This window comes from Myotis nattereri (assembly GCF_964212035.1).
Source record: "Myotis nattereri genome assembly, chromosome: 2".
Classification (NCBI taxonomy): Eukaryota; Metazoa; Chordata; class Mammalia; order Chiroptera; family Vespertilionidae; genus Myotis; species Myotis nattereri.
The window spans coordinates 122,757,606-122,818,553 of record NC_138076.1 but is presented as its reverse complement, the minus strand read 5'-3'; the positions used below and the strand labels follow the sequence as shown (position 1 = coordinate 122,818,553).

Genomic DNA, 60,948 nt, shown 5'->3' with positions numbered 1-60,948 from the left:
ATTATTGCTATTACCTTCTGGCCATTCACTCTATTTTTTTGAATTCCCATTACGCATCTATTGGAGTTTTTCATGCTATCTTTCATCTCTCTCAACATTTTTCTTCATCTCTCTATATCTGTGCTATGTTATGAGTCACTTTAGTCTACTTTCCAATTCACGAATTCACTCCTCTGCTGTGTCTAGTGTACTATGAAATCTTTCTCCTGAGGTGTTTAATTCATCTCGATGTTTTTCTTTTCTGTATCTGTCATGTAAAAATGTAACTGCTGACCTGGCTGGGTGGCTCAGTTGGTTGGAGCATTGTCCTGTACACCAAAAGGTGTGGGTTTGATTCCCATTTAGGGCACATAACTAGGTTGGGGATTCACTCCTAGGTTGGGGTTTATGTACAGGAGGCAACTGATTGATGTTTCTCTCTCACATTGATGTTTCTCTCTCTCACTTCTTTTTCTCTAAATCAATAAACATATACTCAGAGGAGGATAAAAATTAAAAATATATATTTTTGTTGTTAAATAAACATTGAAAAACATACATGAGCCAATTGTGTAGACCTCAATTATTTATCACAAAGAAGATATCAGTGTTACCACCATCTAGGTCAGGGGTCCTCAAACTACGGCCCGCGGGCCACATGCGGCCCACCGAAAACATTTATCTGACGCTCTATCCACTGAGCCAAACTGCTTAGGGCTGAATTATTCTCTCTTATCATTGATGTTTCTAGCTCTCCCTCCCTCTCCCTTCATCTCTGAACTCAATAAAATATATATTTAAATTTAAAAAAAGATGTGATCCAAAGGGCAGGCTGAGATCCTAAAAGGTGATACCTAATAACACGTATCCAATCTCTTAGGATTCTCATATTGATTTTTATTGTACTAAGTTTTCACATGAAGAATAGAGTCTCCAGGATTTAATGAATTGCCAACGGATATATTGCTAGTGAAGGGCAAAGTCATAATCAGCAACCACACTGGTCTCTTCTGGTTTTTCATTATTTCTTGCATGATTTCATCATACTATGTTACCCACTTTTGAAGAAAAACATACCCAATTCCAGCAAGAGAGAAACAGTTCCCCTCTACCAACCCTCTTTATTCCTTAGAGAGATATTTAGAGCTATGGCAGTTTCCTCAGCTAACTCGAAAGGGGAGTTGAGCCAGTATATCTCAAAAGAAGACATCGAGAAATTTATGATGGCACTCAAAGTTGGAGGTCAGGTGAGGACATCTCAGACATCTTCCTGGCACTGGCCCCAGGGTGGAACCACCTCCATAAAGGTAGCTGGTTGGGTGCATACCCATTCTGTCAGGAGAGGGGCAAGTATTTCCAGTCAGCAGAGCACTACTCGGCTCAGTCCCTTCACAGCTCCAGGTCAGGTTCCCATGTCCCTAGGTTAACCCATAAACTTCTCCACCTACTTCCCCCCAAACCTGGGTCCAGCTTTAATCTTCTCTCTAGACTCAGTCCTCCTCTTCCTTTCTCTACCATGGATCATTATTCTCTTTCTTTTAACCCTCCATCCTTCAATCTTCCTTTCTTCTTGAATCCCTTCTCTCCTCTAGATGTCAGAAGATGATATCATAAAGACCCTCAAATTACTGGAAGTCAAAATTCTAAATACTAAGATGCCTAATACATTCTGCCGGAAAATTACAGGTGTCCTTATCAACTACCTGAGGAGAATGGTGAGGAGCTCATGCCTGTGGGTTGGGGGCTATGGGGAAAGAAAGGATTCCAGATCTAAAGCCAGGAGTTCCTTTCAGGTGGGTGATGACATTTTGAAGTTAAGTAGTATTTGGGAGATGAGTACCTCAAGTTTCTAAACAGTTTCCTAGAGCGTATGTTTTATACCCTGAACATGTCTCAAGAACTGTGACCTAAAAGTTAAAGTAATGAAGTAAGGAGGTAAGGTGAAAGATGTGAGATGGAAAGAGGGAAACGGATTTAGGCTTTGGGCCTCAAAATCTAAGCTGTCCTAATCCTCCTCCTGGGATATCTTAGGCAGTTACACCTTTGCTGTTGCAACTCAGCTAATCACCTCAATTTATTTACTAACCTATTTAAATCCACCCACTTGCCTGCTAGCCCAACTTTGGACTGAACATTCATGACCACTACCTATTCATCTATTCAGATACTTTTATACTTAATTTTCCTGGTACTGGGTAAATCTGGTTTCTGATTTTCTTGGTTAACTGTCTACATGCAAGGTGTCTTCCAGTTTACCTGCCTTCTTTGGCACACCTGTTTACTGATCAAGACCTGACCCTTCAAGAAATTTTCAAAGTTACCTCCATAATGTACCCAACTCTGTTATGACGGTTCACTTGTTGCTTCAGGGAAGGCTCTGTGCTCTGGAAATGCCAAGCCCCATTCCCACCCCAACACAAGCCCAGAGACTTTGCAGAGTGTTTCATTTCCTGCACTCTTGCACACTCTAGGAAGCTCTTGCCTTCTATCATGGGAAAGGTGTATGTTGAATGGGGTAGTAGGATGAGATAGGATAGTTACTGCCCTCTAGATAGAGGAGAACCACTTACTGAGCAAAGCCAATTCTCAGAAGCTGAGGGACTCATCTTGGAGATTAGTCTTGGAACACTGAGTCTTTCTTTTTCCAGGAGACAAAGGAAGAAATGGAAAAGGCATTCACTGCGGTCCTAATGGCTCTGGGGTCACATTTTCCAGAAGTGATCATTGTCAAGCTATGGGACAGACCAAATACACACTGTCTGCCCCCAAGGAGCCTCATGGTTGCAGTGGGGAAGATCATCCTTTCCAAAGGTATTGCTCCCCCGGATGGAAGAATTTGTCTGAGAAAGGAATAGGGGCAACAGGCCTTGGGGTGCTGTATGGAATTTAGAGTATAGCTTTATTCTCCTTACTCCTTTCAGTGTACTAGTATATCTCTACTTAGTTTAGTCAAGGGTGTGTGTGTACGGATGAGCGGGGCAAACTAGCTTCCCTGTGGGACCGATGGGAACTCAGGAGGGAGTTCCTGGAGACTAGGAGTGGCACAGGAGAGCATATTAAAAAGCACAGGAAACTGTGGGGCTGGAGGTGAGGCTTGGAGAACTAGTGGGAAGGCTGAATAGAAAGCCCCCATTTAACACAGGTGAGAAAGGGCAAAAGAGAAGTGAGGAGTGCTTTGCTTAGGGGAAGCTGAAGTTTTGAATTTGATTAGAGGTTTGGAAGGTAATAATGTAGTAGGATGAGGCAGAGAATCACCACACAATCTCCATCCTGGTGGCTGTTGGTGACAGCATTAGTTCTCTTACCCATTGTATTCCCCTCCCTCAATCAAAAAGTGTTGAGGAAAAAATCAGGTCATCAGGCAAATGCCAGACCCTGCCCTTTCTTTGCCACTTGGACCTTGGGACAGAGAGATATTGGGGGAAGTCAGCTGGCCTTCTGGGCATTAGGTTCAAAATGACAAGGCTTATGGTTTGGGCTGCATAGCAAACTCAGAGGACACAGCACAGAAGCTGGAAATGTGTCTCTTGATCTAATCAGGGCAAATGTTCTCACTTTACAATACTGAGAAGGCCTCCAGCAGCATAGCTCTTTGCTTCATAAAGGTCCTTGGAAGGGAGTGTGCATGTGTAGGGTGTGGTAATACCTTGCATCTGCATGCTGTGCTAGCATCCATTATGGAGCTTCATTTTCCCAACAGCCCTCTGAGGTGGGCTCATTAGGAACTGTAGTCCTATTTAACACCTCAGGACATGGAAACTAGCATAAATTAAGTATCTTACTCTGGGTTACCCAGACACTTTGGAGGCAGAGCTAGGATCTGAACCCAAACATCCTGGTCTCTTATTAGATTCTGTACACTAAGGCGGGAGGCTCCTTTCCTTGGGATAGGGATGTTTTTCTTTTACTCTCCCTCCCAGATACAGTTTCCTATGTTGGTTCTATATGGAGATCTATCCAGCCTCTTCTGAAGTTGGCCCAAGAGGAGAATGACATGTTGGCGATATGTCATGGTAAGGGTCAGGAGGGTCTGGGGAAAGGCTTAATTGGAATCCGGGAGGGAGGAAAGAAGGCCAGGAAGAGACTGGGTCTCTCTGAAGTTGGACCCCATAAGTCTATGGAAAGTGCAGATGATTGCTGAGAGCAGGCCAGGTATGAGTAGATGCTGTTCTCCATCTGACCTTTCTTGGCCTGGTTTGGGGCAAGGAGCAAACTTGATAGGGAGGCTGTAGGTGTTGACCGCCTTTCTCTTTCACTTTCCCTGCCTATCCTGGAACTAGGTGAGGTCAGAAAGGAACGATAGTTGGGGAGGTGGTGGGCAGGTGGGTCCTTCCCAGAACAGGACCCCCAAAGCCCTTTTTGGGTTGGGGAGGAGAGGACTGTACATATAGGTGTGCATGCTTTACTTTGTGGAATGGGAAAGGTGATGGGCAGCTCTAACTCCCTTCCCTCCGTACAGTATTCTACGGATTGGTTGTCAGTGCCCAGAAACACCTGGATCCCTGGGATGATAAGGTGATGGACTTTAGTCAAAGGGAAATGTCCATGAAGGCCTACATCACCTTCCGCATCTTCCTCAACCGTTGGTCTTTGAACAGCACGGACAAGGTGGGAGTGGGAGATTACAGGGGATGGGTGGATGGGCTGAAGGAGTAAGGCTTGAGCCAAAGTTAGGCTCAAGTTTGTCCACTTGCTGGTAGAAGGGTCTTCTGGGAGAGCAGGTGTTCCTCCTCAGGCTCCTCTTACCATGCTCCAGAAAAACATAGAGTAAAAAAACACGGCACTGTCCATTCACTTATTTGTTAAGTGTGCAATTTACATTTATTGATTAGTCTCATTTGCCAGGCATGATGCTAGGACCTGGTCATACAAAGATGAATAAAGCCCAACCCCTGAGTGTTTGTCTTCCTCATCCTATTGCTGATGCAAGTTTGTATATCTCTGTAGGCACAGGTGACAGAGCAGGTTCTGCAGATAATGGGCCACCTTTTCTTCCTTATGTCACCAACCAAACTCAAGGACCAAGTGAACCGGTTAACACAATGGTTAATGATTTTGATGTCCACGAAAGTGACACCTTTCTACATTTCCCAGGTGATTGGGTTGTGCGTGAGAGGGAAATTTGACTCGTTCATGTATTTCATATTTATTGCGTAGTTAATGTTGGAGTGGGCAAAGCTTGGCCCATAGGTCAAATCCATTCTGAAACTTATTTTTGTAAGGAATGTTTTACTGGAACTCAGCCATGTCCATTTGTTGAATTCACCTCATGCTTTGAAACTCTCTGACTTCCTTGTCTCTGACCTTTAGAGCCAGCTTGAAAGGGCCTATGAGATAAGATCAAGCCTACCTGGAGTACCTCCCTATGTTAAAGTTAACCAGTGTGGGACCTTACTTATAAAGGGTGTCCCAAAATTCACGCAAGAAGTAATTTTGATAGAAAACACAGGTTTATAATTAAAAATTTTAATCTTTTTATTGATTCATAAAGTATACAGTATAAGGTTATGTATAGAATAGCATATTGGGTAAATGGCTTCTCGAAATGTCCAATTCTTGACTACAGTGCCGAATTGATGTCCTTGGACTCTCAGCTACACTCTCACAAAGTGCTTTGATGTTTTGTGTTGAACGACTTGTTGAAGGATGGCCAGAGTGTTTAAGATCACTAATTGATCCAGTCTGTCTAAATTTTTTAATTAATCTCTTCACAGTTGATGAAGTAAAATCACTATTCCGACCATATTTTGCACAAAAATTGCTAACTGTAGCTGCCAAAGCTTCATTATTTTTATAATATTGCTCAACAATGAAAACGTGTTGTTCTTTTGTGGAGTGCTCCATTTTTAATAACCCTGAACTGTCAGCTGTCACGCTATCATTTTTTTTCATTGGCAACACTTGACGGCACAAATGGTGTAAAATTCAAATCTTGGGTGAATTTTGGGACACCCTTTATCTGCAAAATCCTTTCACATCAACACCCAGCTTAGTGCTTGATTGAAAAACCAGGAGAAGTTGTGTGTACACCAGGGACCTGGGATTTTAAGGGCCATTTCAGAATTATGCCTGTGATAGAAATGTTATACACATATTAGGTTTTTTTATGAACAGAGTTTCAAGAACCAGAACACAAATGTTCTGATTGTTGTTTCAGTTTTCCTTCTAATTCAATGGCATTTCTCAAACCGAGTTCCCCCAACTTCTAATGAGTATTTCACAAAAAGAAGGCGTGTTATTTAGTAAACTGGGTGAGAAATGTTGAGTTTAAAATTAAACAAATTTCTTACCTGTAGGACTTCTCTGAGTGTTCAATATGTGGGTTAGTCTGGTCCTCTAAGAAGCACATACCAACTTGGACTAGAGGTGCAAGAGAGTTATTGGAGGGACACCTGTGAGGAAAAAATAGGGAAGGAGCCAGAGGAGGCTGGGAGAGCCATCAGACTGAGGAGATGTTCTGACCATTGATAAGGAGAAGGAGAAGGGGGAAAGATGGGAGAGAAGGGAAGAAGAAAAAGTTTTACATTAGAGTGTCGTTCTAAGAAAGTTCAATGCTAACAGGGAATCAATGCCAACAGGGAGTCATTGAGCCAATGTTACCCATCAGAAAGTCCTACATCTTGCATATGTAGGCCTGCTTTAGTGGGCCTGCCATACTCAGTCATTGGCTGGAAGAAACCTTTGGGAATCTAGCCTCACTTTTAAACAGTGATGGATTTTAAAATAAAGAAGTTGGAGATGTCGTTCAATTATGCCCTCCAGAATAGGCATCTGAGAGGCCCATTTTTCATGGTTGCTCAACATGGTAGTATGCACTTGTAAATTTCCAACAGGAGATTTTTTTTCTTTTTAGTGCAACCCCCATTAGCATCAAGTTTTCAGGGATCACCATTTGTGGTCTACCATTGCACTACCACCTCACATGCACTTTCTTTGGTGTGTGAAGATTTGACCTTCCTCATGTATGTGCTCTGAGCTTTCTCCTTTAGTAGAGCAGCCAGCCTCTCATTTACTAGTACCTACCCTCCTGTCATGTGTCTGCATGTTGCCTCAGGTAAGGTCTGTGAACCTGGAGCAGAGGTTTGCTCTTTGAGGTCAGTTAGCCAGTTAGAGGATGAAATTTGTAACCTACCCGCTAGTCTGCAGATTGTGCAGGTAGAGATTGTACCCTACATTTTACGGACAGTGGAAATGTTTTGGCTACTTCCTCCTTCTCTCTCCTTCTCTATCACTCCAGGGGCTAGTGATTAAGAATCTGCTGGGGGCCAGCCCCAGCGGGTCCAGGGGTTCCCAAAGGTGTGGATGGAGTCGGCGAAGAATGTTTTACACGGAGACAGCGTTCAAAACTCTCTAGCTTTCCTTAGTCTCCGTGGATCTTCCCTGTGCCTGGCTGAGGCCACAGAGAGATCCCAAGGCAAGCTGAGCCTTTATTTTATAGTGAGAGGTAAACAAGGTAGTGGTTTCCATTAGTTACACAGTTCTTGTGAGTTTCACTTGTTTACACAGTTCTTGTGAGTTTCACTTGTTTTTGTTCTTGTGAGTTTCACTTGTTTACACCATGGTTATACTTCCTGCACTTCCTCAGCCCATTAGCTTCCCAGATAAGATCTAGGGAGTGTCACAAAGTCAAGCCTAATTATGCTAAGAGGACTGTGCCCTCTAAGCTGGGAATTGTTTGTGACTTTGCCTACAGGTCAGTCTGAGGCTTAACCCTATATCAGCTCCCTACATCTCACCCTTCTTTTATTTTTTAAGCTACTATAATGAGAGTTTTTAAGCTACCATAATGACAGTAAAACTTAAGCATCAAACTTAAACATCAAGAACAAAACTCTGGCTATTAAAGCAACAACAAAACAATGCCAATGCAAAACCCAAAACATTTTAAAACTTGAACATAACATTTTTAAAACTAGTAATAATAATAAAACAATGGCAATGCAAAACAGCAATAAGTGAGAAATCAAAGCACAGTAACATTTTTCTACCAAATGAAAGTTTCTTTTGCCAATTTACTCAAGAGTCCTCTGACTTGGCTGAGAGAGTAGCTTCCATTTCTTGCTTTTCTACCATCTGCAGGGCCTCAGTTGTTAACTTCTTCAGCTGACCCCAAGTCAGTGATTTGGTTGTCCTTGTTGATCTGGCTAGCGGGCGATGTCACTGGTGACGGGCTTCCCGAAGTGTCACCATGTTGTACGGCTGGATCAAACGGTCCATCAGGGCCGTGTTTGATGATGGTGTCGGTGTCTGGGGAGGAGTCAACTGTGCCCTCTGGGTCGGCTGAAATGGATGATACTGGGGAGGAGGAGGATGAGGTGGAAATGGAGGGTAGTAGAGAGAAAAAGAAGAGAAAGCAAAAGAACTACAAGGCATGGAAGTGTTTTAAAAAAAGAGGAAGAAGAAAGTGAAGAAGGCAGCATCCTGACATAGCCCTTTCCTTCAGCTGCACCTTTCCCTGTGGTCCAAGGTAGAAATGGGAAACAAGTCCTGTTGCAGTGAGAGGGCAGCTGCTGTCAGCCAGTCTCTGTCTTTACCTGGGTCCCGATCTGAGCTGGGCCAAGTCTCTTTCTGTTCCCAATCTGAGCTGGGCCAAGTCTCTTTCTGTTATCTGGGTCCCGATCTGGGCTGGACATGGGAAGCGAGAAGCAGCCATGGGGGCAGGAGACCTTCCTCAGAAGGGGCGAGTGTTCAAGCCCCTGCACAATTGGGGGGGTGAGGATCTGTGCCCCACCTCTGTTGAACCCCAAGTTCTCTCCTACTGGCCCCCGGCTGTGCCTGTCTTAGGTTGCCCCACCCTGTGGAGTCTTACCCGTCGTTGACTACCAGCCATCTCTGGGCCAAGTAGGGTGATGTGAGGTTTAGTTCTGTCTCCTTGGTAGCCTATGCCCCTGTGGCCTCCATGCCCAGCAACTGCCTTGGGATCCCCTCGCCTGCTGGCGGGGCCCCGGCATTGATCACATATCTTGGGAAACCCAGGTTTCTTCTCCAGAGAGGGCCCAGCTTACACCATTGGGCGAGAGACAGATCCATGGTACCAGCCACCGTGACCTCAGCAAGAACAGAGAACTCAGGCAACAGCTGTGGGCCCGGGACAGGGATTTCTCAGCCCAGGATGTCGGGCTCTTGGTACAAGACAACTCCACATATGGGGCATATACCAGACACTCCCAGTCACAGCAGAAAAGGGAGGTGCCCTTCCTGGATCAGTAGGGTAGGGAGATTCTAGAAAAGGCTGTGTTCAGGAGAGCAGGAGAAAGGCCAAAGAACCAGCAAACAAGTAGTCAGATTTTTAAAAAAAGAAAAAGGAAAGGAGATGTGGGGCAAAGCTGGGACATAAGGACAGACAAATAGGAGGCACATGCGATCCTTCCAATGGACAGGTGGTTCCAGCTCAGGGCTGCTTGTTGTCTGACTCGTCCTCCTCCTGCTGGGTTAGACTTGGAAAACTTGAATTTAAAAAGAAATCTTTTTCTTTTACACTAAGTAATCTACAGGGTTACTTCCTGGATGTTGACTGATAGTGCCGCAAGGCCATGTATTACAAGTCAAAATCATTAAACATTTATTGTGACTGTACTTTCAGATTTGGTATTTTAACAGCAAATCATTAGAGTATCCTATAAATATTAGTGGAAAATATTTCAAAATTTTAAAATTTCTCCTTTTCATTAAATTTAAGATAATATGTTTAAACAGCATTCCCTTTCGGCTTATTCGCATATACAGAAGGATCATGGGAAGCCTTCGGTAACCTTTTTTAGAAGAATTTTACTTTACTAGGATTCAATTGCTTACAAAGATACTGGCTTCTTATAGTAGGTACAGTTAGTAAATTTAGTAAAATTTTATGTCTGATTCACGAGGTGCAAATGCTGTCCCACCTGCAGCCTAATTTAAAATGCAGCGGCAAGGAGCTTTTGCTATTTTAAATTGCATCTTAAAATTCTGCTGCATTTTAAGAAATATCAAACAAAATAACTTGATTTGCCCTCTCTTAGAGGCAAAAACTTAAAATATATTTATTAATTTATATTTGATAAATCTTTCCATGTGATTTCAAGTATATTAAATTGGCTTTATTAATAAATCTTTTAAGAAGAGAAAATAAACTTTTGAAAACATTCCAGGGCCCATGAAATGTCCCAAAGTCATTCCTTGGTTATAGTTTTGAAATCCAACTTGAAAGACCATCAAATATATATGTGTATATATGATTTAAAGATTATATACCTTTTATAATTATTAAGAGATATCAATTAAATTGAAACTGATCTTAGCATATAAAAATTTTGGTTGGGATCACAGAATTTACCCTCTTTTTTCAATCAGACAAATGTTGAAATTTTACTATAATTATATGATTTCTCCCAATTTATTTAACCAGAACTTTAAATTCTTAGCTGGCAAGTTAAATATTTAGCATTTCTCAATCAATAACATTTTTAAGAATAAACTTCAAAAATGCAAGACATAATCAACCAACAGATTTAATTCTGTCCTCTAGATTTTTCATGAGGCAGATTTAGCAATTTAGCAAACTCCCAAAGTCCTAGGCTGCCATTGCTCCCAAGGATGGGAAACTGGGAAGCAAGCCTGTCTTTAGAAGTTGCCACTGGCAGGAAATTTTTGGTCTACCTGCTTGTTCTGTTGGGGGAAGGGAGGCTAGCCCTTCCTCCATTAGAAATTGCCTTGGGAAGCCAGCCTTAATTAAAGAGTGTAGCCGTCTTTTACCTGGGCTACTTAGATTTTTATAATTAATATAGTTCAATAATTCTTGAGATTCAAATCCAAATTATTATTTTAAGGCATACTCTTTAGCAAATTTTTGTAACAGACAATTTTACTGAATTTCCTTTTCGGCCTTGAAGTTAACTTTTCAACACCCTTCATTAGCATTTAAAAACTGTTCTTTATTATGGAAATATACCAATCTTGTTGCTAGAATCTAGCCAGCATCTTTTTTCCTTTGGGTAAAATTTGCCATTTTTCTTGGGAAATAATCAGTCTTGGGTTTTATTCTGTACATTTGGAAAGAGATTTCAGCTCAAAACTCTATCTAAATGTCCAAAATCGGACGATGCGCGCCTTAGTTCCAAGCCAGTTTCTCTTTACACATGCACAGAAATCCCAGACGCATTTTTAAATTTTGTAAAACTTTTCAATCATGAGAAGAGTTTAAATTAGAATACTTGGGGAGGAGGCATCCATATTGGATCGCCATGTGCTCCCTTCTTCGCTTTCCCCACATCATGCTTTGGGGGAAGTTTCAGCAAATGACTCAGATGGCATATTTTTCCCAAAGTCATGCTTAATAGAAAAAGACATTTTAAATTTTTTTTCCTTTTTCGCTTTCCAAAGTTATGGCTAGCACCCAAGGTTATCTTGGCCAAACTTTGCACTTCCCGACATGTTCTCCGGTAATTTTTAAACAATACATTAAGTAATCTCATTGCGGGAGAGCTTATAGCTCTGCCCTCTCCTGCCACCTTTGAATCTCTCCACACCAGAGGCGGACTCAGCAGCAGGGTTTCATTTCTTATTATAGATTTTAGATTCCAAATACAAACTAAGATATTAATTTGAACAAGAAACCACATTGAAGTGACCATGGCACTCTTTCTTTCTTTTTTTTATTTTTCAAGTTTTGATTAACTTTTTGGCAAACTTTTAATATCTAATGTACCTCTTTCAAAAAAAAAAGGGTTATGTTCTATAGTAACATGCAAAAACTGTAAGAGATTACCTTCTGAAACTTTAACTCCTTAAGCATGCACATCAATAGTTTATCATAAAGTTTCTTACTTTTTTTTAAAAGCCGAATATACTTTTTTAAAGCCAAATCCTGCCCCGTTAGCCTGGTTAAGAAAACGTTCCCAGCCTACTTACAGATCTGGAGAGCTAACTTTGATGTGTTAAAACTAAGTAAAATGCATTTACTCAATCCAAAGCAGGCATTAAAAAGAAAACCCCCAAATGCTCCCTTATATCCATTTTAAGAGTAGGATTGGCACTTTCCGCTATTACCTGAGTCCTTATCTATCACCCCAGGGAGAGCTTGCCAATCCTGGACTTTCCCGGGGTGGAAAGGCTGCAGTGGGGTTAAGGATAAGGCTCCTTGGGCCTACCTTCTCCCATGCCTTTACATTTACCTTTCCAGCACCTTTCCTTCCTCAGAAAAGCATGGACACACTTGTATAAAACGTTCCGTCTGACTAGGAGTAACCTTAACTCCTCTGCTAGCAAGCATATGTGTTTAAAGATCAATACAGAGTCTTTTTCCTTTAGACTAAGTATGGCAAATCTTCTCAATCTATGTTCTGTACTATCCACCTTCTTACCCTACTTATTGTCTATAGGGGGGTCTGCAGCACCCTATGGTGGAGTCCTATCCGTCCCGAGTGCGGGGGTTCTCAATGTGTGTGGGGGGGCTTACCTAGGGGAATCCTGTTCAGGCGCCATATGCTGGGGGCCAGCCCCAGCGGGTCCAGGGGTTCCCAAAGGTGTGGACGGAGTCGGCGAAGAATGTTTTACACGGAGACAGCGTTCAAAACTCTCTAGCTTTCCTTAGTCTCCGTGGATCTTCCCTGTGCCTGGCTGAGGCCACAGAGAGATCCCAAGGCAAGCTGAGCCTTTATTTTATAGTGAGAGGTAAACAAGGTAGTGGTTTCCATTAGTTACACAGTTCTTGTGAGTTTCACTTGTTTACACAGTTCTTGTGAGTTTCACTTGTTTTTGTTCTTGTGAGTTTCACTTGTTTACACCATGGTTATACTTCCTGCACTTCCTCAGCCCATTAGCTTCCCAGATAAGATCTAGGGAGTGTCACAAAGTCAAGCCTAATTATGCTAAGAGGACTGTGCCCTCTAAGCTGGGAATTGTTTGTGACTTTGCCTACAGGTCAGTCTGAGGCTTAACCCTATATCAGCTCCCTACAAGAATCGAGATATTTGTCAATCTGTAGTACAATTTGTTTGGAAATTAACTAGCACTAGCCAGCTCTACTTAGGGAGGCTGGCCCAATGTGGGGGTCTATCGGCAAACCAAAGGGGAAGAAATGTTAAATATTTAAAATCCAGTGGAGGGATTTCTGCTCTGGCAAAGATCGAGGCCAGAATTACTCTCTTCTCTGAAACAACTAAAACACTACGCAAATATATGAAGTAATGGTTCTCAAACTATTGAACTGCAGGCAACAAAGAACAGTGTCCCTGAGAGACAGTGGAGACATTGCAGAAGCTCTATTGTTGCCCCTATTTACTTCCTTGAGAAAATTTCCAGTCAGTGGCAGAGGAAAAGAAACCCCAGGAAGAGTTGATGGACTTTCTGAGTTGAGAAGATAGGACTGAGGGGCCAGGGAGACCAGCATAGCTAGAGTTTACAGGGTGGAGTACTAAATAGTCCGTGTGTGAGGAAATGGTTCCAGGTGAGGAAAACCCCCAAACCTGAAAGAACAGTAGCCAGAACTCACACAGGGCCAAGAATTACACCTGTTCCCACGAACCTGTCTTAAAACCTTATAATTCATAGGTCGTTAGGTAGATGGGTGGGTTGGGGACCAAAATTAACAGTAGTCTGAATGCTTTTCTGTTCCTGCCTAACTAATTTTAAAAGCAAGACCCAAAGGATCAAATTATTTTCAAGTGACTTTAGCTGTGTTCCAGGGAAAACTCAAGAATATTTATAGGAATATTAAAATGTCCAATACCCAATAAGGGAAGTTTACAATGAGTCACATTAATTTTTTAAAAAATAACCAGGCATGCTTAGAAGCAGGACAATATGACCTATAATAAGGAGAAAAATATATAAAAAACTGACCCAGAACTCACACAAATGTTAGAAGTAGCACACAAGGACATTTAAACATGTTTTATAACTGGTTCTATTGGATTAAAAACTAGAAGAAAGTTTAAGTAAATAAGTAAAAACCAGGAAAATATATTTTAAAAGTACCCAAGTTGAACTTCTAGAGTTAAAGACTAGAATATCTGTGATGAAAAACACTGGATACTATTAATGACAGATTAGACATTGCAAAAGACAGTACTTGTTTATTGAAGACTGCAATTGAAATTACACAAAATGAAACAGAAAAAGTGAAAAAAATAAATAAAGAAGAAAGCATCAGCCTGGCCAGAGTGGCTCACTGGTTGAGCGTCGACCTATGAGGCAGGAGGTCATGGTTTGATTCCGGGTCAGGGCATATGAGCAGGTTACAGGCTTGAACCCCAGTGGGGGGCATGCAGGAGCCAGCCAATCAATGATTCTCTCTCATGGTTGATGTTTCTATCTCTCCCTCTCCTTTTCTTTCTAAAATCAATAACACAATAAATTAGGAAAAAAAGCATCAGTGAGGCATGCAACAACATTAAGCAGCTTAATTTATGTGCAATATGAGTCCCCTCATAAAGGAAGAGACAGAAAATGTATTTGAAGAAATAGTGGTTGAACAATTCCCAAATCTGAAGAATAGAATAAACCTACAGATCTAACACAGTCAATGAACCCAACACAAGAGATAAAAAAAACTATTCCAAATCATGTTACAATCAAATTTCTCAAAACCAGTGGTAAAGAAAAAAGGATTTTTAAAAATTAACTTTATTGGAGTGACATTAGTTAGCATGAACATGGAGGTTTCATGTGTGGGCTTCTGTATTATAAGATCTGTATATTGCTCCATGTGTTCACTACCCAGTTAGATCTTCTCATGTCACCATATATTAGTTCCCTCTGCTCTCCCCACCCCTATTGATCCAGTTTGAATTCATTTTTGTACGTGGGACCAAACTGTAACCCACTTTCATTCATTTATATGTGACTTTCCAGTTTTCTCAGCACCATTTATTAAAGAGACTATCTTTATGGTGTGTTTCTGGCTCCTTTGTTGACAATTATCTGTCCATATGCATGTGGTTTTATAGCCTGGCTCTCTATTCTGTTCCATTGACCTGTATGTCTGTTTCTATGTCCGTACCATGCAGTTCTGATGATCATAGCTCTGTAGAATAATTTGAAGTCAGATAGTTTGATACCTCCAACTTCATTCTTTTTTCTCAGTATTGTCTTGGCTATTTGGGGTCTTCTGTGGTTCCATACAAATCTGACGATTTCTGATTCTATTTCTTTAAAAAATGACACTGGAATCTGTATATTGCTTTGGGTAATATGGCCATTTTAACTCTTTTGATTCTTCCAATCAATGAACATGAAATATTTTTCCATTTTGTTGTGTCTTTTTCAATCTTTTTAAATATTTCTTTATAATTTTCAGTAGATAGGTCTTCCACATTCTTTGTGAAGTTTCTTCCTAGGTACTTTATTCTTTTGATTGCAATTGCAAAAGGAATTATTTTTTCATTTTCTTTTCTGAAGTTTTGTTGTTAGTATTCAGAAAGGCAATGGATTTATTTTTTCTTGGTGCATGGGGGGAGGCTCCACCAATTGCGCCACAGCCTCCAGGCAGTTTATTAATGAGATATTGTACATTCTTTTTTTATTTCTTTTTAATTTTTTTTAATTTATTGCTTAAAGTATTACAAAGGGTATTACATATGTGTCCATTTTATCCCCCCGCCCTAGACAGTCCCCTAGCCTCCCCTATCCCCCAATGTCTTATGTCCACTGGTTATGCTTATATGCATGCATACAAGTCCTTTAGTTGGTCTCTTACCCCCCTGCCTCCTGCCCCCCAACCCTCCCCGTCCTTCCCACTGCAGTTTGACAATCTGTTTGAGGCAGCTCTGCCTCTGTATCTATTATTGTTCAAAAGTTTATAATGGTCTCTATTATCCATGAATGAGTGAGATCATGTGGTATTTTTCCTTCATTGACTGGCTTATTTCACTTAGCATAATGCTCTCCAGTTCCATCCATGACGTTGCAAATGGTAAGAGTTCCTTCCTTTTTAGAGCAGCATAGTATTCCATCGTGTAGATGTACCACAGTTTTCTAAGCCATTCATCTACTGATGGGCACTTAGGCTGTTTCCAGATCTTAGCTATGGTGAATTGTGCTGCTATGAACATAGGGGTGCATATATCCTTTCTGATTGGTGTTTCTGGTTTCTTGGGATATATTCCTAGAAGAGGGATCACAAGGTCAAATGGGAGTTCCATTTCCAGTTTATTGAGGAAACTCCATACTGTCTTCCATAGTGGCTGCACCAGTCTGCATTCCCACCAGCAGTGCACAAGTGTTCCTTTTTCTCCACATCCTCTTCAGCACTTGTCATTTGTTGATTTGTTGATGATAGCCAGTCTGACAGGTGTGAGATGGTACCTCATTGTTGTTTTGATTTGCATCTCTCGGATGATTAGTGACTTTGAGCATGTTTTCATATGTCTCTTGGCTTTCTGAATGTCCTCTTTTGAAAGGTGTCTATTTAGGTCCTTTGCCCATTTTTTGATTGGATTGTTTATCTTCCTTTTGTTGAGTTGTATGAGTTCCCTATAAATTTTGGAGATTAGGCCCTCATCAGATATGACATTGGCAAATATGTTTTCCCATGCAGTGGGTTTTCTTGTTGTTTTTTTGATGGTTTCTTTTGCTGTGCAGAAGCGTTTTATTTTGGTGTAGTCCCATTTGTTTATTTTCTCTTTAGTTTCAAGTGCCCTAGGAGCTGTATCAGTGAAGAAATTGCTTCGGCATATGTCTGAGATTTTGTTGCCTTTGGATTCTTCTAGAATTTTTATGGTTTCCCGTCGTACATTTAAGTCCTTTATCCATTTTGAGTTTATTTTTGTGTATGGTGTAAGTTGGTGGTCTAGTTTCATTTTCTTGCATATATCTGTCCAATTTTCCCAACACCATTTATTGAAAAGTCCATCTTGACTCCATTGTATGTTCTTGCCTCCTTTGTCAAATATTAATTGAGCATATTGGTTCAGGCCGATTTCTGGGCTTTCTATTCTATTCCATTGATCTATATGCCTATTCTTGTGCCACTACCAGGCAGTTTTGAGAACAGTGGCTTTGTAATACAACTTGATATCTGGTATTGAGATCCCACCTACTTTGGTCTTTTTCAGGATTGCTGTAGCTATTCGGGGTCTTTTTCTATTCCAGATGAATTTTTGGAGAGTTCGTTCTAGATCTCTGAAGTATGCCGTTGGTATTTTAATGGGAAGTGCGTTGAATTTATAGATTGCTTTGGGTAGTATGGACATTTTAATGATGTTGATTCTACCAATCCATGAACACGGTATGTTCTTCCATCTGATTATGTCTTCCTCTATATCTTTTTTCAACGTCCTGTAGTTTTCTGAGTAGAGGTCTTTTAACTCTTTAGTTAAGTTTATTCCTAGGTAGCTTTATTTTTTTGGTGCGATGGTAAATGGGATTGTTTTTGTAATCTCTCTTTCTGAAAGTTCACTATTGGTGTATAGAAATGCCTCAGATTTCTTGGGGTTAATTTTGTATCCTGCTACATTGCCAAATTCATGTATTAAGTCTAGTAGCTTTATGATGGAGTCTCTAGGGTTTTGTATGTATAATATCATGTCGTCTGCAAATAAGGACAGTTTCACTTCCTCTTTTCCAATTTGGATGCCTTTTATTTCTTCTTCTTGCCGAATTGCAATGGCTAACACTTCCAGTACTATGTTGAACAGGAGTGGTGAGAGGGGGCATCCCTGTCTTGTTCCTGTTCTAGGGGAAATGGTGTTAGTTTTTGTCCATTGAGTATGATGTTGGCTGTGGGCCTGCCATATATGGCTTTTATTATGTTGAGGTATGATCCTTCTACTCCCACCTTGCTGAGAGCTTTTATCAAAAATGGGTGTTGAATTTTGTCAAATGCTTTTTCTGCATCAATTGATATGACCATGTGGTTTTTTTCTTTCAATTTGTTTATGTGATGTATCACATTTATTGATTTGCGGATATTGTACCATCCTTGCATCCCTGGGATAAATCCTACTTGGTCATGGTGTACGATCTTTCTGATGTACTGCTGGATCCGATTTGCTAAGATTTTGTTGAGGATTTTGGCATCTATGTTCATGAGGGATATTGGCCTGTAATTCTCTTTCATTGTGTTGTCTTTACCTGGTTTTGGTATTAGGGTGATGCTGGCTTCATAGAATGAGCTTGGAAGTGTTCCTTCCTGTTGGATTTTTTGTAGTAGTCTGAGGAGGATAGGTTTTAGTTCTTCCTTGAATGTTTGGTAAAACTCCCCTGTGAAGCCGTCTGGTCCTGGGCTTTTGTTTGCTGGAAGCTTTTTGATGACTGCTTCACTTTCTTCCATAGTTATTGGCCTGTTGAGATTTTTAGATTCTTCCTGATCAAGTTTTGGAATGTTGTATTTTTCTAGGAATTTGTCCATTTCCTCCAGGTTGTCTAGTTTGTTGGAGTAGAGCTGTCCATAGTATTTATTAACAATCATTTGTATTTCTGTGGGGTCTGTTGTTATTTCGCCTCTATCGTTTCTGATTTTGTTTATTTGGGTCCTCTCTCTTTGCTTCTTGGTGAGTCTGGCTAGAGGTTTGTCAATCTTGTTCATCCTTTCAAAGAACCAGCTCTTGGTTTCATTGATTTTCTGTATTGATTTTTTGGTCTCTATGTCATTTATTTCTGCTTTAATCTTTATTATCTCCTTCCTTCTGCTCACTCTGGGGTTTTCTTGTTGCTCTCTTTCTAATTCTTTGAGTTGTAGAGTTAGCTGATTTACTACCATTTTTTCTTGTTTTTTGAGATAGGCCTGTAGAGCTATAAACTTCCCTCTCAGGACTGCTTTCATTGTGTCCCATAGGTTTTGGATTGTTGTGTTTTCATTGTCATTAGTTTCCAGGATGTTTCGAATTTCTTCTTTGATTTCATTGGTAACCCAATCAATATTTAATAGCATGCTATTCAGCTTCCAGGTGTTTGAGTATTTTGGGTTGTTTTTATTGTAGTTTATTTCTAATATTATGCCATCGTGGTCTGCGAAGTTGCTTTTTATGATTTCAATCTAATTGAATTTGGGGATACTTTGCTTGTGAACCAATATATGGTCTATTTTTGAATATGTCTTATGAGCATTTGAGTAGAATGTATATTCCCTGGCTATGGGGTGAATTGTTCTGAGGATGTCTATTAAGTCCATCTGATCTAGTGAGTCATTTAGGATTGCTGTATCTTTGCTGATTGTTTGTCTAGAGGGCTTATCCAGTGTTGTCAGTGGTGTATTAAGGTCCCCTACTATGTTTGTATTGTTGTCGATCTCTCCTTTGATATCGTCCAGGAGTTTTTTTATGAATTTGGGTGCTCCTGCATTGGGTGCATATATGTTTACCAGAGTTATATCTTCTTGTTGTATTGATCCCTTTAGTATTATGAAGTGGCCTTCCTTATCTCTTGTTATGGCCTTCACTTTGAGGTCTATTTTGTCCGATATAAGTATTGCTACCCCAGCTTTCTTTTCCTTTCCATTTGCCTGAAAGATATTTTTCCATCCTTTCACTTTCAGTCTGTGTGAGTCCCTTCTAATGAGGTGGGTTTCCTGTAGACAGCAGATGTATGGGTCATGATTTTTTATCCATTCAGCCAATCGATGTCTTTTGTTTGGAGCATTTAGTCCGTTTACGTTTAAAGTTATTATTGAAAGGTACTTGTTTGTAGCCATTTCTGTTTTTGTGTGGCTGTTTTCTTTCTGAGCTTTTTATTTCTTCTTTTTATACCAGTCCCTTTAGCATTCCTTGCATTGCTGGCTTGGTGGTGATAAACTCCCTTAGCCTTTTTTTTTGTCTGTGAAGCTTCTTATTTCCCCTTCAAGTTTGAATGATAGCCTTGCTGGATAGAGTATTCTTGGATTGAGTCCTTTGCTTTGCATCACTTTGTAAATTTCTGTCCATTCTTTTCTGGCCTGATGTGTTTCTGTTGAGAAATCATTTGACAATCTAATGGGAGATCCCTTGTATGTAACTTTCCGTCTCTCTCTTGCAGCCTGTAAGATTCTCTCTTTGTCCTGAACATTTGCCATGGTAATTATGATGTGTCTTGGTGTGGGTCTTTTCGGGTTCACCTTGTTTGGGACTCTCTGGGCTTGTGTGACTTTTTTCTTCCCCACCTCAGGGAAGTTTTCTGATATTATTTCTTCTAATAGGTTTTCTAATCCTTGTTCATCCTTCTGTTGTTCTGGTACCCCTATTATTTGTATGTTGTTTCGTTTCATGTTGTCCCAAAGCTCCCTTAGACTCTCCTCCTGTCTTTTAATTTTTTTCTCCAATTGCAGTACATTTTGGGTGTGTTTTGCTTCCTTGTCTTCTAATTCACTAATTCGGTCCTCCGCTTCTCCTAGTCTACTGTTGATACTTTCAATGGAGTTTTTCATTGCAGCTATATCACTCTTCATTTCTTCTTGGGTCTTACTTAAGTTGTTGATTTTTTCATCTGTTTCTTCTAGCTTCTTGCAGAGGTTGTCGATTTTTTCCTCCATCCGGTTTATGCACTCTAGGACCCTTATTCTGAATTCTTTTTCTGTCATGTTGCATGCCTCTGTATTACTTAGCTGCTTTTCTGGAGAGTCCTCCTTCTCTTTCCTTTGGGGGTTTCTTTGTCTGCCCATGTTTGATCTCACTGACATATCTAGACGTTGAGTCGTTCAGTGGTTGCTCCCTTGGTGGCAGTGACTCCTTGGTCTGTGGTTGCTCTTCGGGCGGTTGTGGTAACAGCTGCTCTTCAGTTGGCAGCAGCTCCTCTGGTGGGTGCTGTTCACAGCTGTGGTGGCTCTTCTGGCTGGTGGGGCGAGGTTTCACGTACAGCTGCTGTTCCTCAGCAGAGGGTGTGTTGCTCAGGAGGTTGCTGTTGCTTGGATCTGCTGCGTTGATTTAAAGGCACAAAATACAACACAACAAGGCACCACGTACCAGGCACTATACACAAATATATTCACGATATTAATAACCCCAAATAAAGGTGACCACCTGAATTAAGAGAATTAGGGGATAAGGAAGAAGGAAGAGAAAAAGATAAAAGAGAAAAAAGAAAAGAAAAGTAGGGACCAAAAAAAGGAGTGCAAAAATGAAATTGGGAAAAGGAGGGGGGAAAATAAAAGCGAGAAAAGAAAAGAAAAGAAAAAAAAAAGAGCGAAAAGAGAGAATGAAGTGGAAGAGAGGAAGAGACTTTTTTATATGAGGAGAATACGCCTATAGAACAGCCATTAATCCCAACAAATTCCAGCAACAGCTCCCTGGAGATGAATGCAAACTAGAAACAACCAATAATATAACGATGGAAATAGAATGGAGAACACTAATCCCAAAATAAAATAAAGAGAAAATAAAATGGCACTTTAAAAAAAAAGATAAAATGGTAGCAGTAATAATACTGGTTAAAAATAAGAAGGTAGTAATTAAAAGGGTAAAATCAGGTGATGGAAAAAAGAAGAAAAAAAAAGAAAAAAAAGAAGAAAAGAAAAAAAAAGAAAAAAAATTTGGTTTCTTAGTTAAAAGGTGAAAAAGAAAAAAAAAATTGCAGTAGTGAAGGTCCTTCGGTTCTTCTATTCTTCAGTGTGGCTCGCCTTAGACCTGCCAGGTATTCAGGAGAGTGCTGAGTTTCCCTGCGATACACTGTTCTTCTGTGTTGTAAACCACAGTCCTTATTTTAAAGTAAGCCGCATTTGTTTCCCAGACTGCCTTATTTTGTGTTTAGCAAAGAGTCAGTTTGTGGGTCAGCCTCTGGGTGGCAGTGTTCTGGGGTTGGCCTCTGAGGCTATAGGGCCTCTCTGTCCAGTGGAAGTTCACTGCCCAGAGCTGGCTGCGTAATATAGTTAGTTACCAGCGCTGTGTTGTTGCTGGGATTGAAAATCCCTCTATAGGCCAGACCCTGTTAACTCCCAGGGACTGATCAGGTTATTTTAATCCTTGATCTCATACAGGGTGGAATCTGGGTGTGGCTGTGCTCCTTGCCTGGGGGTTGGGGGGAGGAGTCTCACTCTCCGGAGAGAATGGCTGCCCCAGTCCTGGGCTCAGGGGTGTCTCAGCACTCAATTTGCTGCCACCTCTCCCGGCCCCCCTTCTCTCCTCAGTCTCTCCCCAGATTCCACTCCTCCGCACACTCTCCCTCTCTTCAGCACAGGTGACTGTCTCGAGATATTATACATTCTTTTTAAAAAGTGTTTTTAAGTCCTCAGAACCTGTTGTGTGTTTTGCAATTATGGCATGTCTCAGCTCACACTGGCTGTTTTCAGTGCTCAGTGGCCACACATGGGTAGTGGCTGCCTGATTGGCTGGTGCACTTGGCCATCCCCATGTCACTGGCTGTGAGGCAGTGGATTTTTGCACATTGATTTTTGTATCCTGCAACTTTACAGTATTTGTTTATTGTTTCTAATAGTTTTGTTTTTTTGGTGGAGTCTTTAGTGTTTTCTATATACACTAGGAAAATGTCAACTGCAAAAACTGATAGTTTTATTTCTTCCTTCCCTATTTGGATGTCTTTTCTTTCTTTCTCTTGCCTTTTTGCTCTGGTTAAGATTTCTAGTACTATGTTGAATCAGAGGTGTGACTGTGGACATCCTTGTTTTGTTCCTGTTCTTAGAGGAAAAGTTTCAGGTTTTCACCATTGAGTATGATATTAGCTGAGGATTTATCATAGATGGCCTTTATTATGTTGAGGTACTTTGCTTCTATTCCTATTTTATTGAGTGTTTTAATCTTACATGGATGTTGTATCTTATCCAGTGCTTTTTCTGCATCTATTGATAAGTTCATATGATTTTTATCTTTTCTTTTGCTGATGTGGTGTATTACATTGATTGATTGGTGTATGTTGAACCATACTTGTGACTCTGGAATGAACCCCACTTGACCGTGATGTATTTTTTTTTTTTTTGGATATACTGTAGTATTTGATTTGCTAGTATTTTGTTTAGGACTTTTCATCAGAGATATTGAACACAATATCTCTGTGTTCATCAGAGATATTGGTCTGTAATGTTCTTTCTTGGTGTTATTTTTGCCAGGTTTTGGTATCAGAGTTATATTAGCGTCATAGAGTGTGTTAGGAAGTATTGCCTTTTCTTCAATGTTTTGGAAGAATTTGAGAAAGATATGTTTTGAAAAAGAGAAAATCTTAAATACACAAAAGGATGTTTCATATGGAGGAATAATGAAAACAATAATAGATTTCTCAATGGAAACAATGGAACTGAGAAGATCTATAATAAAAGAGTAATATGCTAATTAGACTGGACATCCTTCAGGATATCATTCTGGACATCCTTCCGGACAAAGCCAGGGCCAGAAGGAAGCCAGCTCGCATCCGGGGTGCCTACAGGCGGCCAGAGGGAAGCCAGCCCGGCCTGTAGAAAAACACTGTCAATGATAAAAAAGAATGAAATCTTAACATCTGCAACAACATGGATGTGCCTAGAGCAGTGATGGCAAGCTTATGACACGCGTGTTAGAGGTGACACGCCAACTCATTTTTTCAGTTGATTTTTGTTTGCTAAATGGCATTTAAATATATAAAATAAATATCAAAAATATAAATCTTTGTTTTACTATGGTTGCAAAAATCAAAAAATTTCTATATGTGACACGGCACTAGAGTTAAGTTAGGGTTTTTCAAAATGCTGACAGGCCAAGCTCAAAAGGTTCTCCATCACTGGTCTAGAGGGTGTTGTGCTGAGTGAAATAAGTCAGTCACAGAAAGACAAATGCCATATGATTTCACTTATTTGTGGAATCTAAGAAACAAAATAAACAATCAGAATTGTAACAGACTCATAGATACAGAGAACATTTTGATGATTGCTAGATAGGAGGCAGGTGAATGATGGGTGAAGAAGATGAAGGCATTAAGAAGTACAAATTGGCAGTTACAGAATAGACATGGGATGTAAAGTACAGTATAGGGAATATAGTCAGTAATACTGTGACAACTCTGTAGGGTGTCAGATGGCTATTATCGAGGTGACCACTTTGTAAGTTATTTAATGTCTGGTGACTGGGTTGTGAATTGTAAATGAAAAATAAAACATGATTTTATTTATTTATTTCAAAAAGATTTAAAATAATAAATAGGAAGGGAGAGGGAAAAAGAGAAACATCAATGGGAGCAAAGCATTGATCCTTCGATGGGCTGCTTCCTGCAAGCCCCCATCAGGGAACAAGACCGAAACCTGGGTATGTGCCTGACCAGGAATCAAACCTGCAACCTTTCAGTGCCTGGGACAATGCCACATTGGCCAGGGTGAAAAATAAAACATGATTTTTAAAACCTGGATTAATAAATTGGACTTCATCAAAGTGAATACTTTATTTTTAAATTTTATTTTAATTTTTTCCATTTTTATTGAATGTATGGGGATGACATTGGTTAACAAAATTATACAGGTTTCAGGTGCACAATTCTACAACACATCACCTGTACACTGTATTGTGTGTTCACCATCCCAAGTCAAGTCTCCATCCATCACCACTTATCATCTCTATACCCTCCTCAACCTCCCTGTCCCCCATCCCTCAGCAATCCCCACACTGCTGTCCCTGTCCATGAGTTTTTTTTCTCGTTTTAAAATATTTTGCTCAATTCCTCCACCCCCTTCACTCTCTCCACCCTCCAAAAGTGAGTAAATTCTGTTCTTTGAAAGTTGTTAAGAGAATGAAAAGACAAGTCTCAGACTGGAATAAAACATTTGCAAATCATATATATATGTATCCAGAAAATATAAAGAACTCTCAAAATGCAATTTAAAAAATTAAAAAGCTGCCTAGGCCAGTGTGGCTCAATTGGTTGGAGCGCTGACCTGTACACCAAAAGGTTGTGGGTTTGATTTCCATTCAGGGTACATATCCAGGTTTTGGTTTGATCCTAGGTTCGGTCAGAGCACATGTGGAAGACACCTGATTGATATTTCTCTCTCACATTGATGTCTCTCTCTCTCTCTCTCTCTCTCTCTCTCTCTCTCTCTCTCTCCTCTCTCCCTTTGCCCCTCCCACCCGCCATCCTCACTAAAATGAATTTAAAAGTATTTTAAAAATTGGCACAAAAATTGAATGGATATGGGGATAGCAAATTAGCACAGGAAAAGTTGCTAAACATCATTTAGGAAATTAAAAATTACAATGAGATGCCACTATACATCTGATAGAATGTAAATTGGCACAACCATTTAGGAAAACAGTTTGGCAGTTTTTTAAAAAGTAAGTGAGAGATTTATGACGACAGAGAGCAGATCAGTGGTTGTCTGGGGAAAGAACGGTGTTGGGAGGGCAGGGCAAGAGGGGTTAGAAAGTGACCAGAGGAAACTTTTGGGGATGATGAGTATGCTTATTATCTTAATTGTGGAGATGGTTTCAAGGGTGTTAACATTTATTAAATAGTATATTTTCAATATGTGCAGTGTATTATATATCAACTATAGGCGCAGTGCAGGAGATTCATGCCCTCGGTGGCGGAGAGGTGTGGTCCGTCAGCCTGGCGTTCACCCTATTGCAGTCCAGGAGCCCTTGGGGGATGTCCCGTGCCATTGAGGCAAGAGAGGCTCCTGCAAATACAGCTGCAACTGCATGAGCCCTGCCTCTGGCTGAGCAGCACTTCCCCTGTGGAAGCGCACTGACTTCCAGGGAGCAGCTCCTGCATTGAGCGGCTGCCCCTGGTGGTCAGTGCACATCATAGTGACCAGATGCTCTTCCCTTCAATCAATTTGCATATTCCCCTTTTATTATATAGGATTAGACATCAATAAAGCCTTTTTTTAAAAAAATAAAATGGCCCTAGCCGGTTTGGCTCAGTGGATAGAGCATCGGCTTGCGGACTGAAGGGTCCAGGGTTCGATTCCGGTCAAGGGCATATACCTTGGTTGCGGGCATGTCCCCGGTAGGGGGTGTGCAGGAGGCAGCTGATAGATGTTTCTTTCTCATCGATGTTTCTGGCTCTCTATCCCTCTCCCTTCCTCTCTGTAAGAAATCAATAAATTATTAAAAAAATAAAATGGACTGCTTACACATGTGAAAAGTAAGGCTATTTGTAGCCTCTCATACAAGTGAGAAGAATAACCCATAAAACAGTACAGTTCACTAGGTGAAGGGTAGATATTTAGGCTTTAAAACGTGGTTTTCTGAATTTTGAAAGTCGGAAAATAGAAGCAGTTCTTTCTTTGACCATGATTTCTTTATCCTATTTCTTTGAAATCAGCCTACACCTGCCATGTTGAGTTGCTCTAAAAGTTACCGTGAAATAATGAGGTTATTTGAAAGTAAGTGTAGCTTCTTCGGTGAGGTGAAAGAACAGGTCATGGCTGTATTTGTCTATGGAGAAACTAGCCCCTGGGCCTCCTTGCAAAGGTCCAAGAGGGCATGTGAACTGTGATATTGGGCCACCTCTAAGAGGAGATCTGAGGACAGAGGCTCTCCGTTGAGGCCGTGGCAAGGGCTGGCTGAGTGGCTGACTCTGTCCTTACACACACAGTGTATCTACCAACTCGTGGAGGCTCTGGCGCTCAGCGGCTGTGGAGGTGTAAACTTGGAATCCCAGCTGGAAAACATTACAGGCATGCTGTTCCAGCAGGTGAGTGCTGGAGGCTGCAGGTATCCTGGGCTTGGTCTTCCCCTCTTGTTTGGAGGTGATGGTTCCCCCAGGGCAGGTCACTACCTCCACACGGCCCTGGGCTTTTCTCATGGTGACTGTAACTGCACACACCTCAGGCTTCCCTGCCGGGATTCTAGTCACAGAGTGGATATTCTCTATGAGGTAAATTGGATACAGTTCTGTATGTTTCTGAGGGTGGAGGCCATTGTTGCTCCCTCTAAACTGGTTAAGGGCAGAGAGTCCAAACCGACCCATTATGCCTGTGGGAAATGGCAGGCCTTCTGTGTTGTAGCCTAGAGGAGGAAGAGGACAATTGAACATTTTGGTAAAAGGTGTTACCGACCATATATTTGCTGGCCACTGTCTTCTTTTCTTTGGGGCTGTGTAGGTGTATTCCTGGGTCCTCTTTTCACGTTCTCCTTATGGGCAAGTGCCGCACTTTTTCTGGCTGCATACCTCAGTTTCTCCATCCATGCCCAGAGCCCCAGATTTTTCAGTGCTCCCAGGTCTGATGCCCTTGGTCTCCCCACAGCTCTGTGAGCGAGTGAACCCAGCAGACCCTCACTCTGTGGAGAACCGCAGCCTCGCCCTGAGGGCTATCTTCACCCTGGGTAAGTCCACACATTTTCCTAACCCCAGGTATGGGCCCGGGGACCTTGTACTCCATGGGAGGGTAGGTTCCCAAGACAGCCTTCTTTCCTTCAGACAAGATGCAAAGTAATCCATGTAAAGTTTTCCTGAAATTGAATGAATCTCCAAGGGCACAGACATTCTCCCTTCCCTATCCCTTTTGTTACCACTCCCTTCCCCTGTGGTTGGCTTCCCGTTCTCCTTTGGTGATCCTGAGCTCAGAAAGGTGATACTGTGTAGAGAGCACTGATGGTCGTGAAAGAGGTTCTGACCTAATTGGTGTGCACATGGTGGGGCAGGGGAGGGACAGGCCTAGGTTAGGAAAAGCATCTGCCCCCAAGCATGGCACATGGTAAATGCTGGACAAACACTGGCTCTCTTTCTTCCTGCTTCTTTTCTCCAGCCTAATAGACCCTAATTTATCCAGCCCATGGCATCAGTGGTTTGCTGTGAGCATGATTTACTTCTACACACCACCTCCCACTTAAACATACCCCTGACTCCCTTTATTCATGCCCTCTAATAGCCAAGTTATACCAGGATCAGATGGTATCCCTATTACTAACCACCGTGGAATGCAATGATCCAGACAAGATGGAATCAGCCCTTCAAGTGTTCACAGATGTGTTTCAGGAATGTGAGTAGGAAACAAGCCTGGTCCTAGGGATCTTCTTGCGCAGGAAATCTTCTTGCTCTGGCAGACAGTCCTATTTAGTAGTTGAAAGCACAGCTTTAAACTCAACATAAACTCAATGGGTTCAAATCCTGATTTTGACTCTTAATAGCTGTGCAAACTGGGGCAGATTACTCTTAGTCTGAATCTCTATTTCCTCATTTGAAAAATGGAGTTGCCTTGGCTGGGTGGCTCAGTTTGGTGGAGTGTCATTCTATACACCACAAGACTGTGGGTTCAATTCCTGGTCAGGGCACATACCTATGTTGCTGTGTCGCTCGTGTGTTTCCAGATCAGGGGTATGGGAGGTGATTGATCAATGTTTCTCTCTCAAATTGATCTCTCTCTCTCTCCCATCTTTCAATAAAATAAAAAACAACATATCCTTTGGGTGAGGATTATAAAAAATAAAAATGTAAGTAACATCAATTCCTACCTTTAGCCATTTTTAGTGAGAATTAAAGGACAAAACATATCTTGGATTGTAGGTTTTAACTTCAGTCAAGTGTCCATCAAAACATTGCTGTGTGACTAACAGTACGAAGCACAGAAAGTACACACTTAAATAAGATATGGTCCTTGTTCTGAGGAGCTCAGTCAAGGAGGGAAGATGAGACTGTTCACACAGCAAAAGGATACAGGATAATAGGTGATAAGTTACTTAAATGTGAGCATGGCGATGTGCAAAAGGAATGCAGAGAAGGTGTCAGTCAGGAGATAGGATAGACTCTGTGAAGGAGATGTGCTGAGAGCAGAAAGGAGACTGAGTCAGCAAAAGGAATTCACACAGAAGAGCAGTGCTGGCAGTTCTAAAGGTTGAGATAGGCAAAGGGTGAGCAGAACAGCTCCGTCAATGAGGTAGACTTGTGTGGTCAGCTGTGGGAGCCTGGCAAGCGCTGAGGGGCAAGCGCTAGCTTGCTGAAATACTGTTTTAGGTCACTTTCTAGTCTGGTTTGAAGCAGAGGGGTGGTGGAGATAGCCTCTCGGGTTTGATCTGGCCTTGAAGAGCAGGACTGTATCTAAAATTTCTCCTACCTGTCTGTCTTCTCATGCCTCCCAAAGCAACAAAGGGGGAGGTAGGAGACTGACCCCTCTGCATGTCTGTCTTTCCTCTAGTGCCTCAGACCAAGAAGCTGCAGCGCATGGTACTGAATTCTACCATTCTGGTGATTCAGGAGGACCTCAAACCAGTGAGCAGAATGGCAGAATGTTGGGGCTGGGAGGGCAATTGCTGTTTTGAGAACTTGAGGTGTGGTAAGATGGAGAGGGGAAGGTTTGGGTGAATGAAGAGAGAGGTAAGGCCCCCTTGCCAATCTAGTTCTGGCCTCAGACTTCTGCCCATGGGTTACATTTGGGCTTGTGAAAACCTGAGAAAGGTTTGAGAAGTGGAAAGGTGGTTTCTTCCTATTTTCTGAGCCTTTTCTGTGGGCAATACTGTGGTGAGCCCAGTAAGGACATGGAGCTCTGAAAGATACTAATTTTGCTCCCAGAAAATTCACAGTTTGCTTATGGAGAGAAGTCCTGAAACATCACATCTTGCATATGCTATGAGAAGATATATATATATATATTTTCAATATATGCTTCTCTTTTCTTTATATATATATAAATTCTTTCTTTAAAAATTTTATTCAATTACAGTTGGTATACAATATTATATTAGTTTCACGTGTACATCCTAGGGATTAGACATTTATTTATATAACTTATGAAGTGATCACCCCAATAAATCTAGTGTACACCCAGCATAGTTATTACAAAATTATTGACTATGTTCCCTATGCTGTACTTTCCATCCCATGATTATTGTATAATTGCCAGTTTGTACTTCTTAATTCCTTCACCTTTTCATCTATCCACCCACTCCCCTCCCATTTGCCAACTATCAAAATGTTTTCTGTGTCTATGAGTTTGGCTCAGTTCTTCTTGTTCATTTATTTTGTTTTTTAGATTCCACAACTAAGTGAAATCATATTGCATTTGTCTTTCTCTGTTTGACTTATTTCACTCAGTTCAACACCCTTTAGCTCTATCCATGCTGCCAATGGCCAGATTTCATTCTTTTTCAGGGTTGAGTCATATTCCATTGTGTATATGTACCACTTCTTCTTTACCCATTCCTCTATTGATGGACACTTAGGTTGCTTCCAGATCTTGTCTAATAATAGACAAATATGGTAATTAACCATACCTTCGCTATGCCTCCCATTGGCTAATCAGCGAGATATGCAAATTAACCCAACCAAGATGGCGGCCGGCAGGCATGCAGCTGAAGCGAGCAGGCTTTCTTGCTCCAGTGATGGAGGAAACAAAGGTTCTCCGCCTGCCGCGGCCTGGCTCTGCGCTCCAAAAGGAACAATGTTTCAATTATAGAATCTAAACAAACCCCAGATACCTGCTTTCAGCAGGTTGTGGCCTCAGAACTGGAGTGAGTAGGAGCCAGCTCTCAGCTCCTATGACGGCAAAAAAGTTTCAATTATAGAAGGTAAATAAATCCCAGAATAAAAAAAAAATAAAGAAAAAAAGGAGAGGCTGGGAGCTTCAGTCACTGGCCAGCCTGAAAACAGCCATCAGCCCCTCATTCAGACTGGCCAGGCACCCCAGTAGGGATCCCTGAAGGGGGCGTGACCAGCTGAATACAGCTATCAGCCCCTCACCCAGGCTGGCCAGGCACCCAAGCGGGACCCCCACCCTGATCCGGGACACCCTTCAGGGCAAACCAGCCAGCCCCCACCTGTGCACCAGGCCTCTATCCTGTATAATATAAGGGTAATAGGCAAACTGACCCTAACAGCAGAAAGACTGGGAATGACTGGTCACTATGACACACACTGACCACCAGGGGACAGATGCTCAATGCAGATGCCCTTTGGTGGTCAGTGCGCTCCCACATGGGGGAGCTCTGCTCAGCCACAAACCAGGCTGATGGCTACCAGTACAGCAGTGGTGGTGGGAGCCTCTCCTGCCTCCTCAGCAGCACTAAGGATGTCTGACTGCAGCTTAGGTCTGCTCCATGCTGGCAAGTGGGCATCCACAAAGGGCTGCCGGGCTGCCAGAGGGATGTCTTATTGCCAGCTTAGGCCCAATCCCCTGGGGAGCAGGCCTAAGCCAGCAGGTGGTCATCCCCCGAGGGGCCCCAGACTGTGAGAGGGCACAGGCCAGGCTGAGGGACCCTTCCCCCCCTCAAGTGCCCAAATTTTTGTGCACCAGGCCTCTTGTTATAAATAATGCTGCAAGCAACTTATGGATATATATGACATTTCTATTTAGCGTTTTGGGTATCTACAGATAAATATCCAAAAGTGAAATTGCTGGGTCCTCCTTTGGCTCTCTGTATAGTCTTTGTTCTAAAGTCTATTTAGTCTGATATAAGTATTGGTACTCCAGCTATTTTAGTTTTGTTACCATTTTCAAGAAATACCTTTTTCCACTCCTTTATTTTCAGTCTGCGTATGTGTCTTTTGACCTGAAGTGGCTCTCTTGCAAATAGCATATGTAAGCGTCTTGTTTTCTTATCTATTCAACCATCCTATGTCTTTTGATTGGAGCACTTAATTCATTTGCATTTAAAGTAATTGTTGATAGAAATGTACTTATTTCCATTTAATGATTCATATTTTTGATATTCCTTTCTTCTTCTCCTTAAAGAAGTCCCTTTAACATTTCTTGTAATATTGGTTTGGTGTTGATGAACTCCTTTAGCTTTTTCTTGTCTTGGAAGCCTTATCTCTCCTTGGATTCTAAAGGACAGCCTTGCTGGTTAGAGTGATTTTGGTTGTAGGTCTTTGCTTTTCATCACTTTGAATATATCTTGCCAGTCCCTTCTGGCCAGCAAAGTTCCCATTGAGAAATCAGCTGACAGTCTTATGGGAGCTCCCTTGTAGGTAACAGTTTTTCTCTTGCTGCTTTTAAGATTCTCTGTCTTTAACCTTCTGCATTTAATTATGATGTGTTTTAGTGTGGGCCTCTTTGGGTTCATTGTGTTGGGACTCTTTGCACTTCCCTTGATGTTGTACCAGATGCCCCTAAACTATCCTCATTTTTTTTCTGTTCTAATTAGGTGTTTTCTGCTACCTTATCTTTCAAATTGATGACTCAATATTTTGTGAGAAACCATATTTTTGAAAAAGCTCTTCAAACAGGGCTGGAGACAGCAGAGACTGCTTCAGTTCTGGATCAAAGAGGATAGGGGAACAGGAGAGGAGGGGAGCAGTGGTTTGGGGTACCAAATGCACGACAATGGCATCATCCCTAAAAACACATCCTCAGAAGGTTAAAGGAAAGCTTGGAATCTTGAGGGTTAGGCCCTCAGGACTTGTGGGATTTGTTCCTGGCTTTCCCTAGGAAGGCCAGAACATGGGACTGCCCTGGACTCGGATTCTCCCCCAATCCACACTCCTGCTAATTTTCATATCTCTGGGGAAATAAGGTGAGGGCAAGGTAAGTACTTAGAGTTCTCCAGGGAGGTGGTGGGAGCTGAAACGGTTAGAACTTCCGGGCAAAGTACAGAAATGGTCATGGTTAATGGCTTGTGGTCTGTCATTATTGCGAGCCCACTGTAGAGTCTCACTGGGTTTAGTGTCAGGAGATCTGATCCCCTCACCTGCCTTGGTCCTCTGTGTCCTCACCTGGATTATGAAGGGTCACACTGGCAGTCCCTGACATTCCTTTCTGTCTTGTCATGTGATGGTCTGTGACTCCACAGGTGCCGAAGGTTCTCCTGCACTTCATTGAGATGCTGGGCCAGCATAACTACTTGGCCTTGCCCCAGGGGAACACTCTAATCAGCTTTGTCATCAAGCTTGTGGAGTCTGAGTCATCAGTGAGCAAGGGGCTGGGCAGGGAGGGGACCGAGGATGGGAGCACACCTCAGGGGATGGAACAAGAGGAAGGCAGGGTTGGGAGCAGGAGGGAAACAAGAGGGTATGCCTGGCACATGTGAAGGGTCTTTGGCCTGTAAAACCCTAAGCAGTGAGCCAGGGAAGGCCCTGAACCCAGAGACTTAGCTAGCATTGGTTTTAGATTGAAATCTTTCCTTTTCTCATTCTAGAATGAAGAGGACATCCGAATAATGTGTTCCAGAATCCTACAGATGGTATAAACAGCTAGGGCCAAACAGACCTCTCCGTTTCCTCTTCCCTTGGCACCCCAGATCACTACCCTCACCCCGGCCCCACCCCCGACTGCATCCCACCTTCCCCTTCCATCAAATGCCTTGTGGTGTCTCTGTCACCTCAACCCACCTGCATTTCATTCCATACAAGTGCCTGGGGTTCCACTGAGAAGTGCTCAGTGCAGCAAAAGAGGGTCACGGGGTGTGGATCTGGAAGCCAGAGTCTGAGTCCTGATCAGCCAGTTTTCTAGCTGTAAAATCTTGAATAACTTGTTCTCCCAGCTGCAGTGTCTTCTTTTATAAAAAAGGGGTGATTATATTTCCTGACTGTTCTCAGCAACCTCCAGGGATTCTGGGAGACTCATATAAACTGATTTGCATCAGCGCTGAGGAAAGGGCTGTGTTGTGGGAGGAAAAGGACTTAAGATTTACTCTCCCTCCCAGTGAGCTCTGCCTCCTGACCTTCAGCATGTCTCTGACTCTGGAAGGTTCCTCAATGAAGGTGATTACAAGTCACACATTCCAAATTTCAAGAAGTCCTCATCTATCAAGTCAACTTATGCCTGCTATAATTTTAATCAGGACCTTGGTTATACTTTTCCAACCTGAAGTGAGGGGTTGGGGGTGGGGGTGGTGGGGAGAGAGAGAAAGAAGAGGAAGAGGAGGGAGAGAATGAATATGAATGGGTTAAGGGGGCTCTGTATACAGGCCTCAAATACTCAGTCTGGAAAGGGAGACAAGGTCTTGGGGTTAGAGACTGATGACGGGCTGACTTGGGGCTTGGCATTGAAATTCTTGCCACCTCTCCTGCCAGGTATCTTTGCCCAAACTGGTCACATTGGTGTGTGAGCCCAACAACACCTTGGCCTTCGTGCCTCTGTGTAAGGCAGCCACACAAATGGCTCTGAAGGCCCGTTCCCTGGGCCAGGTTCCTTACCTCAGCAGCTTTCACCAGGATCGTAAGTACAAGGGTGTGGCAGCCTGTGGAGAGGTGCTCACTGTGAAATTAAGTCTGTGGGTGGGCATGGAGTGTTGGAGTTGGGGGCTGGCTGAGACACTGCAGGGGTGATGGGTGTGGGGAAGAGGATGTAGAGGATGCTGGATGAGGGGATTAGGTCCCATGCTTGGGCCATGATGGGAAGAGTAAGGCAACTACTTAAGGCCATTTGGCCTCATGAATGAAAGGGGGATGCCTCTCATAGTCACAGTTCCTTCTTTCCTTCACTCCTCATTATAGAACACTTGATTCAAGATGTACAAACTTTGTTAATTACAAAGTAATGAATACACATACTCCTGACCCTTAGTTCTTCCTTTGCCCTAACTCTGAGCCTCACTCTGTGCTCACCCTATCCCTGACCTCTAACCCCAGTGGGACTTAGGGTTAGAGTTAGGATGTCTGTTCAGCATATCATTGATGTGTGTGTGTTTTTTAAAGGCTGAAGTTGCAATGGTTTGTGTTTTAGTCTGAATCAAAATGTCACAGCCCCCGTGGCATTGACACTGATGTTCCCTCTCCTCTTTGCTCTTTCTCCTCCTCTGAAATACTGATGGGGAGCTGCCAGTGGAGGCTGGGGGTTGAGCATCCTGAAGTGTGCACTGACTCTGCCCTCTTCTTTTATCCTCTCTCTAACTTAGCTACCGAGTACGTTTCCCCTCAGAGACTCCTGACCCATCTTGTGGTAAGTGATGCCAGAATGAGTGCCACAGTCATATATTCTTCCACCCACTCATCAACCCACCCATCTATCCACTCATTTCACAAAGAGCTGGTTACTACTTTGTCTCAGGCATTATGCTGGGTATGGAATAATGAGATAGGGGCCAAAGAGCATGGAGGAGGGACCTGGGAGTATAGTGGTGAGGCCTCGAGATGAGGATGTGGGCAATGGGAAAGGCCTGCCTTTCTCCTATGAGGCCTTATTGTGAGCTGCTCTCTGTTGACTGTGGACAAGCCCACATACCTTTCTGGATCTCTGAGTTGAGTTTCTCTGTTAGCCCAGAAATTATGTGCTAGACATTATGCACACTTGGAATGACAAAGGTAGACCTCCCCTTGAGGTGTTCACAGACTTAGTGGGGAAGACAAGTGTGGGAATAGCTATCTATAGTCTAGGGCAGGGGTGGGCAAACTTTTTGACTCCAGGGCCACAATGGGTTCTCAAACTGGACCGGAGGGCTGGAACAAAAGCATGGATGGAGTGTTTGTGTGAACTAATATAAATTCAAAGTAAACATCATTACATAAAAGGGTACGGTCCTTTTTCTTTTTAGTTTTATTCATTTCAAACGGGCCAGATCCAGCCCGCGGGCCGTAGTTTGCCCACGGCTGGTCTAGTGTGACAAATGTACTAATAGATGAATACATAAGGTGCAATGGGACTTAGAAGAGCACCAGGCTGACATGGTCTCCAGGAGGCAGGAAGGCATCACAGAAGAGGTGATGTTTCCAGAGCATCTGGGAGGATGTAGGAGTTCAACAGGTGGCAAAGAATGGGCAGGGCCTAAGCTCCAGCTCTACCATTCTATGGATTTGCTTTCATTTTCTTAGTTCTCTTCTTTTAAATATTTTCTCTGCCTCCTGCTTTCTTCTCAGATGTGTTCCCGGAAGGCCAACAGGGAAAAGGAGTTTGGTACAAGCTCTCTGAGGCTACTATCTGCCCTGCATCCTATCACTTCTCTGCATCCTGTTATAAACCACAATGTTGGCCAGCTGTGGAGGAAGGTGATCCCACAGATGTTGGAGATACTAGATGGTAAGGGCTTGGTTAGCAGGGAGAGGAATGAAGCTGGGACAGTGGCCAGACTCAAAAAGAGATGGCGTCCCGAGGTGCAGGATGGACCTTCCTTGGGGTGAGGAGAACTGGAACCAGTCTCTCTGTCCCTTTGAGGTGCTATTGGATGGGTCTGCTTTTGGGGGCAATGTTGTGAACTGTGCAGAAACACAGTCCAAAGTTCTGTGGCTCCAGGGTTCCCAGAATGACTCCTGCACTTTCTTATGGGCAGATGATCAACAAAGAGTGTGGGCTTTGGAAACAGACAGACCAGTTTTGTATCCTTGCTCTGACACTGGTCAGCTGTGTGTTTTTGACCTTTGGAAAGTCATTCATCTTCTGGAGCCTCTGTAAAGGGGGAGAGCAGTTTCCTTGTAGGCTGAGAGCCGCATAGTACTTAAATTATTTCTTCTCCCTGGCTGGGACCTTCCGGTTGAGTGTGTCCCCATGCTTTCTCCTTTCCTAGATCATACTGAGAAGAGCCTGAATCCGGAGGAGTGGGAGGACAGGCTGTTCTGGGTAAGTACTCCCCAAGACCTCCCTCCCTCCACACTTGCCTTCTTTCCCATCTACAGGAACCTGATGGAGGATAGCCCCAAGCCCCCCAGAGACTGAGGCCATGATGAAGGGCCTAACTGCTCAAGCAAACCTCTTTCTGTGGTTCCCTTGCCTCCTGGCCTCTGCCTCAGAGTATGTGACTGTGTGCTAAGTCTTGAGCCCCCTTCCATACCCTTATGACCATATATCAAGGGGGAGTAAGGGAAAGGGCCCTAGCTGTATGTCCTTGGGCAAGGTATTTAGCCTTTGCATGTCTCAGGTTCTTCATAGGTTAAATGGAAGTTCTTCCTGCCTTCTAGAATTAAAAAGGATGATATCAGAGAGGACCTTGGAAATTGGAAAGGGCTTTACACATGTAATTGGCATTACCATCATTGTCACTGTAATATCATTCTTCAGTCCTAACTCCCACCATGTGTTTCCCCTTTTTTCCTTATTTACAGGCCATAACCCCTGTCTCTTGCTTCTTCTTCTTCTTCTTCTTTTTTTTTTTTAAAAAATATATTTTATTGATTTTTTACAGAGAGGAAGGGATAGAGATAGAGAGTTAGAAACATCGATGAGAGAGAAACATCTATCAGCTGCCTCCTGCACACCCGCACTGGGGATGTGCCTGCAACCAACATACATGCCCTTGACCGGAATTGAACCTGGGACCCTTCAGTCCGCAGGCTGACGCTCCATTCACTGAGCCAACGGGCTACGGATCTTGCTCCTTCCTGACCCCACTTTTGTGGGGCAGAACAGCCTACCACTGACCTTTGTGGTCCTCTTCTCCCTTCTTCTTCCTCAGTTTTTGAGTCACTCTTTAGTGGCTATTGATGATGACCGCTGGCAGGAGCAACTCATCAGAGCCATCTTGGAGAGGATGTGTTATGTCGGCGATGATGGTGATGAGAAGGTTTGTCTGGGTGTGTGGTGGTTGCAATGGGGGGGCGGAGGGGTGCGTTGAAGGTGGCGGATGGTGCTGAAGAAACCTGGTGCTCACACCGGTGGCTGAGGAAATGTGAATGAGTACAGGCCTTGGGGAAAGAACAAACCAGTGTTCCTGCATCCTGGGAATCAAGGGGTGGAGAGGACCACAAACTGGTCGTCACACTGGCATGACAAAAATATCAAAGTGTCTTACTTTTGCTTAGCCTTTTAGGCTTTATCAAGAAGTTTGCCATCTGTTGTCTTCATTGAAATCTCCTAATATTCTTAATAGAATGGAGCTTGTACTTGGTGCAGTGGAAAGATTGTTGATTTTAGAGTCCTATTTAAGCAGTCAATTCAAGTAATATTTGAGGGCATCCCATACACTGTGCTTCATGTTGGGGATACAGAGTTGAGGAAGAAATATGGGCTCCTTTCCTCACAGAGTGCAAGGTTAGTGGTGGTGATGGCCTGGGGTCCTGCCCTGGCTTTTCCATGTGCTCCCAATTCAGTCTTGATAAAGTGTCAACAATAAAGATTTTTAACATATTAGCCTAAATAACCTATAGCTGTCGTCATCCCTACCTTGAAGTTGAAGAAACACAATCCAGGAGGATTTAAAATCTTAAGAAAATTATTGCTAAAACTGGCACCTGAATCCAAGTTTTTTTCTTTTTTCCTTCCTTCCTTCCTTCCTTCCTCCCTCACCTGAGGATATTTTCCCATTGATTTTTTAGGGAGAGTGGAAGAGAGACAGAAAGATAGAAATATCTAGGTGAGAGAAACACGTCAATTGGTTGCCTCCTGCATATGCCCTGAGTAGGGACCAGGCCATGGAGGAGCCTGCAACCGAGATATGTACCCTTAACTGGAATCGAACCCAGATCCCTTCGGTCTGCAGGCCAACACTCTGTCCACTGAGCCAAACTGGCTAGGGCCTGAGTCCAGGTTTCTTGATTTCGGTTCCTGTTTTCCTGTCACTGAGAAATACTTTATTTGAGCTCTGCAGGTTTCCAGGAAAGAGGCCTTATTTCCAAGACGGTTTGCTCTCTCTTATTATTAACAGTACTTATGAAGCACCTAATGTATGCACATCTTTGTGGTTGGTAGATTAGGGGTACAAAATGAAGCAAGCGAGAATTCTGATCTTTTTAATTCAGTTATTTAAAAGGTGCACTAGCCCTAGCCAGTTTGGCTCAGTGAATAGAGTGTGGGCCTGTAGACCGAAGGGTTCTGGGTTCGATTCCAGTCAAGGCCACATACCTTGGTGGCAGACTCCACCCTTTCTTGGGCCCTAGTCAGGGCGTGTGCAGGAGGCAACAATTGAGGTGTCTTTCTCACATCAGTATTTCTCTCTTTCTCTCCTTCTCTCTTCCACTCTCTCTAAAAAAAATCAATGGAAAAATATCCTTGGGTGAGGATTAAAAAAGAAGTGCACTAAATGCCTAGAGCAGAGCAGACACTGGGCTGAGCCCAAGGTATTCATGTGAAACCAGCCTCTGCCTTCAGGAAAGCATCATCTGCTTGAGTGAATAGACAAGAGAGTGGGCAATTATTCTAAGCCTGTAGCTATCAGGGTGGAAATATGCACTGTGTGCTTGGGAGCAGGGAGGAGGCCTGAGGGGGCCTGGGCAGAGCAGCTTTGTCAGAGGCGATGCGTTGTTTAGGTTTGCTCAAGACTGTTTTGATGTTAGTGCTGAAAGTTCAGTGTCCGGGGAAGCCCTTAGTGCTGGACAAAATGGGAAGATGAGTCTCCTGCAGAGGAGGGGATAAGTCTGGGAAGATGAGTAGTCTTTGCCAGTGAAGCAGAAAAGTAGGTGCCATAGGCCAGGTTTAATTGATGCAGAGCCTAAGGTGAGGATTCTTGTCAAGTGACTTGGCGAGGAAATGCTCTCAGGAGACCTTGTGATAGAGTGAAGGACACAGGATAGGGGAGAGGAGAAGCCAAGCCAGGATGTGGCCTGATCCCATGGGGGCCCTGGATGGAAACTGCCCAGTCTATCCTGCCTGGAGACAAGTGAGGGGGCTGTTGTACCCTCTGCCCCCCAGGTTGTTTGTCATTGGCTCCAGGTTTCCAAGGTTGGTCCTGTGCAGGGAGGGGAGAGAGAACAATGCAGCGCCTGAGCATCTGGGGTAAGGAGGCCCCAGTCACCTCAGGACAGTTCTCCCCCAAGGCTGCAGGGAGTAGCTGTTCAGAAAAGTTCCTGCAGCCAGTTGAAGGGAAGGAACCCTGAGGTCTGGGCAAGGCACCATGAGCATCTGCTAGAGGGGAAAGGATACCCATAAGAGGGGGAGCTAAGGCATTCATTGAACAGCAGGAATGTCCTGTTTGCCTACTGCCTCAGGCACTGATAGCAATGGGACAGAGTAATGAACTGGGTAGACACTGCTCTTGAGCTCCAGTCTCACCTGAGATGTGGGGTTGGTGCAAGTTGGGAAGTAACGGAATAAATCCACAGACAAGATGAGTGATCATGATGAAGCCCTGAAAGAAGGAAACAGGGTGCTGAGCTGGAGAGGGACTTCGGAGGTCAGAGCAGGCTCCCTGAGGTGATATCTGAAAGATGAGAATGAGACATTTTTAAAAATATATATTTTATTGATTTTTTACAGAGAGGAAGGGAGAGGGATAGAGCGTTAGAAACATCGATGAGAGAGAAACATCAATCAGGTGCCTCCTGCACACTCCCTGCTGGGGATGTGCCTGCAACCAAGGTACATGCCCTTGACCGGAATCGAACCTGGGACCCTTGAGTCCGCAGGCTGACGCTCTATCCACTGAGCCAACCCGGTTTGGGGAAGAGAATGAGACATTTTAAAGAGCCTGGGGAAGAGGGTTCTACACAGAGAAAATGGGGAGTGCAGAGACCCTGAAGAAGGGAGTGGTGAGTCCACACAGTCTGGTATTACAAGGTGGACAGGACGGTGTGCAGTAAGCAAGGATAAAGGCGACTGAAATTAAGAGGAGGGAGAAATAATTACATAAAAGTACTTCTTCAATTATACAATTTTGGTTCTAAAATTATGCAAGTTTAAGGAACTTTTTTTATTTCCTAGGTGTAAGTGGGAGGTATGGGGGTCAGAGCAAGTTCCCAAAGGATGATCCCTAAGAGGCTGAGACATTGGAAAGGCAGCTTTCTCTTCGCTGTAACTTGAACCCCTGCTCTATAGGATCACTGCCTTATCCAGATGCCTCTAGAGAGCAAGGGCCAGGGTGGAGGATGGGGCTGTGGGCAAAGGTGGTGGCTAGTATAGGAAATGCTGCCCTCCCCTCATTTCAAGCTCTGGGTGACCCTGCTCTCCTTCCTTTCCTAGGATTTTCTCTATAAATTCTTTGGCTTTGCCCTGTGGACCTCAAGAAGTGAGAAACTGGTGAAGATGATGCTCTCCACCATCCTTCAAACTTCCCATGAAAACGTGCAGGAGAGGGAGGTGAGGCAGAGTGCATTGGCAAAGCATTTTCAGGTTGAGTCAGGATGGCAAGGTGGCTAAAACTTGGGCCTGGCAAACCAGAGCACCTGGGTGAGAGTTCCAGCTCTGCCACCTACTAGCTATGTGCCCTTGAGCAAGTTACCGAACCTCTCTGTGCCTCAGTTTCCTCCTCTTTAAGACAAGGCTATGGTACCTTCCTGATAGGATATTTCTTTAAAAGATTTATTGAATTTTAAGTAATTTTATATTTAGAGGAAAGTTGCAAAAAATTCCAAAGAATTCTTATTCTTCTCCCAGATTCCCAAAATATAAATGCTTTTCCATGTTTGTTTTATCATTCTCTTTCTCATACATTACATAATTTATTTACTAGCATTATTACTGTATTTTTTGAATCTGAAATGAAAGCTGCAGTCATGAAGCTCATTTACCCCTAAATATTTTACTGTCTACTAGCTAAAAATAAAGATATTCTCTTACATAAGCACAGTGCAATGATCAAAATCATGAAATTAACATTGCTACACCACTGATATCTAAATTATAGACCCAGTTTGAAAACCATCAATTGTCCCAACAATGTGTTTTAAAGCAAAAGAAAAATATTATATTTTTATTTTTTTTATTCCAGGTTCTAGTTCAGAATCAAGCCGTGCATTCAGTTGTCATTTCTCTTTATTCTTCTTTAATCTGGAACAAGTTCCTCATCTTTATCTTTCATGGCCTGGACATTTTAAAAATGCACAGACCACTTATTTTGTACAATGTCTCTCGGTTTTGGTTTCTGTCATATTTCATCGTGATTAGATTCAGAGTGTGCATTGTTGGTGGAATACCACAGAAGTGATGTGTGTTATAGGATGGTTTTTGAGGATTAAAATGTAAAACCACTAAGAGCAATGCTGGTACATAAGCACTCTCTACTTGCTGATTACTGGTAGTGCTGGTGTTCATGCCCTAGGACCTCCCTCTCCAGGGCCCTTCTCCTGCCAGATTCTCAGAGCATCCATCAGCTCCACGATCAGCAACAGGTATTTACTAAGCCTGAGTTGCAAACAGTATCAATGAGGAGAAAGACATATATAGGAAGGAAACGGCTAACTATACTCAATGGCCTTCTAAAGGCTACATGAGCAGTCATTGTGGCATTGAGGCTGGCTGGGACTTGGGTTGGTTGGGGCGAGTTTAGGAGAAGGAGGGAGGCAGGTATTCCCGGTTGACATAACATTCTGAGTCAAGATTCAGGATCAAGACTTTGGGGACCACATCTAGAGAACAGTCAATGGTCTAGTGGGACTGGAGTGCAGAGTTCTTTGACAAGGAAGTAAAAGTGACCTCTTGCTAGCACTTGGGAACAGATTGAATACAGGAGATAAAGATAAGAGGGGAAAGGGCCTCTGGGATGATTCTTGGGTTTCTGGTCCAAGTGGGAGGAGAATGGTATCCTTCCCTAAGGCCAGAAACCCAGGACAAAGGGGGAGGCAGTAGATGTACTTAGTTTTTGACTGGGAGGGGTTGGAGTGTCAGGTGGACATGTACAGAAGCATGTAGACCTGGATCTCAAACCTGGGCTTCGTGTCTAGATTTGGGAAACATATTTTCCCTGACTGTTAAATGGGGACGACAATATTTACCACAATGTATTAGTGAGGATTAATCAAGTAACATGTATAAGGCTGGTAAACATTAAGCACTGATGTTCTGATGATGTCAGTTATGATGATGATGTCATATGATGATGATGACCAGAAGGAGTGGTAGCCATGGCTAAGGGAGGACATAAGAAGAGGGACAGAATAGAACCCCCTTCTGATGCTCCACTAGTCCCTCTTTTCTAAAGAGGTAAAATTTTCCCTTTATCTACCTGATATCCAATGGTCTACAAGTCCCACTAAAATTTCCTCCCTCTCCAGGATCTGTGTCCTGGAGCCTGTCACTGTCCCGAGGCTCCCTCCATCTGTCTGCTCTTGCTGCAAAGTCGAATGGTGGCCCTTCCAGCACAAATGAGCCCATTTGCTAACAGCTGGCACCTGAATGTCTGCTTGAGCATTTTCTTAGCTCTGTGCCCAGTCATCCTTGTTGAGTAAGCTCTAGGGAGGGACTCAGCTGACACTGAAGTCAAAAGGGCCTGCTATGAAGGTGAGGGGTTAAGTTAAAGACTTTTCCTGGCAGGAACCACAGAATCCCCAAGTCTTCATGATTTGACTCTCTCTAGGTTGTGATTCCAAAACCCACTGGGACTGACAACATGTCCACTGAGTTGTTTTGCCATGATCTCCCTCTTCCTGTTCTCCTAAACTAGAAATATTAGCATTATCTGTAACTTTTCCCTGTCTTCCATCTCCTCTCTGACTAGCTATCCAATCCTGTCAGCAAGGTGCCTGGGATTTGTTCTTCCTTCTGTTCCCTCCTCAGAGAAACCATTCTCTGAATTCCTAGTGCCTATAAAAGTATTCTCAAATGTACAGGGTTAGGTTTGACAAGAGCAAGATTTTGTAAATCTGTGACTATGATTTTTCTTAATAATTTACTTTTTCAGTTACTTCTCGCAAAGATATTTGGTTCTCCACCTGGATTTTCAATAGTTCAAACGTGGAGAACCAAATCTCCTTTCCATTTCTTTCCTCTCCTTCCCCTTCCCCTTCCTCTATGTATATCCTGCTTGTGGGGGAACATAGCATGTGTCTGGCTCACCCCGAACTGTGACATGGGGTTGAGGCTCTCTTTGTTACAGGGCATTGCTGTGGCATTCAGCATCGTGTCCAAGAAACATCTGAAGACAGTCCTGGAGCAACTGAAAGGGTATAGTGCTGTCCTCACTGACAAGGAGTCATCGTCCATCCTCACACTGGCAAAGGTGATGTCATTCCCAGGGTGCTCTACCAGCCTCCCATACAAATCCTTCCAAGGCATCCCCATCACCGCAGCCTCCCATTTCTCTGAGGCCTTGTGACTCATCTATAAATGCTTCTCTTTCCCTGGAAACAACTGTGGGAACGTTTCATCCTTGATCCTTTTCTCTTGCTCTGCATTTCAGGCCCTGGTATCACCAGCTACATGCCCACCCTGTCCCCCAAGCTGCTCGCCATCCCACAGTCCCATCTTCTTTCCCAAATCGTCTGAGCAACCTTTTCCTCTCTGAACCTCTGTTTCCCCCTCCCCCCTACAGGAACATCAGCGAAAGGAGTGGGTGCTTGTCTGTAACACCATCTACTTAAGCTACAGCAAGATTATTTTAGAGAGCAAGGGAGATATTTTCATGCATTTCGATGCCGTGCTGGCTTTGATCCTGCAACACTACCACAACTGCATTTTGGAAAAGGTACTTCCTGCTTACTCTACTTCTCCAGCTTTCCATTTCTGCCATGTCCTCTCTTACCGCCCAAGAAAAGATGCTTGGCCTTAAATGGGAGTCAGGGGCTAGTACAGTGACTTCTCCCACATTTTAATCCTTTCACTTAATCCTGCTACTTGGAGACTCTAATTGGCCCAAGGAGGAGACCACAGTAACTTTAGGTCTGTTTCACAGTGTGTCCTTCCTGCTGACAGAGCTTCGTAACCCGCCATTGAGCTCTTCACTGCCCTCTCTGATGACGGGATGAGTAAAACCTAAATTCCCTAGTGTTTGTAGGAAGAAGCATTCAGGAGAGGCAGCAGAGCGGCCATACTGCTCTCTTGCCTTTGCTATGTGTCCAAAGCATGGGTCCCGGGTTGGAGAAGAATCCCTTTCCATTCCCAAGTCAGATATCTTTTGGTAAAACTTGTTCAAGGGAAAGACAATACCTTGAGAGACCAGGAAGCTTGATGTGTCCTAGTTACAGAGTAACATGAGGGTGGCTTCAGAAGGGGGTTGGTGAGAGGACTGGCTCTGTCCACCACAGGGATGCACTGGTCTACCCTCAGAGGGAAGGTGCAGAGCATCAGCCTAAGGAAGGCTAAAGAAGGCTTAGGTCCTCACCCCGCAGACTGTGTAGGTAGTGTGCCCTGGCACAGATCCATTGCCACCTTGGAGAACCCTGAGCATACTGGTTCATTCAGGATAAGGCCCTGAAGCTGGATTACCTGAATGCCCTCATCATACTGACAAAAGCCCTGGGCAGGCAGCAGCACGTGGCCTTTCAATTCAAGTTCCCCCACAAGCTGGCAATTGTTTCCATCATGCTGGTAAGTGTCTTGCAGGAGGATGGAGGCCGGAATGCAGAGAGGAGGGAGGATGGGTCCACAGGGAAACCATTGGTGGCACTCCTAGGCTGGAGCTGAAGGTAAAAGCCCAGATTTTCTAGTTTCCTTTTCCCGCCTTAGTGTTCCCTTTGCCATCCTCAAGGCTGGGGTGAGTACTGTAGGGAAGGTGTGGTGGGGAGTAGGAGAGAGGTGCTGTCCTCAGAGCCTTTGCAAGTCACTAAGCATTCTAAATTCCACCTTGTTATGAACACAGCCTGGAGTGGGAGGAGGCAGAGGCAAACAGGAAAAATATGTTCACCATCCTTTTGGTGTGTGTGTGTGTGTGTGTGTGTGTGTGTGTGTGTGTGTGTTAGGACCTAATCAAGGAGGAGCCATTGAACTCCATTTCCAGCTCTATTAGACAGAAGGCAATGAACATCATCAATAACTTCAGGTAACAACACACTATCCACTCTGTCTTCCTTGACCCAGTTCTATTGCAGCTCTTTATTCCCTAGTTGATCCCCCCTCTTAGTTTCTGCTTCTGCTTCTAGCATAAGGGAATAGTAGAAATTTACTGGTCAATATCTGCCACTTCTTTTGGCCAAGATTTTTTGAATGGGATTTTCAAAGGACCTGGTAGAGATGGCCTCTCCTGTCTCTATAGACACTTGCTGTTAATTCTGCCGCAGGCATCCTTTTGCTTTCAGCCCTGTCCCTGATAGGCACCTCCATCTCCATCAGTGATGTCCCGTTCTCTCAAAAGCTCTGGGGAACTAACAAGTAATAATATATCATCCCAAATTAGCAGCACCCTTTCCTGTAATAGTCATGCCTCCTCTCTTTCCCATAGTTCCTTTCTTTCCATCTTCCTGGCTCTTTTCACCCTTTCTTACTGTTACTCCCTTTCTTCTTTTAATACCCTTTCTTCTGATATCTTCATCTTTCTTGCTCCCACTTATTCCTCTGTCGCCATCTTCTCTGTCTATAACCTTTTTAGTTGTTATTCCTGAGCACACTGGTTACACTTCTTCTCCCTGGATCGTAGGATGCTCAGGCCCCTCTTAGAGATAGAAGAAAGAGTAGAGCTCCTGGGAACATGCTTCAAGAGTGTGTTCTGCCTGCCATCCAGAGAAGTGTTACGAAAGGAGGCATCTAGTCCCAAGAAGGGCCAGGCCAATGTGGTAAGTAACTCTTTGATGTTTGTCTCTCTGGTCTCATTTTTTATTTTTTTAAGAGGTTAGGAACTATAGGTTTGGCAGTTTTATGTAATAGTCTTCTGCCTTCTTTAATAAAAACACAAAATCATTGGAAGGAAGCCCTCCTGTGAAGAAGAGGTTGTAGGTCATGTAGTCTGAACACTACTCCTGAGATCTAACTTCCTCCTTCTACCCGCTGATTACCACTGCCACCACTTTAACACTCTGTCCCAAAGGCAGACACTTGATCCTTCCCTTTATAACTGCTGTGTGATTGAAACGAGACTAGAAGGTTCAAATATGATTTTACTAACGGTTGACAGGTAAGTAAAGCCAGGGAATCCCAGGAGCAAGCAATCAGAGTCTATTTCTTATAGAGCCTGCAGTGTTTCCTTAAGGAAGGAAAGAGAGATTCAGTTTTTAATTTATATTCATATATTTAATTCCTAGGAATTCTTTCATGTGTTCTGATTACACCTTTATCTTGCCTGGTCGTTCTTGTTTTATTGATGCCATAGTCTCTTGAAATGTTTTTGAAGATATTAAAAAGAATTTAAAAATACAGGTTTCTATTATTTACCAAATTAGCTTGATTTTCTTTACGGTCAGTTGGTTTGTTCATCTTGGGCCTCCTTTTCATCTGATTTCTGGTAATCCTTATTTTTTAGTTCACAGTTATGTCATGAAGGAAAGACTGGTACATATAGAAAAGGCGGAGGTGGGTTTTCTCTGGCCTCCCTCAGTGTGAATCTGCTTTGGATGAGGAAGTTATTTTGACAGGATTTCCCTGTGTTTGGAGCAAGCTGGGAGTTCCAGCTGCCCAGTACAAATAGCTTTACACCTAGGTGGGTTTCTTCCGAGTATTTTATTCCAGGGAGAGCTGCCTTTCTTTTTCTCCCCCCTGATTTTCAGTTTTTGTGGCTGGGATCTATCACAATGTTGCTCTGGTTCTCCCAGCAGGCCCTACGTTTAGAAGCCCTCCTTGGCAGATCACCTACTCTCTTTATAAGGCTTTGGGCGAGGCCACTTGGTTCATTAAAGGATAAGAGGGAGAAACCCACTGTCCTAGATTTTGTGAATCAGTTACTCTGCAGACAGCCAGGCCAGTCCTCCTCCCACCTGGAGCCAGTCAGCCTGTCAGTCCTGGCTGCTTACTGAAGCTGTATCCCTGGGACCAGAGTCCCAGCTGAGCTCAAGTTAGGGAGTGGGGATGGAGGAGGGGGGTAGCTACGTTGCAGGGGAACTCCCAGTCCACCAGGACAAACTACACACCAGGCAGACATTTGTGCTCTGGTGAAACAACAGAAGGATTAATTGTAGTGAATGATGGGCCAATAGTGCTTGAATGTAGGGAAGTTTTTGGAGCAGGCTTTGTCAAGGAAGGCTGGGACAGCCAGAATGCTGAGCAGTTTAGAAGGAGGGTTGGGGTGATAGGTTGGTAATTTTTTGAGTTTCTTTTCCCCCTCAGGATCTGTTTGAGGGAACCATGCAATCCCTCCTAGGACTAATGGAGACACTTATTGTTGAGATGCCCACCCGGATCCAGAACTGCTTGCAGGTTCGTGGGAACAAACCCCTGAACGTCGGTTTATTCATTTCCTAGAACTGCCATAAATAAATACCACACGAAGTGATGTCAAACAACAGAAATACATTCTCTCAAGTTGTAAAGGACAGAAGTCCCAAATCAAAGTATTGGCTGGTTTGGTTCCTGCTGGAGGCTCTGAAGGAGAATCTGTTCAGTGCATCTCTCCTAGCTTCTGGGAACTCCTGGCAACCCATGGTATCTCTTGGCTTATAGACATATCATTCCAATCTGAGCCTCCATTTATTTTCACAGGGCATTCGTGTGTGTGTGTGTGTGTGTGAGTTTGTGTGTGTGTTTCTCTTCTTTTTTTAAAAAAATATGTTTTTATTGATTTCAGAGATGGAGAGAGAGAGAGAAATATCAATGATGAGAGAGAATCAGTGATCGCATGCCTCTTGCAAACCCCCACTGTGGATTGAGCTCACAACCCGGACATGTGTCCTTGACTGGAATCCAACCCAGGACCCTTCGGTCTGCAGGCCACCCTCTATCCACTGAGCCAAACCAGCTAGGGCTCTTAATAAGGACAGCAGTCATTGGGTTAGGACCCACAAATCCAGTATGAGCTCACCTTAATTTGAATCATCTGCAATGACCCTATTTTCAAACAAGGTCACATTCTGAGTTTCTGACTGGACATGAATTTTGGGGGGACACTATCGACCTGGTACAGTTGGGAACAGACCAGGGGAACTGTCTAGGAACTGCTTATTTTCACAGTCAGAAAAACTAAGAAGTAGAACTGCTGATGAAGATTGGGTGCAAAGCTTTTAGGGAAATGATAATAAGGGCTAAGATCAAATAACTAATATTGGTCTTGCCTTTAGAGGAGAAAGCTTCCTCCTTCTTCCCCTTCAGCCATAGCTGTGGCCAGCTTCTCTCTCAGCTGCCCACTGCTCCCACATAGCAGTTAACAGTTCAAAACACAGGCTGGGGACTGCCATACACTATGGTTCCAGATGGTGGCTCTGCTGTTTGCTGTATGGTCTTGGGAAGTGTTTAACGTCTGTTTGCCTCAGTTTTCTCTTGGAAACTGGAATGACATAGAGCACCTAGTTAATACAGTCATTTGGTAATCGAGTGAGGTGTTTACAAAGTGCTTGGCTCAAAGACGTGAGGTGCAGGTACAACTGATTTGCCCATTTTAAAATTGTCGTTTTATTGACTTGATGTACTCTATGCTACTGTCATTGGGATACTTGGCTTTCTCCTGAAATTGCTATTCCCCAGTTACCACAGGGAGTTCAAGATTTCTTTGCAGTTCCTGTTGTTATTAAAATATAGGTCACTGAGGACTATATTCAGAGGATTGCGTTTAAAAGTTACTTGAAATATTTTTTTCTGTATGATTATATTGTCAATTGATATAATTTAGACTTGCTCGTCTTAAATTTTATGGTTTTTCTTTTACTTAATTGAAGAGCTTGATGATATAAAGATTTACATAATTAAAAACTTACTAGTAAAACCATGTAAAGTTTTACTCAGAGGATTTTTGCTCCCAAGCTAATTCTCTTAACCTTATTCGCACTCACCCTCTGTAGATAACCGTTTTCTTTAACTTCTGGTTTGTCCTGCCTGTTTTTCTTATTGTGAAAATAAGCAAATCTCTGTTTATGGTGTATTCTTATTTCCCTTTCTGTTTTACACAGTCGTTAGCACATTCTATTCAGTGCTCTTGTCCTTGCTTTTTTCATTTATCCTCATCAGTTCACAGATATGTTCCTTTTTTTATGGTTTTATATATTGTGTGCATGTAATATAGTTTATTCAATCAGTCCTCTATGGATGGATGTTGGACTGCTTGTAATTATTTTGCTACTGGTTTTCTTCTTAACTTTTAAATTTGAAAGGATTGTAGATTCACTGGCAGTTGCACAAATAGTACATAAAGCATCTATTAAAACCAGGGAATTTCCTTGCCAGTATGGCTCAGTGGTTGAGCATTGGCCCATGCACCAAGAGGTCACTGGTTCAATTCTCGGCCAGTGCACATGCCTGGATTGCAGGCTTGATCCCCATTGAGGGGGTTTGAGGGTGTGTGCAGGAGGCAGACAATCAATGTTTCTCTCTGATCAATGTTTTTATCTCTCCCCCTCTCCTTTCCACTCTCTCTAAAATCAATACAAACATATTTAAAAAACACACAAAAAACAGCAAATTGATGTTGACACGCCGTTGTAAGACATAGACTTTATTCAATCTTAAAGAATTTATTAAAATTGATTTCAGAGGGGAAGGGAAAAGGATAGAGAGAGAGAGAAACATCAATGATGGGAGAGGATCATTGATTGGCTGCCTCCTGCACACCCCCTAAATGGGATCGAGCCTGCAACCCGGCCATGTGTCCTTGACCAGAATCAAATCCAGGACCCACCTCAGACCGATGCTCTATCCACTGAGCCAAACTGACTAGGGTAGGACGTGTTTCTTCTGGTCAGTGTAGCATCAGTGTTCTTTTGAGTTGGTTGTGGATTTTTCACCTGCTACTCTTCTTCTTTTTCAATTATATATCATGGTCTGTGTGGTTGCATCATTGTCAGATTGATGACTGTAGATTGACAAGTAGCAGTGGTATTTAGTACCCATAATTAACCAAAGGTGAGACACTTTTCCATTGTGTTTCAAGTGAAACCACGTATAATGATATTTTTCAAATAGATTTACACACACTTTACTCTGGAATCTGTGAATACAGTGACTGTTATTTTTTTTTTTTATCACCAAGTTCTTTTTCTACTGAAGAATGGGAGGCGGAGGGTAGGAGAACTCAGAGGTATGTTGAATCACTGAAGTGAATAGAGTGGATATATTTTGAGAGCCACAGTTGAACCTGAAGGAAGGGGGTTGGAATTGAGGAGATTTCTATCACCTAGACGAAGGGAAAATATGGGGCTGGAGGATTTAATACCGCGTATACTTGATAGGAGAGAGGAGAGAATGAAACCTCTGGTGCCAGACCCACATATAATCTGCCTCTTGGCAAAAGAGGTCCTACTGTCAGAACTCTTGTCCTAAAACTTTGTAAAAGCCAGGTTCAAGAATATCTTTCTGTTCTCTGGGACACAGATGAATGGGCATCTCCTTTCATTATCTCCTTCCTCCAGCTTATGGATCCTTGGCTCAATTCCCAGAAGGATAACGAGCGGGAACGGGCCATGTGGTGTGCTGCACATATTCTGGAGTTTACAGCAAAAATGGAGGACTTCAATGTGAGTGGGAGGCGGCCGTGGAGTCTGAATTCTCATACCCTGTCTGGTTGCCCTTATCCCTACCTTCATCATATATATTACCTAGCCTCAGTCACTCATTCTCCGTCGCCCATGCTATTTTCTCTTGTGGATCCCATCCTGTTCTCTCCTTTATCCCTTCTGTCATCTTCTACTTGGTGTTTTTCTCCATCCATCAGATTTATTTCATCCCACTTGGTTCAGTCTGATGTTATTTGTCTGAACAAGCAATGACTAAACACTCGCCTTGTGCCAGGCGCTGTGGTAGGTGCTATAGCGAATACACAGATGACCAAGATAGTTTCTGACTTCATGAACCTTACAGTCCACTGGGGAGAGAGGCATGCATAGAACAATCTTAAAGAGAAGGTGATAATGAATAAACTGAATATAGTGGGACTAAAAGATCAAAACAAACAATTACAAGTTGAGGGGGCAGGGAAAGCCTCATAGAGAAGAAGGCATTAAACCTGACTTGATATATGAGTGGAATGTCAAGGGGCAAAGAAGGGGGATAGAGTAAGGTAATTATAAAACGATGACCTCTGATGTCCTTTATGGCCACAACTCATCTATCCAATTCCATTCCCATTAACCTCACATAGTCTCACCTTTTATGTCTCTGGCTTATGCATTTCCTCCTCTGAGTTCTTCCTGTGATAGCTCAGCCTAAGGGAATGGCTGGGATAACTTGTGACTTCCAGCTTCCTTCCCCAGATGGCAATTGAATTCACCCGGCTGGGGCGCCTGGTAAAGCTGCTGGCCATGCGCTGCCAGGACCCAGTGGACAGCATCTGCTTCCTGTCTTCCAAGGCTGCGTATCACCTCTACTGTATCCTCTTGAAGAAAAAGCGTATGAGGAGCCTGCTCTTACCCCTCCCCCTCCAACCACACACTTAGGCCTGGCCATCCCCACACACTCATCCCAAGACAGTGAGGGCCAAGAAGCTGCTTGAGTACCTCATTTCCATTGAGGAACCTACCCCCAAACATCTACAGATAATCTCTTGGGAAAAAATACCTACATAGGAAATACTTCTTTGGAATTAGTTTCTCCTTTTTTGGCTCAGCCCCATCCTTTTACCCAATTCTATCTCTGCTCTGAGGCAGGCAAGATAGTTTGTTTGTCTTTTACCTCAGCTCCCACCATTTCTTATCTTAATGCCCATTCCTCTACTCCCAGCCCCAAAGGACATACATAGCCCCAAGCTGACTGAGTTCAGTAGGAGCTTTGGGCTAGAAGGTGGGAAAGGGGGAGTTTAACATGCCTTCTGAGTGTCTGAGAGGTGGGGTCGGGTGTCTCTGTTTCAGAGATGAAGAAGAAAATACAAGGCTTGTGGATAGAAGAGGACATGAATGAAGTCTATAGTGCCAACTTGTTCTATAACAACACCTTTAAAATTGCCGAGGTGAGGGAGCAGGACCAGAGACAAAGTGAGGGAAGCCTGGGCGTCTCATTTACCCACTGTAATAGACTCCTGGGGTGGGACTCCTATCCTGTCTCTCTTCCCATTCTGTTACTGGATGTGAACTTTTCCTTTGGGGGAAATTTTCCTATCACATGCTACTATTTGTCCCCCCTTGAGCATCAATGGTCCTGATCCTTGTCTTCCCCTGTCCCCCCAGAAGCATTTGCTTCATGCTAATGCTGCTTTGTGAGCAATGTGTAGACTCAGAGATGTCACTGAGGATCTTAGCCCCAGCCCTCCTCTCCTGGGGTTCTGCTCTGCACCCCCTGACCTCTGAGCCCCACATTGCACTTGAGACCAGTGTTTCCTCCCTTCCATCCCCAGGACTCTGTCCCCAGGAAAGGGTCTTCTAGGAGTTAGGCAGACAGCACAAGCCTAGGACAGAAGCACAGAAGCTCCCAAGAGAAGCCCTCCCTCACCAGGAGGAATGGCACAGGCTGTCTCGGGCAGGGGGAGCCCTGCATCCAGACTCATCGCACCATGTGATCCCACCCTGTTGCAGGCCTTTGCAGAGTACTTCACCCAGAGGCAGCTCACCAACCTGGTGCTGACAGGCATGGAGGAGCTGACGGGCAGCAGGGCTAACGTGTCTCTGGCTGCAGCCCAGTTGATGAGCGCTGTCATGAAAAAGCGGGGCTCAGATTTGATAAAGGTAGTGTGGTGCTGGGTGGGAGCTCTGGCCTGAATGTCAGGAGCACTGGCTCATGTCCTGGCTCTGTTACCAAGCAGCCAAAGGGCTGTAGCCAAGTCCCTCTCCTCTACTGGCTTTAATTCATTCACTTCTAAAATGTAGGCTTGCACTACATTTCCTCTGTGGTCCCACTGAGCTCCGACATTTGTAATCCTGAGCTTGTAACTGCAGTGCCTCCTATCTGGGCGGCTGATTCCTCAGTAATGACAGCCATGTGCAGGGGTGTAGGCATTGTTGGGGGACTCTCCCCAACCCCCTGGGGTGTCAGGAGCTGAGACCTCAGTGAAGGAGTAAGGCTGTGGATTGGAAACAAGGAAGTTCACAGAATGACTGACCTATGTATAAATGTTCTTTTAAGCTAGCATAAATATGGGAAGGCCCAGCATTTAGAAATCTATTTCTCACTTCACTAAGAAAAAAAAACTTCAAAATCGGGTCATATAGGGCAAGTCTCTGAGTGGCCACCATCCTCTTTATACGTGTCACGGGGGCTGTCCATCCCCTCTCTCTCTGCATCCCCAGACATCCGTTGCCTACACTCATTTATGTGACTGGGGTGGCCTAGGTACCAGAAATGGGCGGGCACCATGACAGTCCTTGAGATATTACAATGAAATGGACTTCCCAGAGGTCCATAGTTTAGAGCTCTGATCACCAGATGAGAACCCTGTGGTCTTTCCACATCCAGTGCCACTGTCCCTGCAGTTTTAGGGCTGGAAGTTGACCTTAGCTGGGAGGGAAAGGCCTGAGTGCCTCCAGGGCTTTGGCTTTCTTTCTGGAGGGTCTTCTGTCTCCTGAGCAACCTCAGACCACCTCTCTGGACATTGGGGCTCTGGACAGGCATTTGCTCTAGTGGGCCTTGGCCCGAGCTCCCTTTTGTGGGCCCTGCTGCTCTGGCCTTTGGCACCCCGCAACTCTTCCTTGAGAAGAGAGTCAGGGACAGGATTGCAACTATGCCTCTTGAGTTTGAGGACTCAGTAGAGAGGGAGGAGGAAGGAAGGAAGTAAAGAAGGACTGACGGGTGTTCTGGCTCTCCCCTGCAGGTGGAGGAAATTGTGGCGGGCATCCTGGAAAGGCTCAAATTGCAGCTGGAGCCCAACACAAAGGCGGAGACCCTTCGGGCCCTGTGCTTGCTGGCAGGCAACAGCACCCACAGCGTTGTGCCCCTGCTGCTCAACAGGCCCCTCCCTTGGGATAGGTACCTCTCCCACACCCAGGAGCACACTCCATCCCAGTAAACCCTCCCCTGCTCCAACCCAAGCCCATGTTAAAATCACTGCACAACGATGCATTCTTCTTGATGCCAATCAAACTTCATATTTTTTGGCCAAGTCCTCTTGCGCCTCACTCCCTCTAGAACCTGAGAACTGGCCTTTCATAGGCTCAAGACCAGATTGGTACTAGAATATGATTACCAGGGCCCATGACATAGCTGTCCCTGGCTCCTGCAGAACCATTCTGGCCGTGTGGAAGGTGTTCGGCACCGAGCGAGAGACCACAATCAACGTCCTGCAGCTGCTGATAGGCATCCTGGAAAACCACTCCACAGAGGGCACGACGGAGCAAGCCCTGCAGCCCGTGGAGGTCAGCATGGGGAGGGTGGGCGGGGGGCGGAGGACTTATGTCTGGGACTTGCGTGCAGAGGCGAAGATTAAAGGGCACCTGTCAGGTGCGAGCAGTTGTTAGGGAGCAGTGAAGAGGAGACTGTTAACACTGGACTCATGAATACTGCACATACGTTTAGTACTTTAACTTTGTACATCCAAGAACTGCATGATGTAGAAAGTGCAGGAATCAATCCCATTTCATAGACAAGGAAACTGATGTTCAGTGTTAATCAGCTTTTTCTATCTCCTGAGTTTGTGTCTGGCGCCCATATTTCTGGGGCCTGGCCAGGGGCATGCGGTGCTGGGGCAGAGGATGAAGTTTGGTTGTCTGAAATTGGGTAGCCCAATATATTTTCTGCTGAAAAATTAGAGTTGGTTCCCTTTTTGTTTTTAATGTTTGGCAATAAAGAGAGAGCAGATTACATGTGTGTGGCCCCTCATTTCCCCAGGATTGAGCTGTGGGCATTCAGTCTTTGAGTGCTTCTTAGAAACCTCAGTCAGAGTGCACTGTGACCTATGGGCAGTGACAGGGAGGGGCAGTGTGTGGGATTGTGGGACCATTTCTGTCTTTACCAGACCTAGTCAATTCTGCTTCCTCCTTTCCATGTGTCCTCCCCAGGCGGCGTGTGCCTTGTGTGAGATGCTATCCGGGACTCTGTGCCGGGAGGCCATCCTGGAACTCTACCCCCGGCTATTGCTGGCTGTGCTATGTCATCTCTTCTGGGTGATTGAGCAAAATGTCCTCCAGAAGGTGGTGGTCTACAGAAAGGATGGGGGCTCAGGCAAGACCTTTGACTCCAGTAGGTAAGCCTAACCCTGGTGTGATGGAGAAATGAGACTAGTCAACTCCAGAGGGCCCTGGACAACTGGATGCCAATCCCCTAGGGAAGCTGAAGAAGAGACTGACAGCAGCACAGAGCTGGAATGTCGGTGTGGGTGCCCCAACATCACGTGCTGGAATGTTCCCACGTGTTTTCAAGTTTCTCGTTACCCTTTTCCTTGCATGCACTCCTCTGCTTCACCCAGCGGTTCAGGTCTCTGTTCATGACTCGGCCCATGAAAGATTCAATACTCTCCATGCAGCTGTGGCCATTCAAATCTGGATCACCTCTGGCTTAGCTTTGTCACTAACTGCGCCATCTCGTGGAAGTTACTGCTGCAGTTTAGGGTGTTGAACTCCTAAGTAAGCGGTTGTCAGACCTTTTTAAAAAACCTCAGGGTATTCTATTCAAGTGAAATCTTACAGTAAAAAAATAAAGAAGACCAGTAACCAGAGACATTCTGGTTAGATGGGTGTGGAGGTGAAGAGGTATCCTAACCCTGCTACACCGTGGAGAGCTGAATTTGAAAGCTGTGGCACTAGCACGTCTCTATAGGCTCTTTTACAAGACAAGGTTGAAGGGGTGAGCAGACACAATTGGAGATGGGTTTCAGAGAGCCATGGGTTTTCATCAGCTGGAAAGCAGGATCCAGCTATGCACCAGATCCAGATTAGAGAACTGTCTCCTGGCTTGCCAGGACAAGGATGCAAACTAGGGCATAACACCTTGTTCATCCCTCTGTTCCTTTCTTTTCACAAACCTTGTGACGACGGGCCTTCAGTTGTGCCCTGGAGGTGGTGAAGCTTGTGTTGTTCGCAGCCGCATATGATGGAGTGGTGGTCTATGCAGATGAGCATAATTGCTGGGATCATCTGTCCTCCTCTAAATTTTACTACAGAGGCATCATGGACCTGACAAGGTGCGACCATTTCCCCAGCATGCCCTATACCACTCTAGCCCCCAATCCCAATTTTCCAGGATCCAGCACTCAAATACAGCAGACTATAACCCTCCCTTGCTCATCTCCCAGACCTCAGCCTTCACATTATCCTGTTCTGTGCATACTGTTCCCTTGTCACCTCCCCTCCACCACTGCCCACTCCCCACCCAGCAACTCTTGGCTTCCTCTGCCCCACCCCAGTGGCATTGTGAAGAACTGTGAAGCAGTCATGCTGCACCGACTTCTGAACCTTGTCAAGACCTTCCTTGACAGCGGAGATAATCATCGGAAGATCTTGTCCAGGACCGTCTATGCACAGGTGAAAGCCTGGAGGAGGACCACAGCCCTAGCCATTCATTTCCTGTAGCTGAGGAACATTTAACAGAAATGTTAAATAACTTGCCCCAGAAAGTGGAAAGAATAGAGAGTGGGGTTTGCTTCCCTGCCACTTCAGAGCCTAAAGAGGCAGGGGAAGCCTGGGGAGAAGATCAGCAGCATTAGTTTTCCCAGAATGATTTTAGGATCCCAGGATCTGGCCCAAAATGCTAAGGTTATCAGCGCTATCCACCATTGACATAGACCAGTGATGGCGAACCTTTTGAGATCAGAGTGTCAGCATTTTGAAAAACACTAACTTAACTCTGGTGCCAGGTCACATAAAGAATTTTTTTCATATTTGCAACCGTAGTAAAACATATTTATATTTCTGATATTTATTTTATATACTTAAATGCCATTTAACAAAGAAAAAATCAACCAAAAAAATGAGTTTGCGTGTCACCTGTAACAGGCGTGTCATAGGTTCGCCATCACTGCCTTAGACTCTAGCCCATGCGCACAGATCTACTATTGCTCTCTACTGGTAACAGTTATTACCTGAGTATGGGGCCTGAGGGGAGCTAGGGAAGCACCAGGTACCCATCCATGGTTATAGTAACCTTGTTTCCACAGCTCCTCTGGCATCGATCAGTGGCTCAGACTCTGGGACAAGACTTTGTGGGCAATCTAATCAAGTGGACCAAGGAGCCCAACCTCATCATGAAAGAAATTGGACTCTGTGGAATCAGTAACCTGGCACTGCATGAAAGTCAAGTAAAAGTGGGGGGCCCAAAGGGAATCAAATGTTAGTCTCTGAACCACTTAATTTGTTTCCCTTGGGGTCTCTTAATTACTCAGAGCTTAGTAAATTTCCCAACCCCTCATCCTAGGGCAGTACAACATCCAGTTTATAGACTTACATAGCCTGGCCATCTGGCCTCCCAAACACCCTGAGCACCAGCCTTCCACTTCCTCTGCACATCCAGCCCCTAGATTCCCTACGTCTGTTTCTTTTAGGCACCACCTGTTTTCTCAAAACCCTATCCCTAAAGTGTTGCATGATGCCCAGGTGGAAAGTGATCTCTGCCTTCTTTCAAACAGTCAGAATCTGTGAAGAGCCTGTTTCCATCCTTGGGAGACTTCCTGAAGAGTGAGGCACGAGTGACAGTTCAGGCAGTGAAGGCCCTACGGAACATCGTCGTACATGGGCATGGAGAAGAGGTCAAGGCGATGTTCTGCAGCATCTCCAAGCATCTGCGTCCACTCATCAATGATGTATGGGCCCAAGTCCCTAGGATTAGTTGGAAACAGTATGGGCTGGGGCTGAAGGTGAACCCTGGAAGCTGAATTTAGGGTCCTGGGGCAGAGCTATGGGACTTGGTGGAAGGCTAAAATCACTGAGGGGCAGAAAAAAGGAGACTTGGCTAATTGAAGCAGTGCATTAGACAGGTGCAAAATTCATTCCCTATACATACAGATGTAGCACTCATCCACTTACTCTCTTACCACAAATTTCCTGAAGGAGCCACTGAAGGGGAAAATGTGACATACTGATGTAAAATTGGTTCTGACTCCAATGATCTTCTCCTGCAAACTTAAAGAGTGGGGGAAGAACTCATAACTTCTACCCTCCTTCCAAACAGCACAGGGACCCTAGAATGCTGGGAGCCTTGTTACAATACCCGAAGGCTCAGAAATCTGAACTTCCCAGGCCAGTAACAGCCCACTCCATGTCTCAGCCTCTTTACAGATCACAGCCATTTTGAGCTGAATTGACTTCACATCAGAGGTGTATGCTTACTTAGAGTATTCCTGTTCTGGCATCTATCAATTTTTAATATTTGAACCTTGGATTTGAATTATTTTTGTATCAGCCTCATAATCTCGAAGAGCCTGGACACTCACTCCATGATTCATCTATTTTTCAGTTACTTTTAAAACCCAACATGTATATTTGACTTGACAAAGCCTAAAGATAATCTTTACCCTTCATCCAAACAATATAAGAATCTTAGAAGCTTGATTACACTGCCCCCGTTTTATTAATTAATATTGTCTAGTAGTTTAGTTTCACATTCTTTTAAAATCCCCATATGTGGTCTTTAACATAATCACCACCATTGGTGTTATGTTATACAGTCAATACTCATTTAGATTTTCCCATATGTTGCTTACACATTTCTTCATCTCCCTTTCCTTCTTATAGCTCTCTCTTCCCTTCTAGATTCATTTTCTTCTTTTTTCTTTGTGGCTTCATCAGTGAGGGGCTGTTAATAGCAAATGTTTTCAGTGCGGGTCTGAAAATGTCTTTATTTTGTCTCACATCCGTCTTTAGTTTTTAACAGTTTAGGATGTATTGGCATGAATTTCTTGAGGTTTAGCCTGAATTTTTGGAAATCTCTATGTTTATGTCTTTTACCATACTTTAAAAGTTTGTAGCCATTATTTCTCCAAAACATTTTCGGCACATTCGTGTTCCTCTCCTTTTAGAAATCTGATGACAGAAATGTTGGACCTTTGCTCTTGTCCCATCGGTCCCTAGATTCAGTTCATTTTCAATAATTTTTCTCCTTGTTGTCCAGATTGGAAAATTTTTATTGATCTGTCTTCAAGTTCACTGTGTCTTTCCTGTGACATCTCTGTTTTGCTAATTTGCATTTATCAGTTTAAATATTTCCCGTTTTTATCTTGTCTCCTTCTTTGCTGAGGCTTTTATTTCTGAATTGATTACAAGGTTATTCAGTGTTGTTTTTGGAGTATTTGGTATCATAACTCCTTGGAAGTTTATATCAGATAATTCCAACATTTGTTTCATCTTAACTGGTATCTGTTTCATCTTAACTGTTTCATCTCAATTGGCTTTTCCCATGTGAGTCAAGATTTTCCAGGCTATTCATATACAGAGTGATTTTTTTTTAATCCTCACCTGAGATAATTTTTCTATTGTTTTTTTTATAAAAGAGAGTGGAAGGGGGAGAGAGGAGAAAGAGAGAGAGAGAGAGAAACATGGATATGAGAAAGACACGTAGATTGGTTGCCTCCTGCTCCTGCAGTGGACCGAACCTGTAATGGAGGTACATGCCCTTGACCAGGAATTGATCCTGTGGCCCTTTGGTCCACAGGATGATGCTCTAATCATTGAGAAAAACTGGCCAGAGTGATTTTTGATCGTATCTTTATAAATACTAAGTTATGTGACTCTGAGTCTCAATGAAATCCTATGGAGGATGTTTATAGTTTTGCTTTAGAAGGCAACTGGCCTATTTAACTTCAGGCTGCAAGTTCTGACTAGCCTTCTGTGTGCACAGTGTGATTTCCATGTCAGTCTGAATTGCCAGCCATTGCCCCCTCGAATGTTCACTTTCCCTAGGTCCTCCCTCTCTGTGACCTCCCTGATTTTATAGTTCCCTGGGGCTCCCTTTTTCTCCTAGTTTGGCCATAAAGCTGAGGCTTTAGTTAGCCTGCAATGCTAGGGACTTCTGTGACTGTGCCTACATTTGGGCCAAGTGGCATGAAGGCAGAGAGAGGAAATAAAGAAATGGGGGTTTGGCCATCCTCTTGGGGCCTCAGCTCCTTCAAAGGGAAAGTAAGGTTTCCCTCCCTCAGAGTGTTGGCTCCTATAGGTTCCCCCTGGTTTGTGTGGGGGCTGTGGCATGAGAGAACAGTAGGAGAAAAAGAACTGAGGGATTTCCCCTCTCTTTGAGCAGTGTGAGTTCCCTTTCTGACACTTTGAGATTAACTAGACGACTTCTCTTGGAGCATTCTGTCAGCCTATGGTGTTTCCTTCCCAGTTTCTGGTTGCCTTCTGGGCAGGTTGGGGAGACCAATAGATAGGAAAAGCCAGGCCCCTAGGTCATAGAAACCAGTGATATCCCTCTACCCCATGGGCGCTGGAGTGTCAGCAGCCTCTTTATCTTTGGCCCTGGGAATTTCTCTTTCTTGAAATTGTAGTTATTTAAATATTTCTTAGTATATTTTCATTTGCATTTTAAGATGTCTATAATGGGAAGGTTGTCAGGTTATCTTCCATGTTGCTGGAATGGGAAGTCAAGATTTATGGCCTAACTGAGAAACAGTAAATGGCCATTATAATGGCAACCTAGAAAGTGAAAGGAACACTAACCCAGGCAAGGGCTGTGAAATTTGGGTTCTAGGTGCTCCTTTAACATTCACCTAGTCATCATACACATTTACTTGGTTAAAACTCTGTAGTTTACGCTCCCAGTCAAGATGGCAGCAGCAGTAAACACTGTACTCCCCTTCTCCCATGACCACATTACAACTAAACTTCAGAGCAACCAACATTGATACCTGCCTGAACTCTAGCTGAACA

The 60,948-nt window shown here is 43.7% G+C and overlaps 1 protein-coding gene across 1 annotated transcript; it reads left to right on the top strand.

Moving 5' to 3' along the window:
• Window positions 1-1,127: 1,127 nt before the first annotated feature.
• LOC308513841 (maestro heat-like repeat-containing protein family member 1) lies at window positions 1,128-57,962 on the top strand (the record flags this gene model as incomplete). The annotated part of the gene is made up of 34 exons (XM_081083942.1): window positions 1,128-1,226; window positions 1,572-1,694; window positions 2,628-2,790; window positions 3,900-3,992; window positions 4,439-4,587; window positions 26,377-26,475; window positions 27,029-27,107; window positions 27,653-27,763; window positions 28,916-28,989; window positions 32,505-32,621; window positions 32,850-32,894; window positions 33,727-33,871; window positions 34,551-34,594; window positions 35,509-35,668; window positions 36,153-36,205; window positions 37,038-37,145; window positions 40,475-40,591; window positions 43,326-43,448; window positions 43,761-43,913; window positions 44,630-44,755; window positions 45,420-45,535; window positions 45,801-45,936; window positions 47,420-47,509; window positions 50,647-50,751; window positions 51,487-51,622; window positions 52,081-52,178; window positions 52,741-52,890; window positions 53,973-54,127; window positions 54,381-54,513; window positions 55,156-55,340; window positions 56,139-56,276; window positions 56,388-56,616; window positions 57,249-57,389; window positions 57,717-57,962. The coding sequence occupies 34 exons, from the start codon at window positions 1,128-1,130 to the stop codon at window positions 57,960-57,962; spliced, it is 4,239 nt and encodes a 1,412-aa protein (XP_080940068.1).
• Window positions 57,963-60,948: the final 2,986 nt, after the last annotated feature.